Genomic DNA, 72,089 nt, shown 5'->3' with positions numbered 1-72,089 from the left:
AAAGAGATACATGTGGAACTACATTCACTGCCAAAACATGGCCAACTAATCTAGCTATAAGTAAGGGGTAGAGAGTATTGGACTTAGCACCACATGCAATGACAAAATTCTCATGGGTAATCTTCCATGAGGAATCACTAAAGGAGACAACATAGCGAGTATCATCCAAAGTGCCAATAGAGGTAAGGCTCTTTGTAAGAGCCGATACATGACATACATCATGAAGAGTAAACATGCTACTAGAACATCACCAATACTAAAAATTGCAATTGGATATCACCAATACCAACTATCTCCAATGCCAAGTCATTATCCAAATAGAAAGATCCAGTCATACTATAATAGGAGTGAAACCACTCTTTATGAGGGATCACATGAAAGGAAGCCCCTAAATCTATCAACAATCAACAATGAGTATATCTTGAAAAGAATTAGTCAACTATGAAGTATCAAGAGAATAATTTGCAAGTATGAAATCATCATTAGAACTAGTTGCATGACATTAATCTCTTCAATCTCAACTCTGGACTTGCTAGAGACAATGCTCCAATCATCATTTTTGTCCTATACTTTACCCTTGCCCTTTTCCTTGCGCTTGTCCTCTTGCATTTTATGGAATTGTGGCCAAATATGACCTTCTTTCCCATAGTAATGCCAAGTCAATGAGGACTTATGACCACGGGACTTACTATGAGATTAACCATGTGACTGAGAAAGAGACTACTAAGATTCACACACACACGACGGTCATTAGCAGTCCTATCATTATGGCCTCTAAATATCAAAGCGTGAGAGGTGTGAGAAGCATTGATATTCTTTTTGTTAACCTCTCCATTCAAGAGTGCACCCTCTACATTCTACAACTTTAACCTTTCACTAGGCATGTTTATACACATAGCAGTATGAAATGTATCCCATGATTCATGCAGTGTAACCAAGAAGAACAAGGGAGAAAGATTACCCTTGAATTCAATCCCCTACAAGGACAAATGGCTGAGAATGGAATGAAACTCATTTGAGTGGGTTCAGACAAAAGTGCCCTCCTTCATGTGAAGGTCCATGAGTTGCTTCAGCCAATACATCTACGAAGTAGGGCTTTTCTTGTCATAGACTTAATTTTCATTCTCTACACTAAAACTTACCAGATTTGGGCCTTCCAATAGCTATAGTTGGTCACAACCAATAGCTATAGTTGGTCAGTCACAACCAACACTGAAGACTGTCACAACTACAGTGTGTCAGTAACCATATGTGCAAGAGACATGGATGTCATGTACAGGGTAGGTCTCAAGGTAAATGAAGAGAATTGCCAAATGCATAACCCACTGAACAGGGCTCAATACATAACCTAGAAGCATATAAATACCATTGACAACACTCTGACAGACATACGTGCCTGGTGGAAGACAAAAGATCAAATCGGTCCACGATAGGGTAATTGCATCCAATGAGTGTCAAGAGAGCATGTGCATGGAACAATGAGTCCCATTGTCTCATTGTAATAAGCTCAAGCTCAACTATATAACCAAATGCTTTGTAGTACATCCAAGTGTCAAGTAGCAGCTCTTAGTAAAACAAAAGTCGAATGCCAAATGAGCAAGCAAATCTCAAAACCACATGTGAGTGTGGCATCCATATATCTAATATCCAAGTAGCATGCATTCGGTAGCATAAAACCCAATACGTACTCTTCACATCCATAATATCGAGGGCAAAAGCAATGGAATCATAAAACCAAGGTGTCAAAGCATCCAATATGGCTCAAAAATGGAGCCTCATATTTCACCATAGATATGTCCAAGCCCATACATGAATGCCAAGTATGTAATTAGCATTTGTTAGACCTAAGAAGCATAAAAGCCTTTAATAGATAAAAATTTCAAGTGAAATACTTGCTATACACTGTATATACAACAAATAACCTTGCTTCAAACTAAGCAAAGAAAGCTCAAACCTATCCAAGAAGCATCTCAAGACATGTACCAAGCATCTCAGCATCAATGCATAGGTGTATGAGTATCAGTGAAGCTCAAATAGTCAAGTAATGGTTGCCCTTGTTTGTAGTACAACAAACTGTTTTGAATGACCAGACATGGTTGAGGTATGCACTTGCAAAGGAGGCTCCAATGGGTCCCAAGCAATGCCAAGAGAGGTGCTAAACCTTTGTTAGATACTGTAGGAGTTATGGGAGGTGCCAATGTCTATAGTAGTACCAATGATAGGAGTTGAAAAATTGGCACAAATCACATTGATGATGATGTTGGTTTTGCTGCTGGCAATGATTGCTATTGAGCACTTAATGAGGCTCAAGCAAGGGTTCTCAAGCTCTGGAACAAGCCTCAAGTGAAGGGAGCAACCATGGAAGAAGCGATGTTTAGCAATTGGTGTTTTGACAAGAATCATCACACACAATCCGAAAACGAGATGTCAAGGAGTGCCAGTTAGGGAATTGACTTTGTCAAAGGACAACTCACAATGAAAATTTTCGACTCTTAATAACCACTACACAATCAACACACCAGCACTAACGAATAACTATGCCTCTTGTAGTGTGAGATGTCCACCAGGCTCATTCCAAGGCACACCTTTTTGTAGTCCATTAGTAGGTTTTTCAAATGACGTCGCCCGGCGCTCCCTTGGAACATCACGGGGTTTGTCACTTAGACTCCACTAGGTCTACATCGCAACGGAAGAATTCCGACTGCGAACCCACTAGGATCGACTTGAATTTTCGAGTTCCTAAAATCAAACGAATCTCCTAACAACCAGCTAGCGTTAGTAATTTTGAGTTCCCACTTCTACAAGATTACTCGATCTAAAGCAGACTTGCCATTGCAGTTGGTTTAAAGAGAATGGGAGACGGAGGGGAGTGCGGTACATCAACCCTTTTGCCCATAAGGCAAAATCCCATTTTGACCCCCCTAAAACAATGTAAGTCGGTTCTACCTAATGACTAGTTGGTCAATTTATCATCTTCCTATTTCTATTTCCAATTTAGAAAAGCTCCCAACTAGCCGGGACCACCCTACCATTGGACGGAATTGTCGGGGGTTACGCCCACCGGCTTTCCTTTGATGACGGAATCATCTTTGGTTTTTTAATTACCTACAACACATTTATTGGAACATATACAACCAGCTTCCTTAATTAGTCCATCAAATCATAGGTTCCTTCATGTAATTTATCTCACAGACACACATACAATTCAAACAACCCTTGAATAAAACAAATTTCTTTATTATATTGAAAGTTTATTACAATTTCCATCTTTTCGACCCTGCGAAAGATATACAAAATTCCATGGGGGTATTTTGTCCACCAAGTTTCCACCCTTCTAACTAGTATTTAGGGTTTCAGGATCTCATCTTGGGTCATGAAGGGCTCGTTAGATTCTAGGAAGAATGCAAGATTTGCGGCCAGAGGCCCCCTTGGCACCCACATTTCCTACTGCTCGAGACTATCCCTATGGACAGACCTTTTGCTCTACGGAGCAGGTCTAAGCCTCTCAAAGTGATAACCATGATCCCCTTGGAGTAGGGTCTCGCAGTTAGCTTGGGGGTAGCCTAGCGTGACCTTTCCTTTTATCCTATTTGTCAATGTTTTTAATCAAAGATCCAGAGCAAACACAAACAATCTTTTCAAACGTATATCAAATGATGCAATGATAATCACACCATTGTGCAGCTCACAACCTCCATAGCCAAGATAGACCTTATTCTAAGGTATTCTAATGAGGATTCTCCTTCCCATAAAGAAGTGTTGAGTACATCTCTTGCAACATGTTAAGCAAGACATGAATTTCCCGTTTGGGGCTAACTTACCCAACATAAGTAAATCTCCTTTAGAAAAAATACAGTGATAATAATTTAACGAGATGATTTACAAGACCCTTTTAATAGACATTCACTTTTTATAACAAGTGTTAATCAACCTTAACCTTATCGTGTTGACAATATATCGAGTTATTTTGTTAATCTCAAGTGCGCATATAATCTTTTTCTCACTTCGTGCAATATCCTCTTGCAACTATTTCCATCATGATCTTATGAACTACAATCTTGATTAATCTAACTACAAATTATAAGTAGTAGTTAACCATTTATGCATGTATTAATATGCTCTCTAGACAAAATTGTTAATTCGTGTAAGTGAAAAATATGGAAGCTAATATTTTTTGTAAAATTTCACCATAAACCTTACTATTTTATGTGGCAAAATAATAACCTAGTAGTGAATAACTTGTTTGGCACGACGACATCGGGGATTTCGTCTTTAGTCGTGCTCACATTCGCCACACCCGATGTTTTTTTGCCTTCCACCTCATCGCTTTGGAGCCATCGTCAGCGAGCATGTTCGAGAGATAGGGAAGGCGAAATAAATTCGAGATGGGAGAGCGTAAAAGAAGATGGATTAATAGAAGACCGAGATAGGGGGATTTGAGCTAACTCTCTCCCTCACAGCCTCTCAGGGTAAATTCTCTCTCTCTCTCTCTCAAGCTCCTTCTCGCAACCTCTTGGAGGGGTATCCTTCTACCTCCCTCTCTCTACCTCTTTCACACAGCCTCTCGGGGTCTCCTTGTGCTTCTCTAAACTACTCTCCATGCCTCATATTTATAGCTGAATTACAGAAGAAGGGTTATGGCTGAGAAGAAGAGAGCTTTGTGGAGGGGATCTTTGCAAAATCAGTGATTTGAAACTTCTAAGATGCAATCTGATGCTCAAATCACAAATCTCATGGTTCCATTTGCTCCGAAAGGTGGGTGAAACCCCAAGACACTTGTTTATAAATCTTCTAGATCACTCCTTCTTCTTCTCCCTGTTCAAAGTGTTGTTTGCTGCTTATAAACTGCGATCACGATGTGCGTGATTTTGCCAATCATTCTTTTTTCATTAAATCTTCAAAACTGGCTGAAAAAAACCACTTACTTTTTTTAAATGACATCCTATTCTAGAAATTTTTATATCTTTTTTAATATATTTACAAAAAATAATATCTAAAATGTAAAAAATATACTAGTTTTATCCAAAAAACTAGTATTTTTGGACCATCCATACTATACACATTAGCACTAGTGAGACTAATATGTCTCATAACTCTCATTCACGTGGTAACTTCCGTGATGGGTGGCTATAGTCCTTGTCAATCTAGAAAAAAAAAATTCTGGTTACGATCCTTGGTTTTAAAAAAATAAAAATAAAAATTGTTAGTTATTAACGTTAGTTAGTAACCTTATTAACTTATTAATTGACTAACTTTCGAACTAACCAACTAACTTTTAATTGCGTGGAAGTATTACATGTAGCTTTAAAAACATAAAAAATGCGCACCGGGTAGAACATCTAACATCTTGCACAATATTCAAAACACAAACTTTGAAAAAAACACAATGGCGGCACATTCTCATATCTCTTTGAAGTTGTTAGTCTCCATTTTTATAGTATCCTTCAACACATTGTGTGCCTCCAAAGCTAAGGCTTTTAGCTTAAAACTTAAGAAAATAACTTTTGTTGTTGTGAAAACAAAAAACCTAAAGGCTTCACAACTCATAAGCTTTTCAAAAAGATTTTTTGTAATGACAGTGCCATTCATGCAAGCTCAACCAAAAACTCCATTCCATCACCATTCCGTGGACATGCAATGTTGACTAATAGGCACCTCGTCCTCCTTTCCACAACAAAAAGTGACCCTTCCACATCCTTCCAAATCTTGAAAAAGATTTGCAACATCTTTGCATTCTCGAGAATTGTAGAACCAAATGCCATTAACCTCATGAGTAGCATTTCGATAAAGCAAGTATGGTACTTGGACATCATACTCAAAGTTGTCAAGTAGAACTTCCACTAGATTTTCTGTGCTTCTAACATAGTTTTCCTATGTGATTGCAAAGAAGGCCACATTTAAGAAGTGAGCTTCCTTCTCTAAAACTCTTATAATCTGTTGATCCATTGAGTTGATGCGCAAATTATGAATAGTTTCTTCAAACTTCCATATTGATGCTTGTGTGCTATTCATAGCATCAACTTCTCATCCTCCATGGCAATATAATTAGCTTGAAAAATGTCACAAATTTGAAATTCTTCTACTCTTGCATAATCAGATAATGGACCAATGCTATCATTGTTATTTACTCTAGATCTGTATTAAAACTCACAACCTGCATTTAAATCAGCAATGAAATTACTAGTCTTAAGTTCCTATTGAACCCTTTTGATGAGTAGAAATATATTTGTTTGCATGTCCCCTAGAAGTCCTAAAAAATTTCCAAGAAAAAAACATCATAACCTTGATCTTAAGCTGCACAAACGTGTGCCCAACACTTCACTTTGCTAGTGTAATCACTCTATGTTTTGCAAACCTAATAAAATGACCTCTTGCAACTAATACATTTTGAGTCCACAATGAGCTCATTCTTATAGTGCCCAAGAATTTTGATGTTTCTAAATGTATCCCTTTATTCCAAACTATCATTAATATGTCCTTCAATTTTTGTCTCCTTCATAGCACCTGCAATTGCTCTTTTGATTATAGTCTCCTTTTGTCCTCTTGATTTCAGCTTCATGCAATGTGACCTAGTAGAAATATGCTATTGAAAATAAACTACGTGTTCAATCATTCATGACATTGAGAAGAGATGGAAATTTGAATACATGCGATTCAATCAAACAAGCGATGCTCCACCTTTCGGAGCTTGATATTCTAACACAAAAAAAAAAGGATGCACTTGAAACATAGTGCCTACCCTATCTACAAGTGTCGTGTATCATGCAAAATGCAAACATAATTCCTTGATTAAATTAGATCCATTATCTCACCTCTCATCTCTCGATAAAAATATGTTTTACTTTGCTCCACCCTCCCAAAATCTCACAATCTCTCAAGAAAAATAATGGTTCTCAAGATGTTGACCAAGAAAACAACCCATCTCACAACTTGTGTCAACCTTCACGACCCTCAAAAATCACCCAACCACCTTTCCCAATCAATCTGAGGTTCCTAGTTTGCTGATGAGAATCCCAATTCTTGTGCTACAACTGGCATCATGCCATGATAGTGCTCAACAATGGTGCAAAACATGCATCAAGCCAACCCATGGAATGTAAGTATTTGATTAAAAACAAGAGATGATCCCCGAGTGTAGTGTTATCATCACTCTTGCAATAAAACTGCGAAGCCATGAACCGCTTATTGCTTCAAGCGTTTCAAGCTGAGAGCTATGGCTACCTCTCACATAGCCATGTGCACTCTTCCACACACGAATGTAGTGAACTTACCTTTGAATTTGATCGAGTTACCTTCTAGCTCCATGATCCAAGATGCACTCTCAAGCAAGCTTCATCTCGAAGCTCTAAGCTTTGACCTCCATAGTCATGCATGCGAGAAAGGAGAAGAGAAGATGATGATGATGAAGAGAGGAGAAGAAGAGCTTCTCCATGGTTCCTTGCTCTTACACACACACATACACTCTCTCTCTTACACACACAGACACTCTCTCATACACAAGAAGGAAGCAAGAGTAAGAAGCAAGAAGAGAAGAAGTTTGGCCACACACCAATAATGAGCTTCTTCATTCTCTTTTCAACTTTTTTTACATGCCTTACCCCCTCCTTGGGCAGCCATCCCCTTTTTGGTCAGTTTGTCCGTTCCTCCACTCTTATTTCCTCCTCCTTTCTATTAGCATTGGCCTTAGCCCGCACCTTTCATTCTTTACAACTTGCATGGGAGACATGTTCACTTTTACAAAATGAGTTACAATGCATTTGGTTCTCTTCTTGCCAAAATATTAAGGTGCACTTATTCTTGTGCCCTTTCTTCTACATTTTAGACTTTTTCATGTGCTTCGTATCTTCAAATTTTTCTGAGTGCACCTTTGTACTTCGTCTTCCTCTTGCCTTGGGACTATCTTTCACTTCCATTTTTTTGAATTTTTCCATCTTGGTCTTTTGAGGGTTAACATTGCCCCCCTCATAGCTGAGTGCCAATCCCATGGCACTTGATGATACAAGTTGAAAACGTTAAGGGTCGGTGTGGAATGTTTCTTGGGGCCTTTGGAGAGGTAGGTAATGTTGGGGATGCTCTGTGAAGTAGGTTTTCAAGGTTGCCAATGTCAAATATAGATGGTTGGTTGAAGAAGGAATCTGTAGTTGTTGGTTTGCCACATTGCCACACAATGTACCTGAAAAGAAGGAGAGTGCACTTCCTAGGGGGTTGTGTCTACCTTACCGTGCAGTGCACTATGCAAGTGATGGTGGAACTACAAGATGGGTCAAAAAGCCTAAGGTGTTGTCCTAGACTTGAGGACCTAGTTCATATAAAGGAAGGTGCTATGAGTGATTTAGGGAGATAGGTCTATTAAAATGTCCTACCCTTGATATGCCCTAAGTTGTGAAGTGGAGGAGGGCCATTGTGGTTCCTAGGTGCAGTGAACGTGACACTCATAGAGTACATATTGAAAAAATTCATTTTTGTATTCCTTTTCCTTTTCACTTCATGGGGCCAAGCTACGTGGAGACTTAATAAGGGATTTGCTTAGAAAGGCCCTATTTTACATAAAGCCCTTCAAGGTAACTCTTACATTGAGGGGCATAGATGACAAAAATGGGTCGTTGCATGTAATGAATCTATTATCACTCATATCCTCTAATAGGCTCATACAAAATGCTAGTAAGAGGATGGCTCTCATCAAACCATTGCACAAGTATTTATCCTTGCATTAATATAAAAAAAGAGGGGTTGTAACCACTCTTCCTTTGCAATAGGCTTTTGTTTTGGTAGTATTCAAAAAAGAAAGAGAAAGTCTAATCCTCTTTGAGTAGGGCATGTAGAAAGGATCATCGCTCTCGTATGGTAGGGTGCTACGAAAAGCCATCCAAGCCTTTGAGTTAGAGTCCCAGATGTTTATGCGCTACTTAGGTTGAGTCCCATACCCTTCCACTCTCCAGGCCACCTCCACATTGCTACCTCCTAGGGTGTCTCATTCTTTCCTCCAACCATCTCCTTCCCAGCCTCGCAGAGAGCTTTATTACATCCTCCACCATCCTTGGAGATGGTATCCTATCCAGTTTTCCAGGGGAAGGTGAAGGTAAACTTAAAAGGGCGGCTCTGATTTTCCCATAGCTCCTACACTACAAGTTCTTGGTCCCAGTTTATAGGGTCGCACTCCTCTCCTTGAGGGATAGCCACATGTGGAACTTACAGTGGCTTGGCTTGAAATTTTTTGCATGCTAGTTCTATCTGCTCTCTCCACTTGTGCCTCATCTCCACCATTCTTTCAAGTGGTATGGCTTCCTCCCCTTGCTCTTCTAGTTGTGCTTGTGGTTGCAGAGGGGAGCTCGATTCATGTAGTTGTTCTTTCTCCACCTGGTGGTGCTAAAAGTTTGGCCCTTCTTCATGGATTGGCTCTGTTTGCTCTTGTGGGAGTGGCTATGCTCATTGCTTTAGCTCCCCAAACCCTAGCAATTTGAGTTCTTGCCTAGTTAACCTGGTTGTGAGATCAAATGGGCTCTTTGCTCCTCCACTCCTAAGTCGGTGCTAGGTTTGGGTGCCCTTCCATTGAGGCCATGCTGAACCACTCTCCTTGCCATCTCTAACTTCCTTTTGACTTCCTCAAGGATCTCTTCTTCTCTTGATTATGTTACATTTAGCATTGTGTTTAAAAAGGCTCTTTATTGCTCCAACATCCCCATCTCTATGGCTATAGCTTTGCTCTATGCCATGAGGCATTCACTCTCTAAATGGGCTAGTCTAGTTAGCTAAGTCTTTGATTCTATCCTCATTCTTGGCTACCCATTCTTCCACCTTCTCTTTCATCTACTCCAAACCTTGATTCTAGTGTTGGGCTAAAGTGGCAATTGCTTGCTTCTGCTCTCACCATAATGCATTCATTTGTTCTTTTTCTTGGTTCCGGCACTCTACTTGCTCCTTTATGATTTTCTGTTTGTGGAGAGCTACTTGAACTTGGTTATGCAACTCCACCAACTTATTTGTCGCCTCTTCATCTTTTTGAATTTTTGCCGCATGTAGCTCTTTTCTTGCCTCCTCTCTTTGCCTCTTTAGCTCCTCATTTTCTAGCCCTAAGCATCTACTTTTCCTAGAATTGAAGGCATACATTTCCTCTAGAGCCATATGGTTGTCTCTTTCCTCATCATACAGGTCTTTGAGGCTTTCTTTGCCTTGCCTTGCCTTTAGGGTCTCTTTTAATGTAATCATTTCCTTGTTTATGATGGTCATCACCCTTGTTTTCTCTAGCATGTACATTGCAAAGGCATTCTTGTCTTCTTCCAGCTCTGCAAGTGTGGCCTTTTTCTCTTCAGTCATTCTATCAAGTTGTCTTTGATGTTCTTTTACCAACTCGTTGTATTCTTTTGTGTTGTGCATGGCTGAGGGCACCAAAGTAGTCAATACTTCCAAGTAGGGTATCTTCGGCCCTTGGCACGATTCAACATTAGCTTTGTTGTTGCTGGCCTTTTAGTTCCTATAGGGGGGCTCCTTTGCTTGGTGCAGGTGCAAGTTCTTGCACTTTGCTCACTAGATACTACACCCAAGCCATGACATTGCTTTCATTGATTGCCCCTTTGGTGGTTCCTTGCATTGGTGTGATTGTTGGAGTGACCATGACTGGTGGGATTGCATGTATAGATGCCTTATCCTTGCCTTCCACCACCAATATTTGTCATGACACTTATGTCCTTGCGCTTATGCTTGGCACGTCCTCCTGTGTGGGGCTCATCATAGCCAACTCTTGAGATCAAGAGGGTTGCTCTGTTGAACTTGGAATAGCCAAGGCTATCCACTCCTCCTTCTCTTGTCTCAATCTTTCTTCCTCTTCCTCTTGTTTCTTCTTACACTCCTCTTAAAGTCTCCTAGATTCTTCTTCCATCCTCTATAGTTCTTTGTTTTCTTTTGTGGTGGGTTAGGTTGTCTTGATAGAGATTTTCAGCATGATCTTTCTTCTTCCTCCTTGACTTGATAGCTCTAAGCCCTACTATTCCCTGACTGTCCTTTCAATTGAGGTTCCCTCTACTACCCTTGTAGGCATTGTTGCTAGCATATTTGCTGACGCTTGGATTATTTTTTGAATGTAGGCATTCCATTTTACCTCATCCAATGCATTTGTTGGAAGGCTCTTAAGCAATGGCACTCCTATTTTGCTCATGAGGGCATTGTATCTTTGGCTTGAGAAGAGGGTGTGGACTATCTTTGCTTGCAGTTTAATGGTGGGATTAGGGATATCGACTAAGCTGGTTCCATCATTTGTGTAGAATTTCTTCTTGTCCATTCCTAGCATCCCGTAGAAATCTCTCTTGGGCCTTTTCTCTAGCTTGTCACATCTAGTCCCAAGGCCTCCTCCACCATTTCTGGGCTAAGTTTAACTTCCACCCTTTTGGTGGCATCTCCCTATCTGATTGTTATTGTGCCACTATTCTTCTAGGCATCAAAGGTCTTCAGGAACTCAGTGTGTTTGCTATGGTCGATGTCCTGCCCCACCTTCTCCAGGAACTTGGAAGATTAAATTATTCTATTATCCACTTAACTGCCTTCGGATGTCACCAACCCCCTAGGTTGTGGATCCTGTAGCATTTCAATTGGTAAAATGCACGCATCTCCATGGCTAAGCCGTATTTCCTGTGTTCCTCCTCAAAGAATGGGAGCCTTTTGGTTTTCTCATGCTGCCTTGCCATTTGGGTTCCTGTCACCACACGATAACCCAAAATTAGTTCTCCTTAAAGGATACTTATTGCACAAAATGTAAAGTGATTAGAAAAAACACTATTAGATGATGAGTATTTTTACTAAACAAAAAAGAAAATTCCATTCGTCCTTTTCTTTGAAGTTCAACTCCTATTTTGATTTATTCCATTCACCTTCCACTTTACCTCTCTTCCACTTTACCCCCTTCCCCTTGGAAATGATGAAAATCCATCCTAGGATTGTGGAAGTAAAGATGTAAGGGCCTTCACTGCATCAATGGTGTGCCTTACTTTTTGAAGAGCCATTTGTAAAATGTTGGGTTATTATCTAGTGTCAGATGACAGTCCATATCTTGTGAACGAATGCCCACTTGTGTGATGTAATTCAATACATCAGTCAAGAGGCCACTTGAGTTGATTCGACTTACAATATGGAGTTCCTCGATTAGAATTCTATCCAAGTATGGATGTAGCATGATATTGTCATCTAATAGCCGATTTCTTATCATGGCTAATACCCTAAATGAAGTTGGGACCACATATATTTGGTCATACTCGAAAGTCTTGATGGCATGCCATTGCTCTACAGTGGTTATGATTTGATAACCCTCTTGAGCCCATGAAATGCACAGAGTATACCACTTGTGTAAGAAAGTGGACTCAGGCTCAACTAATCGTTGGAGCTCGCTGTGGTGGCATGGGAATTTTGCTCTTCTTATAGGATGTGATTACGTGTTGGCTTAAGGCCTTTTCTCATGAGATCTCATTGGAAAGCATCTCTTATGCAATGGTGGAGGCCTTAATGACGATGAATTCATTTTCTTCCCAAGAATACAGTAAGAAACATACCTCGTTTGCTATGGGTTCATCAAGTAGACCTAGGTCCAAAACTTCGTAACTTTTAGAAAATAACATAAAAGTTGATTCCAATCATCGGATGCATGTTACTAAGTCATCCCATGTGTCCACGGCCATGTTGGAAGCCATTTCACAAATGGATCATCATTGCCATGATGACTTAGGGCCTGTTAGTGGATTTGGTTTTGTTGGATTGGACAAGTTGGGGCATGGTAGGTCCACCTTGGGATTCTCATTAGTCTTTATGAGCTTAGTTTGAGAAGTTTGGAGTTCGGTTGACTCTTTGTCATTGGTCTTTGCAGTGGAAATCACATCAGATTCATTGAGTGGGAGCTCATTCATGAGTGGTTGCTCATTGAATCTTGGTTGAGCTTTGGTTTGATAGGCCATTGAAGCACTAATGGATTGAGCACCCTTTCCTTTGGTTTTTCCCTTCCCCTGTTTTGATTTATGTTCCTAGGCCTTAGTTTTTGGAGCATCAAATTGAGGATCATACACACCACTTGTGAGTTTAGACAGCCACACCAAAGTGTTACCTTTATAGTAGCCTTGTGCTCGCAATAGGGCTTTTGGGACCTAGCACAGCCTAGTTTCCTATGAATTATAGGAGCACCAACTCCTCAGTCTAGGCCTAGAGTGTGAGGCATGGAAACTATGAGTTCCAAATGATTAGTGTTTGTGAGACTATGGTTTACGCTTGGGGATCCACTTGAGTGTGTGGATCATAGCTTTGGTTGTGGTCTCTAGATGCTGGTGGGACTTTACCATGGCTGTATGCTATGGTGCACTATCCCCTTCCTTAGGGTTGACATTGGGTTTAACTATCAATGGCACTCTAGGCCTGTGGGTGATTGTGGTGCCCTTACTGAAAGCTATTACTTCTAACATTGCCAATGGCAAGGTGGATGCACTACAAATCATAGTCAACATTACAGTGAATGTTTTTTTGAACACATGACACAATAGTGATTCCTTACCAACAGTTTGCTTGTTAGATAGCACATAAAAGATGATGGGTAGGCTCTTAGTCTTGATAGAAATCATTAGTTTGCATTTTTCCAATAGTGGATAAGACTGCCCCCCAAACGGGCTGAGTGTCGCATTGGTTGGTTGCAATTGAAGTTGACCCATGGCAGTCCAGTGATCATATGTTAAGATGTTAGAGTCAACTCCCTCATCAATTAGCACATCAAAAGTGTATACCTTTTGAGCAGTCACGATTATTCATAGGTAGGGTGGTGCTACTACTTTCTCATCCTCCTCCTCTAGTTCAGTGATGGTTGTAATTCTCACATTCATTGGTGGTTCTATCATCGGAGGTTCACAAAGTGGATGTAATGGAGGGTAATAAATTTTTATGCGGCTTCCATGAAAAAGCCTATGCCCTCCCCCTCTAGGGTTTCAAGTTCCACATTGCCTATTCTGCTGATATTGGGAACCTTGAAAGGGCCCAATCCCCTGACTTTCATCTTCTGCTTGTACTTTGTGACAGAGTATAGCAAGACTAGGTCTCCTTGCCTATTCTACTAATATTGTGAACCTTGAAAGGGCCCAATCCCCTGACTTTCATCTTCCGCTTGTACTTTGTGACATAATTTTTTATGTAGCTTCCATTGAAAAAGCCTATGCCGTCCCCCTCTAGGGTTTTGAGTTCCACATTGCCAGCTCTACTGATATTGCAAACCTTGAAAGGGCCCAATCCCCTGAATTTCATCTTCTACTTGTACTTTGTGACAGAGTATAGCAAGACTAGGTATCCTTGCCCAAAGTCTTATTGTTTGACATGTTTGTGAAACCAACTCTTGCAGTGCCTTTTCACAGATTAGAGCATGGATTGCAATGAGATGAGTCAGACATGCATTCAATCTCTACCAATTGATTTGTCCATGCTTCTTTGCCCTCCCATCTCTCCTAGTCTACTACTCTCAAGCTTGGAACAAAGAACTCTACTGCTGGTAGAATTGCTTCAATTCCATAGGTCGATTTGAATGGGGTCTATCCTATAGTTTTTTTGTATGCCGTCCTATATGCCCATAAAGCTACCATGAGCTTGTTGTCCCAATCAATGCATGAAGCAAAGAGAATACCTTTGTTAGGACATTCACCAAGATCTTATTCATGGACTTGGCTTGTTGACTGTTGGCCTGAGGGTAATATGGTGAGGACTTCCTATGGATTATTAAGAAGGTGGATAACAAGTGAGGAATCACTTCATTGATGAAGTGTTTGCCTTGGTCACTGACCAACTCTATGGGACAACCAAACTGTGAGATTACTTAGTCCCAAAGGAACTTGGTTGTGGTCCTAGCATCATTTTTGCAAGTTTCTCGAGCTTCTGCCCACTTGGTGAGATAGTATGTGGCAACAATGATGTACTTGGCTTGTGAGTACTGTGTCACAAGGCTGATTGGAGCACCACAATTGAGATTGGAGCACCTTGTGTACTGTGTTGTCCCCACTGAAATATCCTCTAGTAATCCCACCATGTGCTTCCATGAGCACATCATGCATTTCATGTTTGTAGACACATCTCCTTAAGAGTCCATCATGTCCTAACCGATACAATTGACTAAAGATCAATTGATAGGGTTGGATCTTCAAGATCAATCTTTTTAATATGGCTTTTTTAATTGGTTGTTTGGGAAAGAGGAATGAGATGTCTATAAGCTTGCCCGTTTTAATGGAAGATTTAAATTTCTGATTTTCTAGTCTTTATCTCTCCTCCCTCTCTCTCCCCTCTATGGGGTATGCATACGCATTATCTTGAAGGAAGAATGGGGAAGGAGATTGAAGCAAATGATGATGGAGATTAATGGAGATGCTGAAGATTGATGTGCAGCATGGAATTGAGAGCAATGGAGGCTCTGTCCACTGGTCACACTGTCATTTAATGCGTCTAGGGTTTCATGAAAACACGGTATGACGATTTTTTATGAAGGAAATGAAGTTTTGTTTTACATTATATGATGGAATCGATGTTCTTATGAGATGAAAAATTGCTTGAGTGTTGGTTGCATCATGTTTGATTGTTGTCTATCAGAAAATTCTGATTTCATAATGATTTACATGTGCTATTTAAATCTCGCAAAACCCAAAATGCAGTTTTTAAGGGTAAAATGATGGTTTTGTCATTTCAGGTGGGTGAAATGTGTTCCTATGGGAAAAAATGGAACATGAAATTGAATTTCAATATGTTGACATGATTAGTATAAGAAAAATAAAAAAATAATAGTGATTATTATCAAATAAATGCTAAAAAATAAAAAATAAAGAAAAAAAGAAATACGCTTCATAAAAATAAGGAAAAATATATTGAGTGTTTGTGAATGTATGGTAGTGGCAAAGCATGAGGTTTAGCCTCAGTTTCCCTATCTCTTTGTCAAATTTCATGATTTATCGCTTTTCATACAAGTAGGGGTGGGGTGTTTGAATGATGTGATTTGGGTGTCGTTTAGTGCTGATTTTGTTGATGCATATCATGATATAGAGTTCGTAGTATTTTAATTAAGAGGATAGTAGCATGAGTGTTGTCTCGGTGCTATCCTTACATCACCACAACGAGTTAATGAATGAGCATTGGAAAACCTGGTTGTGCATGACATGTTTCTGATTGAAAATTATATTTAAGCACATTAGGATCATCCAATTTTGCATGTCCATATCAACCACGGTATTAGAATATAAAGAACTGGATGCATAGCACCTGATTTTTGTTATGATGACCTACGCTTGAGTGTGTGAAGACGTCCTAAGCTATAGGCTAGTCGATCGTTCTTGGGAAATTATTTGGTAAGAATACATGGTATCTCTTGGAATATGTTCAAAATGAAAGAGTGGAGCTTGTATTGTGTGTACTTTATGTTGGAGCGATGCATCTTGGGGCCAATCCCCAAGGTGTAGGAGAGTCGCACTGGACCCATGGTAGTCAACCGACAGGTGCTTCCCTATGTGTGTGATACGAGATATTATGCCTATATGTTATGGGATCTCCCTCTGAGGAGAAGGGATGATAAACATTGGACTCTGACCCAATACAAATGCAGAATCGACATCAGCATAGTGTAGAGTGAATCTTAGACACTCCTAGCTGTGAGGCCGTGTGGTGGGGTTGTCTGGGTGTGCTTGAGGTCCGGCTAGTGCCATAGCTAGTTCCGGCCCATTTTAGGTCCCATCAGTGGTGTGTTTGCCGCCAAGAGCTACCTATAAGTGGCAGTTTCTTAATCTAGGTTGTAAAGGGACCTAAGTTTATAATTTTCATTAGTAGTGTGCTAAGTTGCCCATAAAGCCATAGTGTCATGGGGGAAAACTCGACATACAGTGGAGTGCAGTTATGGCTAAAACATCCCATGTTGTTGGAAGAGAGGGAGAGAGACAAAGTGGAGCAGAAGATGAGCCTCAGCTCATTATTGTTCTTCTTTCATTATTCCTCCATCATACTAATTGAAAGAGACTTACACACATAGATATGGCTAACCAAGGCTAACTATGGTTAAGTCACTGACTACACTGACTTATTGAGTGTCACACACATGTACAGATGTATCCAGCTAATATCGGTCACACACATAAAGATAGACTAACTGAAGAGTAGCAGAAGCTTGATATTCTAACACTCCCCCTCAAGCTCAAACCATCTGATAAACCCCTACACCTATGTAACGGAAGCACTACCTAAAAGTAGGGGTGGGGTGTTTGAATGATGTGATTTGGGTGTTGTTTAGTGCTGATTTTATTGATGCATATCATGATATAGAGTTCGTGGTATTTTAATTAAGAGGATAATAGCATGAGCGTTGTCTCCGTGCTATCCTTACATCACTGCAATGAGTTAGTGAATGAGCATTGGAAAGCCTAGTTGTGCACGACATGTTTTTGATTGAAAATTATATTTGAGCACATTAGGATCATCCACATGTTTCTGATTGAAAATTATATTTGGTAAGGATACATGGTATATCTTGGAATATGTTCAAAATGAAATAGTGGAGCTTGTATCGTGTGTACTTTATGTTGGAGCGATGCATCTTGGGGCCAATCCCCAAGGTGTAGGAGAGTCGCAGTGGAGCCGCGGCAGTCAACAGAGAGGTGCTTCCCTATGCGTGTGATACGAGATATTATGCTTATATGTTATGGGATCTCCCTCTAAGGAGAAGGGATGATAAACATTGGACTCTGACCCAATACAAATGCAGAATCGACATCAGCATAGTGTAGAGTGAATCTTAGACACTCCTAGCCGCGAGGCCATGTGGTGGGGTTGTCTGATGTGTGCATGAGGTCCGGCTAGTGCCATAGCCAGTTCCGGCCCATTCCAGGTCCCATCAGTGGTGTGTCTGCCATCAGGAACTACCTATAAGTGGCAGTTTCTTAATCTAGGTCCGGCTAGTGCCATAGCCAGTTTCGACCCATTTTAGGTCCTATCAGTGGTGTGTCTGTCACCAGGAGCTCCCTATAAGTGGTGGTTTCTTAATCTAGGTTGTAAAGGGACCTAAGTTTATAATTTTTGTTAGTACTATGCTAAGTTGCCCATAAAATGGGGTTCGTTCAAGGATGGAAAACCTTGGCTTTCCCTATACAAAACTTACTGATGGATTTAGTTAGTTATGTAGAGCATGAGTCCTCTACAGAAGATAATTTAGGTGATGAGAAGAGTAACCAGTTAATGGTTACCTCATCCTCTAATGTGATGGCATGGGCTGAGGTTTGCCTTGGTGTGGTCTCTACCCAAGAGAAATCATGTATAACCATCCATCAACCTAGAGGGTATGGAACAAGTATGTTGGAAGCTATGGCAGTTATGGCATCAACAAGTGATTATGCTAAAGCCATAGTGTCATGGGCAAAACTCAACATACAGTGGAGTGCAGTTATGGCTGAAACATCCCATGTTGTTGGAAGAGAGGGAGAGAGACAAAGTGGAGCAGAAGATGAGCCTCAGCTCATTATTGTTCTTCTTTCATTATTCTTCCATCATACTAATTGAAAGAGACTTACACACATAGATATGACTAACCAAGACTACCTGTGGTTAAGTCATTGACTACACTGACTTATTGAGTGTCACACACATGTACAGATGTATCCAGCTATCGGTCACACATAAATATAGACTAACTGAAGAGTAGCGGGAGCTTGATATTCTAACACTCCCCCTCAAGCTCAAACCATCTGATAAAATCTAAGTAGCTCTATGAAATATATAAACTTTTCTTTACCAAGAGACTTGGTAAATATATCTGCTACCTAGTCTTCAGTCTTCACATGAATCAAGTCAATCTGCCCTGTAAGAACCATTTCTATGATGAAATCGTAGTGAACTTCAATATGTTTGGACCTAGCATGGTAGACAGGATTGCTAGCCAACATAACACTACTGAGGTTATCACAATACAATCTCACTCTACTTTCCAGCTATATTCCCAAGTCTTTCAGTAGTTTCATCAACCAAACTGCTTCGCAAGCTACTAAGGCAGCTCCTCTATACTCAGCTTCGGTACTAGACAATGCAATAGTAGTGTAAGGTGCCCGCCCATCGGCTGTCCAAGCACGCTTTTAGCGGTCTATCGAGAAATGAATCTAAGCATCGCTGCTCGACACTCCCATGGAATGTTTCGAGTTTTGTCGCCTAGGGTTTTTCGAATCCGCCTTGCAACGGAATGTTCAAGGCCAAGAACCCACTAGGATCAACTTGAAATTTTGGCTCCTAGTGGCCAAGGTCTCCTAACAGCATTCTAGCATCGGATCCTGGACATCCTACTTTACGAAGAGATCCCCAAGCTGAAATAGATCCATGCCGCACTTGGTTCAAAGATAATGGGAAATGAGAGGGATGCGCCGCTCAAGCTCTCTGCCTGTAGGGCATAGTCCCATTCCGGTCCCCTAAAACGGCATGAGTCGGGTTCTAACAATATCTAAAGGTCGAACGATGGTAAAATCTTGTGAGAAGCCTCCCAGTTTTCTGGGACCACCCTGCCGTAGGACAGACCCATCAGGGTTCCGCCCACCCGCTTCCCTTAATAGCTTTAGTTTTCTAATTAGGTCAATTATAGCAAGACATGAAAATAGAGCAAGCAATCTATTGACAAACAAGTTCCTTAACTTATCTTCAAGTTAATCTTTGTCTCCCACCCATATAAGAGAAATTATGTATCCCTTCTGTCCAACAGAAGTAACTGGTCCAAATCACATGGCACCACAAATTCTATATTTTTTCAACCCAGCAAAAGATACACAGAATTCCACGAGGGTATTCTGCCCACCAAGATTCCACCCTTGTAACTAGTATTTAGGGTTCCAGGATCCCATCCTAGGTCATGAAGGGGCTCGTCATATTCTAGGAACAATGCAGGATTTACAGCCAGAGCCCCCTCTGGCACCTACATTTCCTACTGCCCAAGCTACTGATAGACCTTTCGCCTACGGAGCCAGTCCAAGCCTCTCGTAGCAATAATTGTGACCCCCCTTGGAGTAGGGTCTCGCCGCTAGCTTGGTCGAGACCCTAGCTTGGGGGTAGCCTAGCGCGATCCTTCCTTAATTAAATCTTTTAGGAATCTAGCACAACAAGACATTCAGTCCTAATATCATTTTCTAGGAAAACATTCCTTTATCCCCATGGCAACTTGTCATCACTGACCCTTGCCATGAATTTACCATAAATTACAAGCACTTGGAACATCATCCAAACAACAAACTAACAACTAGTTGAATGTAAAAGCATTTAGGATGTTGTTCGATAAACCAACAAAGAACCAATTGTATTCTTGCCAACCAATGCGAGAATAGTTGCGATAACATCTCCATTGCATATATGCTCTTACCCTTGGGATCAAATAGCGATTCTATGTAAAATTTACTTAACACTTGTATGCACAATTTTTAATGCCATGATTATGCCATTCATAACCCTTGACCGATTCCTCCTTGTAATTGCTCTATCAACGAACAAGCCATATGCAACTTGGTGCTATGCACTTTGCAAGCTTGATCTTTTGAATACGTGAGATGAAATTTATACATTCCGATGACCTATACTCATGCATCATAGTATGGGGTCTAATGTATCTTATACGAGAATCAAAACAAGCATCTATCAATTTGAAAATACATTACTTACGATCGGAACCGCAGCTAGATTGACAGTGATGCCTTTGCCCGAAGCTTCGTTGCTGGTTGTGGGATTGCCATCTGCACATGACATTCCTGGCTGCTTGGGGGCCATCGTCCGCAAGTAGACTCAAGAGATAAAGAAGGTGGAGTAGATTCAAGATATGAGAGTGTAAAAGAAGATGGTTTAGTCGAACACCGAGATAGGGAAAAATTGAACGAACTCTCTCCCTCGCAGCCTCTCGAAATAACTCCTCTCTCTCTCTCTCTCTCTCTCTCCTTCTCCCTCTCTCTCTTTCTCTCTTTCTCTCTCTCAAGCTCCTTCTCGTTATCTCTTGGAGGGGTATCCTTCTCTCTATCTCTCTCTCACAGCCTCTTGGGGTCTCCTTATGCTTCTTTTGCCTCCCCATGCCTCATATTTATAGTGGATTAGAGAAGAGGGCTTGTGGTTGAGAAGTGGAGCTCTTTATGGAGGGGGATCTTGGAAAGATCAGTGATCTGATACTCAAATCATAAATCCAATGGTTTCATTAGCTCCGAAAGGGGGGTAAAACCCCAAGACACTTGATTAGAAAGCTCTCGGTTCACTCCTTTTCTTTGTTCGAAGTGCTATTTTTTGTCTATAGACTACGATCGCGGCTCGCAAGATTTCACAAATCCCTCTCTTTATTTTTTTCTTTTTATAAAATCTCCAAAACTAACTAAAACATCACTTGTCTTTTCTTTTAAATGACATCTAGTTCTAGAAATCTCTATATTTTTTCAGGATAATATCTAAAATATACTAGTTATGCCGAAAATCTAATATTTTTTTACCATCCATACTATACACATTAATACTCATAATTAATATAGCTCATTAGTCTTGTTCACATTGTAACTTCTGACGGGTGGCTATGGTCCTTGTCAATCCGAGGAAAATATCGGATTTACGACTCTTAATAAAATATAATTTTTATTAAATGAAGTTGTTATTAATGTTAGTTAGTTTTTACCTTAGTTAGTCTTTATTTAGTCTTTAGTTAGTAATCTTACTAACTTATTCATTCACTAACTAACTTTAGAACTAACCAACTAACTTTTATTGCGTAAAAATATTACAAGTAGGTTGTTTCTTACTCTGCCAACTAATCATACCGCTCTCCAATCCAAATGCATAACCACTAGTTGACCTCCTATCATAGGCACAACTAACCCAATTAGCACCAGTAAACCCTGTCAAGTCATGGGATTTTCCATATGCATAGAACAACCCATAATCTATAGTACCCTTTATATATCTCATGATCCTCCTAACTGCATCTAAATGTGGTTTGTGAGGCTTCTGCATGAACTGACTAATTAGCCCCACTGCATAACATAAGTCAGGATGGGTAATAGTCAAGTATATCAATCTGCCCACCATCTGTTGATACATCATCACATTCTCTATTCCCAACATCAATCTGTAGCTTGACATTCTGATCAAGAGGTGTCTCCATAGGCTTGCATTCAGCCATACCATACTTTTGTAACATGTCATGAGCATACTGCTTCTGTAGCAACCATATAACTTGAGGCATAGAGACTACCTCAATCCCAAGAAAATACTTTAGTTCACCAAGTTCTTTGACTCTGAATTCAGTCTCTAAACATGATTTAATTTCAGCAATGCCCTCTTCATCATCTCCAGTGATTTTAAGATCATCTGCATAAACCACTAGAAATACATAAGCAGTTGCAGAGTGGACAAAGGCAAGTAAAGACATCTCATTTGAAGAAGGTGTACCATGCCCAAGGTCCACCTATGCTAAGTAGAAGCTTTAAGGATGTGAGGCCATTTGGCTATAGCAATAAGTCCACATTGAGTCCATTAGACCAATGTGGCAAATTGAGAATGTATAAGCATATAACAAGAAATATAAGATGGGTTTGGAGGCCCAAAACCCCTAAAAATACTATTGGTGTGTCAGATGAAGGGCCAAGAATTGCATGTGGGCATGCTTTGATGGATTCCCAAGAGGATGGGACTAAAGGCCATAATGCTACATCTGACAATAGGGACCGACCTGAGATGCATCTATGTGATGTGCCTAGGCTTGAAGCTCTGTCTAGTTTGGATCATATCATTGACATATGTAAGGGTCGAATTAGAGAAGAGTTGAATGATAATAAATCCATGATTCTCCATGTAGGAAGAGTTACTGAAAAGTTGGGACAAGCGATCCATTTGAATGACGACCAAGAAGATGAGTTATATCAACCTAATGATGTCATTCATTCAGCTCATAGTACCCAAGAAGAGATGGCCATTATTATTGAAATATCAGTAGAAAGGCTTGGGCTAGTGGATCTACAAAGGGCTCGGATCAAGATTTTAGCTGACTCGCATGAGTAGCATGGGGCTAGTCCTCCTATTGTATGCTATCCTTAAGATGCAATATATATGCCAAAAATACCATCCATTAGATGCAACCAAATGAGCTACTTTTTTTAGGCCAAGAGGGCCACTTAGTTTGTAGTAAAATGTGCTATTTCTTTAGGCCAAGAGAGCTATTTGTCTGCTTGGTGTAGGTACGTTTAATGGTTTTCTGTTTTAGTGATTGCATCATACAGGTTGACGAAGTCACTGGAGGGAGCCTTTGCTGCGGAGGAGCTTCTTGTGGCCATTCTAGGCCCCCTTGCCAAGTCTTTTCCCATTTCCCTTAAGCAATTAATGATATATATGTACGTAAGGGGTATTTTCTTTTTGTTTGTTGGGGACTAGCAATCAAGGCATAAAATCCCAGGTATAGGTTAGTATGTCTATGGGAGGTCTAAGTAGTCGTTGCCTCCTATAAAGTCATTGTCGTGCATTAAAAGACCTGTTTTAGAAGGCAATCCTAGTGACCCTATTCTACTAACCTGCTAGACGGCCATTCTAGGAGTTTCGGTTAGTTGTGAGGCAGTTAGAAAAGCCTACCAAACAAAGTGATGACACAACGAGAAAACCTAAATATCTGAAAGAAAATATATGAATATATGGAGGTGTGTAAAAAGGGGTTCTAACCCCTATAAAATAGACAAAAAGAAAAGAAAAGAAAAATCTGTGAGCACTTGTTCATTGACTTGCAAAGGCTTGGTAGGTTCCTGGGGACAAGTCAGACCACCCAAGGCCGATGCCTTGTCTTCCTAGGGGTGGTATCTAGCTGAAAAATAAGAAAAGGAAAGGAAGGTTGGAGTGAAAATAAAAGTGAGCATCAGAAAAGGATTAAGTGTCGCCTTGCAAGGGCTTGGTAGGCTCTGGGGTACCAAGACAAGACCTGAGGCCGATGCCCTATTCTCCTTGGGCCACTACGCTTAGCTCCCTCCTTTTTACATGCTCGAGTATGGAAAATAAAGGCCTAAAAGGCAAGTGTGGTAAAATATAATATTTCTTGATCATGCTATAGGATTCCTCACCTAGGAGGAGCTCTTGGTTGAGTTGTCCTGAGTTAGGTAGGTAGTTCAGACCACCACTTAGGATGAGCTCTTTGATAGTTCTTTTTAGCTTGGCCGTATTGAAGCAGTTGGTTAGTGACTAGTTTTGGCCTTCTGTTGGATTATGCTAGACCTAATCCTCTTGGATTTCATGCCTTGGTTTTGTCAAGGGGTAGGGTGAAAGCAATGATGTGTTTTGTTGAGTATTTTTTGTATCAACTTGATGCTCTTTGTGGTTGTGTTGATATGCAGATCTGTTCGTGGGGTTCGACGGGCTGAGTCGCCCTATCTCGTGGTCGTCAATGAGAGTTGCATTTTAGGAGCCGCCGATCTAGAAGCGGTTCGAGCTCGTTTTAAAGCGGAAACATGGCCGAGATGAGTCAACGAGCCAATTTTCATGAAAAATCAAACGAAGGCGGATGGCCCAGCTAGAGTTTTCCTAAATGCATTTCGACATCAGGAATCCAACGCAAGTCTTGGTTCGTCAATCGGAGGTTGTTTGACCCCCCATTTAATCCCCACAAGGTTCGGTATTATAAAGCAGCTATACTGGATCGGGAAGCCGTAAAGTGCGTGGGAAAGGCCAAATTGATGGAGTTTGATGCCACGAAGCTGCCTATCCAGTTGAATTGCAAATCGGAGTTCGTTTGCCCCCTCAAAATTGAAAAATCCACTTGTTGCGAGACAGTGTGAACACAAAAAGATGAATCAGTTATTTTAATGTTTTAAACCTTAGGCTTAATAAAAGCCTTGAAACTAATGCAAAAACCGTAGAACATAGGGAAGCATCAATGCGCCTCCTTGTTTTTGCTCAATGCCTCTTTGATTCAAACCCCTTTGGAAAGAGAAAGAGAGATTCTCGATTAGGGCAGAGAGAGGAACAAGATGGTTGTAAGCTTGCCCATTTTAATGGAGGATTTAAATTTCCGATTTTCTAGTCTTTGTCTCTCCTTCCTCTCTCTCCCCTCTATGGGTTATTCATGCACATTATCTCGAAGGAAGAATCGGGAAGGAGATTGAAGAAAATGATGATGGAGATTAATGGAGATGCTCAAGATTGATGTGCAGCATGGAATTGAGAGCAATGGAGGCTCCGTCCGCTGGTCACACAGTTAGTTAATATGTCTCGAGTTTTGTAAAAACATAGTATGACTATTTTTTATGAAAGAAATGAAGTTTTTTTATATTTTATGATAAAAACGATGTTCTTATGCAATGAAAAATTGCTTGAGTACTAGTTGCATCATGTTTAATTGCTTTCTATAAAAAAACTCTGATTTTATAATGATTTACATGCACTATTTAAATCCCGCAAAACCCAAAATACGGTTTTTAAGGGTAAAATGATGGTTTTGTCGTTTCGGGTGTGTGAAAGGTGTGAACCTATGGGGGGTAATAGAACATAAAATTGAATTTTTAGGATGTTGAAATGATTAGTATAAGGAAAATTAGAAAATAATAGTGATTATTATCAAATAAATGCTAAAAGAAAAAAAAAGAAAAAAAAGAAATACACTTCATAAAAATAAAAATATATATAAGGAGTGTTTGTGAATGGATGGTAGTGGTGGAGCATGAGGTTTAGCCTCAGTTTTTCCTATCTCTTTGTCAAATTTCGTGATTTATCACTTTTAATACATCAAAACATGACAAAATGAACCCCTACACTTATGCAACGAAAGCATTACCTAAAAGTAGGGGGTGGGGGTGTTTGAATGATGCGATTTGGGTGTTGTTTCGTGCTGATTTTGTTGATGCATATCATGATATAGAGTTCATAGTATTTTAATTAAGAGTATAGTAGCATGAGCATTGTTTTGATGCTATCCTTACATCGTCGCAACGAGTTAGTGAATGAGTATTGGAAAGCTTGGTTGTGCACGACATGTTTCTGATTGAAAATTATGTTTGAGCACATTAGGATCACCCACTTTTGGATATGCATATCAACCATAGTATCAAAATATACAGAACTGGACGCATAGCACATGTTTTTCGTTATGATGACCTATGCTTGAGTGTGTGAAGACGTCCTAGGCTGTAGACTAGTCGATCGTTCTTGGAAAATTATTTGGTAAGGACACATGGTATCTCCTAGAATACATTCAAAATGAAAGAGTGGAGCTTGTATCGTGTGTACTTTATGTTGGAGCTTGTATCTTGGGGCCAATACTTGAGGTGTGGAGAGTCGCAGTGGAGCCACAGCAGTCAGCCCGAGAGGTGCTTTCCTATGTGTGTGATACGAGATATTATGCTTATATGTTATGGGATATCCCTTTGAGAAGAAGGGATGATAAACGTTAGACTATGACCTAATACAAATGCAGAATCGACATCAACATTTAGTGTAGAGTGAATCTTAGACAGTCCTGGCTGCAAGGCTGTGTGGTGGGGTTGTCTGGTGTGTGTATGAGGTCTGGCTAGTGCCATAGCCAGTGCCAGCCCATTTTAGGTTCCATCATCCACTTACTCATAATCTACTACCTCTAGGAATTCTAGCCAAGGTCGATCACAATCTACCTTGGCAACTCCTTTGTTCACTCTAAACATATTGACCTATCAGGGTTTAGTGCCTGCTCTAATTTGCTCAATCACTCTTTCATCCATGTCATATTCTATGGTCTCCACTTCCTCTTTGCTTTCCTTTGTGATGGAATAACAATCTTTCTACTCATCCTTAGAAATCCTCATACTTGGACTATGTGTTGTTTTTAGGTTCCTGTTCTCAAGCTTTTTCTCACTTGTCATGAGAGTCTAGTTATATGATAGGTTTAAGTCGTGCACCTTAGTCCATCGCTACTCCTTGCTTTCCATGAGATCCTTGAGGGGCTTTAGGTTTGTAGTTGGGTTTCCAGCTAGCTCACTTGACAGGTACTCAAGGATTTTATGGAGTTCCAATTTGTTAGTTATGATGTGATAGGTGATTGGTGTTGATGGAACTCCTAGCCATCATGCATAAGGGCATTGTGGATAGGTTTGAGATTGTGGGTTTGTTATTGGCTAAATCTACAGCTTGCCTATATTCGCTCTCATCCTTTGAGAATTGAAGATTAATGGTTGCCAACACATGCATCCAATTATGCCCATCCTCAAGATAAGGAATGTACTTTGTTATAGGTCCACACTCGCTTTTAGCCATTGAGTCACCCTTTAGCATGGCAAAGATGGCATCTAGGTCCATTGGTGAGGTTTTCCAAGTGTCCACCTCTACTTCTAAGGTCTTCCTAGCATGATATCATAATCCACTCCCTTCATGACTATGAAGTTCACAAAGAATTGGATTTTTGCTATCTTTAAGGCCAATCCTTCAAGACTCTGAAGAATCTAACCTTCATTCCATTTGCTAGAGTGACATTGAACCATGTAGTTTCTACCGATGGATTTCCCCAAGCTTGTAGGATTGCATGGCTAAGTACACTAACTCGTGATCCTGTGCCTACTATCCCCTTCCGCATAGTATTTGCTAGGGCAACGATAGGTAAGACTGTGTGCATCTCACTATCTTCCCAAAAGGCATTCACTTATGGGGACTTAGACATTGGATTCAGAGTTAGGCTTGGTATGTGTGTCATGGCATCATGATCATGCAAGTCTTGCGGTTCATGTTTATCAATTTGTTCTATCCATTGCTTTAACTCTTGCCTATTGAGATATCGAGCTCCACTTGTGATATGCCAGGGTGACCGTTGTGCATTTATGTCACCGACTTGTTATTTGCAGATGCGGTTGATACACTGCCCATGAATAATAGCTACATGACAGCTATCCTTATCTACTCTAGTTCGTGGCTCAGTTAATATGCCACCTTAGTTGAGTTTGGTTTTGAGACCCATATATAGGGTTCTTCTATTTCTCTGTATGAGAGTTCTTTCTGGCTTACACAACTAAGAAGAGGAAAACTGTTTTCAGCCTCCACTTTGTGTGTATTCTCCCATTGTGCAAGCGAGAAAGCTACAAGTGAGGCTCTTTCCTTCTCTCCCTCAATCTTGACATGTAATCAGAGCCTGGTTCATGGTAAGGAGCTCAAGAAAGCAAACCAAGTTCGCGGTGTTCTGGTAAGAGGACCAGTGTTACTTTCATTTTTCAAGTTTGGGAGCAAGTCTCTGCAACATGTAGCACAGCTGGAAAGTGCAAGAGTGCATTGTCTCAGATTGAGATGCCCTTCGCTGTATAGCAAGAGGGCAGTATATGCTGTGGGATCGGGCTTTAGCCCTCAGTTGCCCTGTTTTTTTTATTTGAGGCCATTTCGGGGCCTGTTTTAGAGGCGGAAGTTTTCCACATGTTTGCACATGGGACTGGTGTAGTTGCAGATATTGATATCTGGCATAAACGCATTGGTCATGTTAATGTACAACGACTTAAATCAATGCAAGCCCAAAATATTGTTGCAGGATTGCCTAAATTCAAGGTTGCAGAAATGCATAAGATATGTGAAGCCTGTCAATTTGGAAAACAGGCAAGGAAACCATATCCTAGACATGTTCAAGAGAGTAAGAAGCCATTGGAATTAATCCATTCTGATGTGTGGACTACTGAAGCTGCATCTATTGGAGGCTGTCATTATTTTGTCACTTTTATTGATGACTATAGCAGAAAAGTTTGGGTGTATTTTATGAAAAAGAAAAGTGAAGTTTTTGGGAATTTCAAAACTCTTAAAGCTATGGTTGAAAAAGAAACAGGCCTGCAAATAAAATGTCTAAGTCAGATGGAGGGGGAGAGTACCTCTCAAATGAGTTTGCAAGGTTCTTGCAGGAGCGTGGCATAAAGTAGCAATATTCATGCAGTCATACCTGATGCCAGGAGGCATATTTCACGGTGGATTCCGTGAGGTTTTACAGTGGATTCCGTAAACTTTGATGACTGGGGCTCATACACAAAGTGGATTCTTTGTGCGAGAAGTTGATGGGGACGCCTGTCCTTTTCGGGCGTTTCATTAATTTAGTGTGTACATGGGTGATTCCATAGCGGGTGATTCCGCAAAATGCATATTAAATTAATAAACGTTTATGAGTTTAGAGTGCGCACTCGTAATAAATTAAGGTTAGGATTGATTTCTAACCAGTTGATTTATTTATGTAGCTGAAGACTACTAGGTATTCACTTTTGTCGGTTTAATTGTATTATTTTACTAATGATTGTGAATGCTTCAGTTGATGTGTAGAGATAGCAGCAGTGGCAGAGGAAAGCATTGGAGGACAGCAAGTATTTGATTTATCATTTATATTTTGATGGGTGAATACCTTAGTCATGGCGCCTATATTTTGTCGCGTCTATTTATTGAGGCATTACATATTTATTATTATTTTGTATGCGCATGGACGCACGATTATGTTATTTATACTTGGACATTGTATTGGGCATGCCAGACTCTTTGGGCACCGTCCGTTAGCTTTATTTCTATTTTATGCTAAAGCAAACTCAAAAGCTAAAAGCTTGCTATTTTGTAATTTGGGCTATTATTTGAGCTTGAAGATGATTAATACATAAAATACATGCTTTGTGGAGCGCTCACACAAGGCATGGGGGGAGATTGCACCCAATTGGTCTCTTGTTCATGTCGTGCATGCTTTTTACATTGAATTTTGTGCAAAAAGTAGAGTTCTATTGTTCTTAGGGACCTTCCGGCATTTACTACGCGAGCATACAATATCCGATCTGCGCACCAGTGGTATCGGAGCGAAGCTGAGATCAAGAGCTTCCAATCGCTACCCATCTTGTGCGAAGGCGGAGCTCTTGGAACGATTGGGCTCTACGGTCAATCTCATCGCGAACGATCAATACGGGTGGATTCCTGGCGATCAAGAACCTCTGTTTCCATCATCAGACTGCGAAGGACCAGCTGGCAGAGGCGGAGGACCACTCCTATCTCTTCTTCATCAAGTCGTCTTCATACACAGAGATAAGCCTCCATAGCTTAAAAGCCTAAAAGCTTTTATTCTTATTAAGCTTAGTAGTAAAGCTTTATAAGCTTAAAGAAGCTTAAAGCTTCGAAATTGCATCGCAAGGTCTCTGAAGATGTCCGAAAATTGCGCCGCGCTGGAAAAAATGGCCCCCCCCACGATTCGACGTTTTTGTGATTAAGCTTAAAGCTTAATCACTTAAGCTTTCAATCAATCAAGTCATATCAAATCTCCAAGTCACACACAACCAATCAAATTCTGCAAGTATTCTAAGTCGAAGTTCTGCAAGTTACATAAAGCAACCAAGTTCTGCAAGTCTATAAACTCTGCAAGTCACATAAGTCTGGTACTCTGCAAGTCAGATAAGTCATCTAAAGTCAAAACTGCCTTCTGTTCAAAACTCATAGAAGGGCTGTTCCTGCGCAGAAACTCCGAACTGCAAAGTTGTTCATTGGAAGGTACTCTTCGCATACGCAGGTTTGCTGAAGCACTTTCGGCACACGTAGAAGATTAAAACACAGATTTTTCAAAGGTTACAAATCCCGCAATAGTCGAAGACGAAGATTGTGAAAGCCACACCCAAAAATATATAAGCCTTGTATTCCCGATCTTGAGCTACGCTCATCCCGCTAACTTGATTTTGAGAGTGAGAGGTCTTTTGAGTTTTGCAGGATGACGGAACCACATATGGATGATTTAATAGCTAAAGATGACCTACCTGAACCTACGATGGAGCAAAAGCTGGACTTAATTATGATGCAATTGGATGAAGAACGACGAGCTAGGCAAGCATTGCAAGTTCAATTGGCAAATTTACAAAGATCGACTACCGACAAAGAGGAACCTCAATCTGAAGATCTTATCCGACGTACCATTGACGCGACTCTCGAAGCTCAAACTATCCACAAGGAATCAAAGATAAGTAAAAGAAATTTCAAATTCCGTACTTTCAATGGCACTCGAGAGGGAAAAACTGTTCTTGCATTCATTAGTCAGTTTGATGACTACTTTCATGAGGAAACCTATGCAGAAAAAGATAAAATCAAGTGTGTCACTAATCATTTAGTGGATAGAGCATCTCTTTGGTGGACTGTAGTACGCAAGAGTATAGATTGTCCCACTACTTGGGAGAATTTTAAGAAGAAGTTCATGCAAAATTTCCTTCCTCCACAATTTCATGAAAAAGCCATAAAGCAATGGGATCTTCTTCAGAACGGGATCGTGAGCCTATTCCTGAGTACACCGAGCGTTTTTGGAATGCATTACTCCAGTTACGCATGCTTGAAGATGTACCTGAAGCGACACACAAGCGCAAGTATATGTCTGGACTCCTTGGGCATTACTATGCTGAAGTTAATATGTTCAAGCTTGCAACTCTTGAAGACGCAATTTCATCATTAGCTCACGACACTGAAGACAAGCTGCGAGGTAGAGATAGACGTCCACAGCAATTCCAAGCCAATGGTAACTATGGATCTAAGCAATTCAACTCAAATTTTAGAAGATTTAATCAAGGTCGTTTCACTTCATCATCTTTCTGTAAGAATTGGAAAAAACCACCTGCCTTACCATCCAATATCAATCAAAACCTTAAGCCTATTCCACAGCCAAATCCTAATGTACCTAGACTTCCTGCCATTGCAAACAATGTAACCAAAGCCAAGCCTATAGTGTGTTATAAATGCCATCAACCTGGACATTTAGCAGCAAATTGTCATTCGAAGAAGCCACCTATCCATATTAACTACCTTGGAGCAATGAAAGATGACGAACATGAAGAAATGCCTGATTTCACGGAAGATGAGGACGACACTACTACTCCTTCGGATACTTTACCAGGTATGCCAACTCCACATTCTTTATTGACTATGAAATGTTTAGTGCATGGAAAGGAAAAGATTATTTTGCATGATGACGGTAGTACTCATGATTTTATTTCTGCAAAGCTAGTAAAAGAATTGAAGTTACAGACTGTACCTACGCATTATCGCATTAAAGCAGCATTCTTAGGCATTAGGTATAATGGTACACAGGAAGTGCATGACTTAGAAATTCAAATTGGTCAATACACTGAAAGAAGAAATTTTCTAGTTGTACCATTACAGTCGAGTGACATTATTTTAGGTATGCCTTGGCGTCACCAGCATAATCCAGATATAGATTATTCCACACATTCAATTAATATTCAATTTCAAGGAAAACATATTACATTGTATGGTATGCATGCATCTAATGCTTTTCCACTGCTTTCGCATACTCAAGCTAAACGTGCATTACGCAAGAGTAGTAAATCCTATCTCATTTGGGTGAATGAACTGCAAGTTAAAGAAAATCATATGCACCCTAGGCATAAATAATTTCTTGCACATTTTAAATACTGTTTTGCCGAAGATCTACCACCTGGTTTACCTCCTTCACGTCCAGAAGACCATAAAATAGATTTGATTCCTGGTACACAACCACCTTGTAAAGCACCATATAGGCATAACCAGATAGAGCAAAAAGAAATTCAAAGTCAAGTTGAGGAATTACTAAATAGAGGACTGATTAGACCTAGTAGTTCTCCATTTGGTGCACATGTTCTGTTAGTAAAGAAAAAGAATAATACCTATCGTATGTGCATTGACTATCGAGCTTTAAATAAGATCACTGTAAAGAATAGGTATCCAATTCCTAGAGTTGATGACCTTATGGATAAACTGCAAGGTTCTGCTATATTTAGTAAAATAGACCTTAAGTCTGGTTATCATCAGGTGAGACTAGATAAGTCTGACATATTCAAGACTGCATTTAGGACACAATTTGGTCATTATGAATTTTTAGTGATGCCTTTTGGATTGACTAATGCACCTACTACATTTGGTAGAATGATGAACCGTATATTTTTAAAATATCAGTATTGTGTTATTGTCTTCTTTGATGATATTTTGGTGTTTAGTCAAAATGAGAAAGAACATTATGAGCATTTGTCATTGGTTTTCCAATTATTAAAAGATAATCAATTGTATGCAAATCCTAAAAAGAGTGAATTATTTAAAACAGAAATTGAGTATTTAGGTTATATTGTATCATCTGATGGAATTAAAGTTGACCCTAAGAAAATAGATGCAATATTGAATTGGCCTGTACCTAAAAATGTACATGAGTTACGATCATTCCTAGGTCTTGCTAGTTTCTATAAGAAGTTTGTGCGTAATTTTTCATTCCTTGCTTTACCATTAACCAAACTTCTGAAGAAAGGTATTGTTTATCATTGGTCCGATAATCAATAGAAATCCTTTGACCTATTGAAACATACATTAACCCATGCCCCTGTCCTATAGTTGCCTGATTTTAATAGACCATTCTTTCTAGTAGTGACTGATGCTAGTGGATCAGGAATAGGAGCCATACTTATGCAGGACAATCATCCCATAGCCTATTCTAGTTGTAAGTTGAAACCCTCTGAACTGAAATATTCCACATATGACAAAGAATTATTAGCTGTTATACAAGCATTAAGACAGTGGAAACACTACTTAATGGGCTCTGAATTTATGATTAAGACCGATCAGCAAAGTATTAGACATTTACTTAGCCAACCCCAAATATCTGACTGATATATCAAATGGGCATCCTTTATTCAAAGTTTTCATCCTATCATTCAATATCAACTCGGTAAAGAAAATGTAGTGGTTGATGCATTAAGTAGAAGACCTGCCATTTATAATATTTCTGTTATATCTTTTGATTCTTTGATTGCTATGAAAGATACTTGTCATCAGGATATTACTTTTCATACTGATTGGAATAAATTAGTTCAAAATAACTTGATTTCTATTGATTCACTATCTTATAATGATGGATTTATGTTTTATGAAAAGAGATTATGTGTTACAGTTCCATTCAGATCTTTTGTTTTGAATGAAATTCATTGTCCCCCATATCAAGGTCATAGAGGTATCATATCTACTTTACGTACATTAACTGAAGTTTTTTATTGGCTGCATATGGACACTGATGTATCTAACTTTGTTTCTGAATGTTTGATTTGTCAAAGAGTTAAGAGACATCATGGTAAACAGTATGGATTACTTATGCCTTTGTCTATTCCATCAAGACCATGGGAACAAATTTCTATGGATTTTATTACTGGTTAACCTAATACTAAATCTAACCATGATATGATTTGGACAGTAGTAGATAGGTTTAGTAAACAAGCATATTTCATTCCATGTAAGAAAACTTTAACAGCATCATAGGCAGCACAATTGTTTTTGAAAACTGTTTTTACTAACCATGGATTACCAAAAGTTATTATTTCTTATCATGATTCTAGATTTTGTAACAACTTTTGGATTACCCTATTTGCTAACCTATGCACAAAAATTGATTTCTCATCTGCATTTCATCCTGAAACTAATGGACAAACAGAAGCCACTAATAGCACTATTTTAGATCTTTTGCGTACTTATACTATTTCTAAACCTCAGACATGGGATATACATTTGCATTTATTACAGTTTGCATATAACAATACACCACACACATCTACAAAGAAAGCACCGTTTGAAGTGATTTATGGTTATAGATTATCTACACCTGTTGCATCTTTGTCAAATAGAATTCAGAGTGCTGATGATATTGCTAGTATGCATAGTACTATTTTTGATGAAGTTAAAAACATGATTGCCAAAGCTCAGCAATCATATACCAAGCAAGCCAATAAGAAAAGAAAAGCAATGAATTTCAAAGTTGATGACTATGTTTGGTTAAGAATAGAAAAACGTAGACTACAAAGTGTAGATAGACATCCAGTTGTGAAATTAGCCCCTAGATTCTATGGACCATTTAGGATCATTCATAAAATTAATGACAATGCATTCAAGTTAGAATTACCACCTCACTGGAAAATTCACAACACATTTCATATTAGTTTATTAAGACCATTTAGAGGCCAATTACATGTACACCCTGTTTATGAAAACCCACCTTTGTTAGAGGAAGAGACTGAAATACTTGAACCAGAAGCTATCATAGATACTGATTTTATGACCACTAGAACTGACCGAAGATATTCTAGATATCTAGTTAAATTTAAGAACCATCCTGTAGAAGAAGCACAATGGATGCACGCTAGAGACTTAAATGCTTTCCCCACTCTGTTAGCTCCACATTGAGCTAATAGCAATTGAGGTCAATTGCTATCCCACCCCGGGGGTATGATGCCAGGAGGCATATTTCACGGTGGATTCCGTGAGGTTTTACGGTGGATTCCGTAAACTTTGATGACCGAGGCTCATACACAGTGGATTCTTTGTGCGAGAAGTTGATGGGGATGCCTGTCCTTTTCGGGCGTTTCCTTAATTTAGTGTGTACATGGGTGATTCCATAGCGGGTGATTTCGCAAAATGCATATTAAATTAATAAACATTTATGAGTTTAGAGTGCGCACTCGTAATAAATTAAGGTTAGGATTGATTTCTAACCAGTTGATTTATTTATGTAGCTGAAGAAAGACTGCTAGATATTCACTTTTGTCGGTTTAATTGTATTATTTTATTAACAATTGTGAATGCTTCAGTTGATGTGTAGAGATAGCAGCAGTGGCGGAGGAAAGCATTGGAGGATAGCGAGTATTCGATTTATCATTTATATTTTGATGGGCACATACCTTAGGCATGGCGCCTATATTTTGTCGCGCCTATTTATTGAGGCGTTTGATATTTATTATTATTTTGTATGCGCATGGGTGCATGATTATGTTATTTATACTTGGACATTGTATTGGGCATGCCAGACTCTTTGGGCACCGTCCGTTAGCTTTATTTCTATTTTATGCTAAAGCAAACTCAAAAGCTAAAAGCTTGCTATTTTGTAATTTGGGCTATTATTTGAGCTCGAAGATGATTAATACATAAAATACATGCTTTTTGGAGCGCTCACACAAGGCATGGGGGGAGATTGCACCCAATTGGTCTCTTTTCATGTCGTGCATGCTTTTTACATTGAATTTTGTGCAAAAAGTAGAGTTCTATTGTTCTTGGGGACCTTCCGGCATTCACTACGCGAGCGTACAACATCCGATCTGCGCACCAATACCCCACAACAAAATGGAATTGCAGAAAGGAAAAACAGGCATATTGGAGAGGTATCTCGTGCCATGCTCAACGAAAAAGACTTGCCAGATTTTGACTAGCTGAAGCAGTTGCTATAGCAGTCTACATAATGAATAGGACTCCCATTACAGCAATACATGGGATGACTCCAGAGGAGAGGTATACTGGTAGAAAACCAAATATTTCTCATTTGAAAATTTTTGGTTCCATTGCCTATGTTCATGTGCCAGATGAGTTGAGATCCAAGTTGGATCCAAAAGCTGAGAAGTGCATCTTTATTGGTTACTCTCTATAGCAGCAGAAAGGGTATAGATACTATAACCCTTCTACTCGTAAGTTTACAGTGAGCAGAGATGTTGTTTTTGATGAGATGAGTAGCTGGTATAAACCAATAAATGTGATTGATGATGTAGATGCACAAAATGGTAATGCTGCACAGAATTCACAGCAGCAGTCACAAAATATTAGTGGACTGGAGTGTCCTCTAGCAGTGGTTCACATTCTTCGCCATGGATAGGCAGATTGAGATCAAGAGAATCTCCTCAAAACAATGCAGATAGTGGTATGTAGGTTTCACGAAAAAGAAAAGAGAAGGTAGATCAGCCCATGTTTGATGTGAATGCAGGTCACTCTTATGTGAATGGTGAATCCAGTGGCTCAGAATAGAGCATTGATGATGAGTTGGGTATTCCTTCTATTGTTACACCTGGAGTAAGAAAGACCAGGGATGTTTTGAGAGCACCTGGAAGTGAACCTACTTTGTGCAAGTCTACTAGAGCTAGGTATCCTGTGGATAGGCTGAAATATGATGGGTTTACAGCCATTCACTATGCTTATATAGTCAAAGTGATACAGGAACCAGAACCCACTTCTTTTGAGCAAGCCATGGAAAAAGAAAAATGGGAGAAAGCCATGGATGAAGAAATGGATGCCTTGGAAGAAAATGCTACATGGGAATTGGTACCTTTGCTTAAAGATAAGAATGCAATTGGTTGTAAGTGGGTTTATAAGGTGAAGCACAATGCAGATGGTTCTGTGAACATATACAAGGCAAGATTAGTAGTCAAGGGGTATGCATAAACATATGGCATTGATTATGAAGAAACATTCAGTCCGGTTGCAAGGATAGCAACCGTAAGATTAGTCATTGCTATGGCTGCATCAAAGGGATGGTCTTTACATCAGATGGATGTAAAGAATGCCTTCTTGCATGGTGATTTGCAAGAAGAGGTCTATATGGAGCAGCCACCAGGTTATGTGCATGCTGTTCGTTTGCAGGTTGAAGAAAGCCTTGTATGGCTTGAAGCAAGCACCTAGAGCATGGTCTGACAAGATAGGACAGTATCTTGTCACTATTGGCTTTCAGATTTCCAAGGCAGATTTCTCATTTTATGTGAGAAAAACAGAGAAAGGTATTATGCTGCTTGTCATTTATGTTGATGATTTGATTATCACAGGTGATAGTGATGAAGATATCCTTCATGTGAAAATGCTATTGGAGCAGAAGTTTGAGATTAAGGATTTGGGAGAGCTGCGTTATTTCTTGGGCATTGAGGTGATTAGATCACCAAGTGGGATACAGCTCTTGCAGAGGCAATATGGATTGGACATGCTATCCAAATATGGGATGACAGGCTGTAAGCCTATTTCAGTTTCTTTGGAGCAGAATGTGAAGCTAAGTGCAGATGCACATGAGCTTCTGGAAGACCCTACTATGTACAGACGCATAGTAGGAAGTTTGATTTATATGACTATTACCAGGCCAAATTTGAGCTATGCGGTTGGATTGGTAAGTCAGTTTATGCAGGCTCCAAGGAAACCGCATTTGGATGTGGCTAGACGCATACTCAGGTATGTGAAATCCACATTGCAGTATGGATTATTTTATGAGACTGGGGTTCAGATACAGTTGCATGGATACACTGATGCTGATTGGGCTGGTAATATTTCTGATAGACGATCTACCAATGGATATGTGTTCTCTTTTGGGAGTGTTGTAGTCACTTGGAGCAGCAAGAAACAGCCTACAGTTGCCTTGTCGAGCACAAAGGCTCAGTACAGGGGTGCAACAATGGTTGCATGTGAGGTAGCTTGGTTGCATGAGCTACTTTATGATATGTATTAGCCTACAGATGGGCCAGTTGTCATTTATTGTGACAACATGAGTAGTATGCACTTTGCAAATAACCCAGTCTATCATGCTAGAACAAAGCACATTGAGGTGCATTATCACTATGTGCGGGAGAGGGTTTTACTAGGTCTTATTGATCTAGTTTATGTCAGCACAGAGGATCAGGTAGCTGACATATTCATGAAGGCATTGGGTGTAGAGAAGCTATGCAAGTTCAGAGACCTGCTTGGTTTGCAAGAATTGGGATTGAGCTCGAGGGGGAGTGTTGAGATATCGAGCTCCACTCGTGATATGCCAGGGTGACCGTTGTGCATTTATATCACCAACTTGTTATTTGCAGATGCGATTGGTACACCGCCCATGAATAATAGCTAGATGATAGCTATCCTTATCTACTCTAGTTCGTGGCTCAGTTAGCATGCCATCTTAGTTAGTTGAGTTTGGTTTTGAGACCCATATATAGGGTTCTTTTATTTCTTTGTACGAGAGTTCTTTCTGGCTTACACAACTAAGAAGAGGAAAACTATTTTCAGCCTCCACCTTTGTGTGTATTCTCCCATTGTGCAAGTGAGAAAGCTACAAGTGAGGCTCCTTCCTTCTCTCCCACAATCTTGACATTGCCATAGTGCGGGGTTTTGCCAAAGCAATTCTCCTAGTGGCAATGTTACCAAAGTTGATATTAGTGTGCTAAGCAAATTGACAACCATCTTTCCCTCCTCTGCTTCATGGGCTTCCTGCCAATTCTCTTAGTGGGCAGCCCATCTATTCATAGCATCCATGCTTTGCCTATGTGGTTGTGCATGTGGTGATGTTGCCTCTCCTACTCTCAAGTATATGGGAGACACTAGTGGGCTCATGATTGAGAGTTTCATTGATGTCATCCTCAATGATAGGTTGAGCATCTCACAAGTGAGCTTGTGCTTCCTTTATCCATTCCTTGACCTTATCCATAGCCTTCATTTGCTAGCTGGGGTTGTCACGATACTCTCCAAACTTACCACTTTCCTTTTCCCTCATCTTAGGACCAGACATTTGTACTTCTACATCAGTAACCTACTTTCCTTTGTTAAGGTGGTCACACTCTGTTTTGAGCATTACTTTTACATCAGTCCTCTTTCTTCTCCTTCATTGGCTCTTCTTCTCACAAAGACTGCATCTAGGTTGCTAGGTCATGGCAATGAGATACCGACAATGAGATACAGGCCTACATTGTTTGGGCTCATGTCATGACATTTATGGGGATGGATGTGGCATTGTTGTCAGGTGACTCGACACAAAAGAGTCCAACTGGCACTGATGGTACAATTACCGAACTAGTGGAGGTCTTTCGCCTAGGAAAATTGGTGAAAAGGCATGTAGCTCCGCATTTGGGACACCTCAATTTAGTCTTCTCCCTATTTGCTTGCTCATTTTCAAGGCAACAAGATGAGATATGCCCTAGATGGCCACACATTGGCCACATGTCTGCAATATGCTATGGGCTCATGGTTTTGACTTCTCCTATGCCTTCACCTCTTCCTTTGCCTAAGGCTATGACGAGCACGGGCCTAAAATCCATCAATATGGGGTTACTCTCCTCGTCATAAGAGACATAAGGGTTGATGTACGAGTCTTCCTCTAGTGGTTCCTCTATAAAGTGCAATGAAGTGTCACTTGGTGCATGGGTCACTATAGGCCCTAGTTGTCTGTGATTCCTGTGGGGTTAATGTCCCAGTCCTTGGAGCAACTTGCTTTGAAGTAAGGCTGCCTAACTCCTAGATAATATGGCTGAGCATAGGGTTGCTGGTATGGCAACCGTCTTGGCAATCAGTAGTGCATAGCATCATGCCCAAATCTTTCACAGTTGGCACAAGGCCAGTATCTAGGATTAGGATATTTAGATGGCAGGTGGTTCCCTCCACAATGCACACATTGCATGTAAGGTCGTACTAGCCTTCATATTGACTCTTGCAATCTAGTCAGCTTAGGAGTCAACTATCGCGTGGGTCTAGTTGACACTCTTTCCTTATCGTGCTTACTAGGGGCTGCTCTAAGTGTTGTAGTTCTCTTGATATTTCTAAATGTGTTGCTCCCTTGCTGTGTAGCCCTAGAGCTTCTCTCTTTGAGAAAGTCATCCACCCGTATGGCCTCCTCAAAGACTCTTACAAGCACATCCCTTTGTAGGTTTGAGTCATTCGCTAAGGCCTTATAGAGTTCTTCGTTGTGGATCTCATTAAAGAATATGGTGGAGACCGCTCTCTCATTGGGTCAATTAGTTGTAGGTATTCTCTTGTAGAGACTTCTCATATGTGTGACGTAGTCTTGTATGTCCTCTTTGTCTTTTTGGCTGACATTCATTAGCTTAACAATGCGTTTATCGAAGTATCCTACCTCTGAGAATCTCTTGATGAAGAGATCCTTTAGATGGGTGACGTTATTGTGTTCAACATTATCTAGACTGGTAAACCAAGTTTGTCCCTTGTCTCCCAAGCAAATACTGAATGCTTGTGCTCGTTGAGTGGGGTCCATGAGTTTGTTAGCCTCACATAGCTTCTCAAACTACTCGATGAAGCTATAGGGATCATTACCTGGTTGATATTTGTTGAGTTGCTTGGCCACTATAGGCATCTTTGCTTGGCTCCTAGTATTTGGGGTGACTCCTAGCTCGGCTAGTAATGATCTTGCCAAGACTGCCCTACTTGTCTATTCTTTTTCATCTCTTCTATCTCCTATTCCCTATTTCCTTTTCTCTCTAATCCCTGGTGGATATGAGTCATATTTTCTAGCAATTGTTTTGTGAGTAGCTCCCCATTGTAAGGTCGCTTTCTAAGGCTCTCTCCCTATCGGCTTTGCCTGAAATTCCATTCCTACATGATATATGGCTAGGATCTTGTGACCCTCATTGAGCTCTCTCCTAATGCAACCTCTGAGCCCCTTGCTCCTGGTTATAGCTCACTATGCACTGTAGTGCAATCCATCCTAGCCTCCTCTCTTCCTCAAGGTTGGCTATGATACCAACTGGCAAGTCTTCCTTGATGTGTTATCCTTATCTATTGGTCATACTGAGTGATAAGTTGTCAGATGGTACCTGGGTACCATGCCACATCAAGGTCAAGGTTGAGATCCTAGTACCTACCATGTTGGTTGTCTCTTGACCCACTAGTATTTCTATGAGGCCAACTAGGCTAGCTAAACATGTTTCTCTAGTCCTTCCTTCTCTCAGTGGTTTGATGTTTCTATCTTCCCTAGATCTTTGTTTCTGGTATCTTGAGTCACTCATCTGGTTCTCAAGGTTGCACTCTTACTGGTGGTTGTGTTTTAGCTTAATCCCCTATAATGTGTTCCTTGTTAATAAAAATAATATGCAACTGTACACACACATGCTTGAGCGGTGCGAGACTCGATGTGAATAGTGCAAAATCAGGATTTCCACTAGCATTCACATGCGCTTAAATGTCTACAATACAAAGTGTAACCTTCGATGGAATCAATCACATCTAATCAATTTCATGTCATTGTTGTATCTTTTTTGCATGGATCATGACTACTCCTAGCAGTTGATTTGGATCCTTTGTGGATCTTGATAGGTGATCTTATGGGTGTTAAGCTGCGATGATCAACTTAGGTATCTATCAGGGATACGTGATTAATGGTAAGTTATTTCAATTTTGAGTACAAACAACTCTATGGTCTCATCTGCTAGTTTGGATTTCAACCTGGGTTGCTAAACAGCTAGCTATAGGCCCTAACAGGTCTTAGAATACTAAAAAATGGTCAAATTTGGTGTTCTACACAACTCATCCGAGTCACAGACTTTATCGTCCGAGTACCAGATTCAGCCGTCCGACTGGGCTCTTAAAGAAAAGTGGTTGTCCAGACGAGGGGTACTCGTCCAAGTATCCAAGTCAGTCATCCGAGGGTTGGGGTTCGTGATCGTCCTAGGCCTGAAAATTGGTTTGAGTCCAAGCGGTCTTAAGTGGCTCGAGTGTTCGAGCCCGATGGGAATTTGGTCATTCAAAGGCATGTGGTCACTGTGTCTGAGTGATGCAAGAAAAGTTCCAAACGACACAAATATTGATTATATTAATTTAATACACAACCTACAATGCACCCAAGATTCTTACTTAATGCAACAAACATCAATGAAGACTCAGGGCATACCTAGAGTGCCCAAATATGACAATGCCAAGGATTACTACTATTGCTACTACCTTTGGACTTGTAGCTTGTTGGCTCTCTCAACGACTCTCTCTCAATTTCAAAGTGTGCAAATGAGCTCTCTCTTCCCCCTTTTCACCTTTCTCTCTTTCTCCCCTTACACTCTATTTTCCTTCCTAGACATCAAAAAACTTTTTCCTTTCTTTCTCTGTTCCCTTGTTTCCTTGTTATACTTACAGAGACTTATCTTTTCCTTCTTTTTCTTTATTTTCCAAACCTTAATGTCTCAAATCTGATCCGAATACACTTCTCCTACTCTAATCAATGCACAGAAAGCTTTGTAAACCTAAAGTAATTCACAAGAGAGATCGAATGGCCTCACTTGATTTGGAGTGCACAAGCACTCAAGCTTAAATCCTTTGGTCCTAGCAATGGAGCCAAAACTTCATCGCTCTTGTGAGCAAACCATTAAGATCCACGAACCGCTTATTGCTTCAAGTGTTTCAAACCGAGAGCTATGGCTACTTCTCACATAGCCATGCACACTCTTCCACACACAAATGTAGTGAACTTACCTTTGAATCTGATCGAGTTGCCTCCTCCCATGAATCCGTTGGCCATGATCCAAGATGTGCTCTCACGCAAGCCCCACTCAAGCTCCAAGCTTTGACCTCCATAGCCATGTGCATGAGAAAGGAGAAGAGAAGAAGCTGATGATGAAGAGAGGAAAAGAAGAGCTTCTCCATGGTTCCTCACTCTCTCACACACACAATCTCCCTCTCTCCCTCTCTCATGCACAAGAATGAAGCAAGAGCAAGAAGCAAGAAGAGAACAAGTTTGGCCATACACTAATAATGAGCTTCTTCATTCACTTTTTGACTTTTATACATGCCTTATCCCCTCCTTGGATGACCATCCCTTTGTTGGTTCAGCCTTTGTCCATTGTCCATTTTTCCACTCTTTTTTCCTCCTCCTTTCTATTAGCATTGGCCTTAGTCTACGTGTCTCATTCTTTACAAATTGCATGCGAGAGAGCTTGGTGCTCTTTTATAAAATGAATTACAATGTGCGCCTAGCGCTCTTCTTGCTAAAATATTAAGGTGTGCTTATTCTTGTGCCCTTCCTTTTATATTTTAGAATTTTTCCTATGCTTCTCGTGTCTTTAGATTTTTTTGAATGCATATTTGTCCTCCGTCTTCCTCTTGCCTTAGGACTGTCTTTCACTTTCGTTTTTTCAAATTTTTCCATCTTCGTCTTCCGAGGGTTAGCAAGTGTAGTCAACAAGTGCAATATGAAGTGCTCGTGAATCTATAATCCTTGTGATATGCAAAAGATATCAGCAATAAAATATACTTGTTTCAAAGCGTTCAACAGCTATCAACAAACTCCAACTCCAACCTATCCAAGGAAACACCAATCTTCATCAAGGCTATCGAGTTTCTACACTCAAAAATCCTAATAAAATGACAAAAATAATTCCTAAGCTAGATAAACAAAAGAAATCCAACTACAAAACAACAAAACAAATAATCACACAAACAACTAAGCTAACAAAAATCCAACCTATCTATACAGTTTTTCTAGGGATTTTTAGTTTTCTCAAAAAGCTTAATAGTGGGAGCAAGATTCCTATCTTGGGAAGAAGAGGGTTGAATTGCCATGGAACCTTCAAGTTGAAGCTTTTTCTTGGGATGAAGCAAACTAAAGGCAAGAGCTCCTCAATACAAGTGCAATGTCTCTAATATTAGTTGAAGGGAGTGAGCCCTAAAGTGGAAGCACGAAGTGGAAGCAAGAGTTGTGGGTGGAAGGAGCAAGAGCAAGAGAGAGACACATGCAAGATGTGGAAACTCCAATAGTCACAATGTATGATCGGCCTTCCCTTTATTCAAATGTCACCCACCACATGTAGGATACAAGTGTGCAAGTAACTAATGCATGATACATGTACTGTCAGTGTAACTAGTACATGAGTGGCTAGGCACAAGCACCTTTATCCCCAACATATGTGAAACCATAGTCAAGAGTTAGCTTCAAGTATGTGAGCACCCACATCCCAACTTTCCAATGACTCTCTTGTGTTCTGTTTGAGAACTTTCTCAAAACACCAACAACAAAACTAATATCTAACATGGTGTTACACAAGTAGATGAGACTGCCAACAACCAATCTCCTGTACCTCCCAATGTCTGCTCTCATGCTGATGTATCCTCAATGGATAACTTCACATTGACCTCCATAGCTATAAGTATCTCCTTAGACTCGGTCATTGCAAAATTCTTTTAAGATCTTCCATGTATATTCCTTTTGAGAGATGAAGATTTTGCCAGTGCAAGTCTTCAATCCCCAATCAATAGTGCAACAAGCCTAAGTCTACTGTTTCAAACTCAAAGCTCAAAGTCTTTCAAGTTTGACGGATTGTATCTTCATAGTCACCTATAATAGGAAGATCATCCACTTATAGGATAATCATTATAGACTTTTCATTATCCCTATAAACTTACGAGTTAGCATTTGAGGCACATCTTTTGAAATTCAAACCCAAAAAGAATTTATCTATGCACTAGTACCATGCTCTGCAAGCACATGCAAATCCTTCTTCAGCTTACAAACTTTGTTCTCTAAATGGGAGGCCTCAAACCTTGGTAGCTAAGCCACGTACACCTCCTCCTTAAGGTCACCATTCAAGAATGTTGATTTAACATCCATTTGGTAAACTGGCCACTTCTTATGAGCAGCCATTGTAAGTAGTGTGTGAATAGTGGTCATTATAGTAGTTCAAGCAAATGATTCTTGAAAATCAAATCCTTCAACTTGTGAAAATCCTTGTGCAACTAATCTGGCTTTATACTTTTCTAAGCTACCATTAGTCTTATACTTTACCTTCCAAACCCACTTGGTGCCAATAATCTTTATTTTTCCTGGCTGATCCACTAGCTCCCAAGTATTATTCTTCATTATGTTGTCATACTTAGCTTTCATAGCTACTCTTCATCCTGGATTGGCAAGTGATTCTTCCAATTCTACTTGCTCCTTTACTTCTCTCATAATCTTACACATCAAGGCCATATTGACTGTGTGAGCAAAAGCCTTTCTTTTCTCCTCTATTCTCAGAGACCTCCTTGATCCATCTGCCTTTTCTTTAACTATGGTAGGCATAGGATTACTGCGATCATAGAGTTGCTTCACCCATTGTGGCAATGACTTTTTTGGTGTGGTGTGATTGCAAGTTAGTGAACTTATTCCTCATCATCCAAAGATGATGCTTTGTCCTCCTTGAGGGTAGAGATAGCTCTTGGGATAGGTTCATAGTGGACTACTTGTTTGCTAGATGATAAAGTGGAAGAACTTATACTCTCTTCCTCCACTATAAGTAGTTGCTCCTTTAATACCATATTATGGGTCGCTATGATCGTCTTTGCCTCTTGGTCATACAATTTGTAAGGCTTTTTCTCATCACAATATAACCCAAGAATATACATTTTGTACTTTTTGGAATTAACTTGTTTCTCTTATCCTTTGGAACATGTGTATAACATTCACATCCAAAAGCTCTATTATGTGAGACAGATGGTTTCTTACCACAATAGGCCTTATAAGGAGTTTTGCCCTTAAGCACCTTTGTGTAACTCTGATTGACACTTAACCCCTTTACTCTTGTTAAAGTCTTCAAACTCCTTTGAGTTGAACACACCACCACCATTTGTTCTAAACTTCTTCACACTTTTCCATATTTCATTTTCAATAAGTTTTATCCATCCTTTAAACTTACCAAAGCCTTGTCACGAAGGAAGTTGGAGCCCCAAGAGAGACACCAAGAAAAAGGGATTTCTACTACAAGAAATCTATGTTGTAACATCAACAACCATCTTTTTCATCTTTTATATGATCACAACAAGGAAAACAACACCAAGAATAAGAAATCTTCACGCAGCATCATAGAAACAATTCTCCCATGCCTTTAACTTCGACAAAATCCATCATTCTCTTCATGTTCTTCATAAAATTCATCAACCAACAAAGAGAATACAAGAGAAACACTATTTTGAATGGAAAAAATATCACATATGATTCATCTTCATTGTCTTCATAATTTTCTCTCACAATCTCTCATAGATAGATACATTGTTTGGCATAGAATTGGCTATCTCTGACTCTCTCTTCCTCTCTCAATCAATGGTACATCATATCCTCACTACAATACTCAATAATCACTCATAATAATCCTTATTTGGTCGTGTATACCCCTTCCAACAGGTGTGTTTGATATGAAAGGTCACCAAAGCCACTACAGTGACTTCTCACAAGTCATCACTGTCACTTCACTCCAGTCTTCTCTTGAGTCTTCAATAGCTACCTCTTCCACTTTCTTGAGCTCTTTTGAACTTACATTCATCTCTTTCCAAGGCTAGAAAAATTTTCCAAAGTCACACATACATTCTACAGAACACTTACAGAGGCATACAAAATAGAACAGAATAGAAACAGAGGCTTTATAGAAGCTCAACAGAAGGTTATAGAAGATCAACAAAAAGTATCAGAACCACATAACTCATACTAAAACCATTCCAAACTATCAAAAACCATTCAATGAGTTTTCAAAAGACCTCAAATTTCATCAATCATTAATCCATGCTTCATATAGAAGAAAAACAAAACAAAATAGAAGCTAAACAGAGGCTATCAAAACCTCAACAGAACCTATCAGAACATTACGGAGCCTCATATTTCTACTGAAAATCATCATGAGCTTCCAAAACATAATCAATCTCATCCAAAACACTCCCAGACACTTCCAAAACAACTAGTGATCACTTAATAAGGAAGCATCCTCATGACCTAAGAAAAAGGGAATATGAGTTCATTAAAGAGCTCAACTCAATCTTCTTTAGTATCTTCAATAAACCACCCAACCATGACCCCAACTTGTCACCTATATCTTAGAAAGCTGAAAGGTCAGAAGGATTGAAGCTTGCTTGGAAGTGAGCTATGGCAGAGAGCAAGAGCAAGAAGAGAGAGAGACACAAATGGGAACTCCAATAACCACAATGTGTGGTTGGGCCTTTCTTTATTCAAACTATCACTAAAATAATAAAGAATAAGTGACTGTGATGGGGACGCCCGCCACCTGCAGTGTGCAATGGTGGGTACTGTGAGTGTAGTAATACACGGGTGGCTAGGCGGAGGTGCCTTTACCCCTAACAACCTCCCACTTAAAGGCGAATCTTCCCCAGTGAGAGAGAGAAAAAAGAAAAGACAATACAACATGTACACATGTACAACAGGATGAGGAAAAAGACATCATCTCATCCAATGCTCATCAATCTCCTGAGGAAGGCAAAGCGCTTAGTAGTGAGGCTCTTCGTGAGCAAGTCTACACGATTCTGCTCAGTCGGAATCTTGACAAGGTCAACAGATTTGTCCTCAACGACCTCGCGAATGAAGTGATACCTCACCTCAATATATTTCGTCTTCGCATGGAAGACCGGATTCTTGGCCAATTGAATGGCACTCATAGAATTTGAATGCAGTGTAAGCATAGCATCTATCATACCAAGGTTTGCAATCAAACGGCCTAACCAGATAGCCTCCTTGCAAGCCTCTGTGGCTGCAATATACTCGGCCTCTATAATAGAAAGGGCCATATACTTCTACGCCCTGGACATCCAAGAGATAACCCCTCCAGCATAAGTGAACACATAACTAGAAGTGGACTTCCTACTATCTGCATGTCCTGCATAATCAGAGTCAATGTACCCCACGACTCCCGTACCTTGGCTGCCATAACAAAGACACATATCTTATGTGCCCTTTTTGGTACCTCATGATACCCTTCACGGCATCCCAATGTTTCTTGCCAGGTGTAGCCATATAATGTGCCACAACCCCAATTGCAAAAGCAATATCTGGATGGGTGGCTATCATGGCCTACATAAGACTGCCCATGGCTGATGCATAGGGAATCTTGGCCATCTCAGCCCTCTGCTCATCTGTCTATAGACAATCGTCCTGTGAAACCTTCACATGACAAGGTAATGGACAGCCAATAGGCTTAACATCCTACATGCGGAAGCACTCAAGGACTTTATGAATATAATCCCTCTGTGACAAATAGAGTAGTCCGTGAGATCTATCACACGTAATGTGCATATCAAGTATATGAGAGGCATGTCCCAGATCTTTCATCTCAAAGCTCTTTTTGAGCTGAGTCTTAAGAGCATCTAGCTCCTCATGAGTTGTCCCTACTAAAAGCATGTCATCCACATAGAGTACCAAAATCAGTAAAGAACTGTCACGAGCTTTCTTATGTACAAGCACAGATCCATAGCACTACGGATGTAGCCCTGTGACTGCATGAACACATCTAACTTATGGTATCATTCCCTAGGTGCCTGCTTCAAGCCATATAGACTCTTCTTTAGCTTGCACACTAGGTGTTCCCTGCCAAGGTCTGCAAAGCCCTTAGGCTACTCTATGTAAATCTCATCATGCAAGTCCCCATGTAGAAAAGTCATCTTGACATCCATCTAGTATAAGTCCAGGTCAAGCTGTGCAACCAAGGCCAAGACTAGGCGTAGGGTGGTCATCTTGACCACAGGAGAAAAGACTTCATCAAATTCAACACCATGCTCTTGCTTAAAACCCTTAGCAACCAATCGAGCCTTGTATGCCGACTTGGGGTGTCCAGGGGTATTTTTCAGCTTGTACACCCACTTGCATGGCAAAGCCTTCTTAGCCTGAGGCAAGGAAACCAAATCCCAAGTCTTATTCTTATGCAATGAGTCAAGCTCAGATTGCATAGCCCTCTCCCAAGAGTGACAATCACCTACACATAGCCTCATCATAAGTAAGAGTCTCTCCTACATCTGTAACCAGTACATAATCCATAGAGGGCGCAAAACGGTGAGGAGGTCATCTATCTCTAGTAGAATGCCTCAACCCAGGCTCTACTGCCTGACCAACATTCTGTCTAACATCAGTATGTCTAGCATCTGGGCCCTGAGCATCAGGTGAGGATGCATGCTGTCTAGCTGGCCGTAGAGTGGGCTGAATGGGAGCAGGTGGCTCCTCCTAAAATATAACTCTATGTACCTCAACCACTTTCTCAGGCTGCATATGCATTTTTTCCTCATGAAAGATGACATCATGGATGCGGATCACTTTTCGCACCTGCGGATCCTATAGATGGTAACCCATCTCTCCTGCATCTCCATAGCTAATGAAAATGCATTTGATACTTTTAGGATCCAACTTATTGCGTTTGTCCTTGGGCACATGGTAGAATGCCTCACATCCAAAGACACGAAAATGATCATAAGAGGGGGGCTTGCCTGCCCATACCTCCTCTGCAACCTAAAATTCAATGCCATTACTAGGCGACCTGTTAATGAGATGCACTACAGTAGTAACTGCCTCAATCCTAAAATGATGCGGTAAGCCAGCCTGGCTAAGCATGCTACGGACCCTTTCCTGAATGGTCCTATTCATGCGTTTAGCCATACCATTCTGGGGTGGGGTGTAAGGGATAGTCAACTGATGCTTAATACCCCACTCATCACAAAACTGCTCAAAAGCACGTGATATATACTCACCCCCATTATTTGACCTTAGGCATTTGAGCCTTTTCCCAGAGTGGTTCTCTGCCAATGCAAGCCAACGCTGAAATGTGTCTAAGACATCAGATTTTCTCTTTATGGGATAAGCCCAACCTTACATCAGTAATCATCTATGAAAGTAACAAAGTACTTTGCCCCACCAAGTGACTGACAGGGCATGGGCCCACATACATCTGAGTGCACAAGAGCCAAAGGGCTCACCCATGCGCTTCTTACCAAACATTTTATGCATATTTTTAGTCTCCCTACCATACAAATAATGATCATAAGAATCAAAATGTGAAGAGTCAAAAGGCGGAAGATACTGCAAAGCACAGAGCATTTTCATTCCTTTAAGAAACATATGCCCCAAACAAGCATGCCAAATGGATACATGGGGAATAGAACCCATAGACAAAACATGATCCAATGTAGCTCCTGATACAAGTAAGGGATAGAGGCTGCCAGACTTGGCACCTCTTGCAAGTACAAGCCTGCCACGAGTAATCTTCCATGCAAAGTCTCCAAAAGACACAAAATACCCTGCATCATCAAGCTGTCCAGTTTATAGCCATCTCATTCCTCTTTTCCAAATGACCAATTAAAAAAGCCATACTAAAAAGATTGATCTTGAAGATCCAACCCTATCAATTGATCGCTAGTCAATTATATCGGTTAGGACATGATGGACTCTTAAGGAGATGTATCTGTGAACATGAAATGCATGATGTGCTCATGGAAGCACATGGTGGGATTACTAGAGGATATTTCAGTGGGGACACCACAATACACAAGGTGCTCCAATCTCAATTGTGGTGGCTAGCATATTTCGTGATGATGCAACTAAGTTTGTGAAGCACTATGATGACTGCCAACAGACCAAAGTCCCTATTCGTAAGGACAAAATGGAGTTGACCCCGGTGATTGTATGCCAACCATTCAAGAAATGGAAAATTGACTTCATTGGTCCAATTAGCCTTATGGCACAGTACTCACAAGCCAAGTACATCATTGTTGCCACATACTATCTCACCAAGTGGACGAAAGCTCGAGAAACTTGCAAAAATGATGCTAGGACCAAAACCAAGTTCCTGATGCCAGGAGGCATATTCCACGGTGGATTCCGTGAGGTTTTGCGGTGGATTTCGTAAAATTATATTTGTTTCCGAGACTCATACACAAGGTGGATTTCTTGTGCGAAAAGTCGATGGGAACGCCTATCCTTTTCGGGTGTCTTGTTAATTTAATGTGCAAGTGGGTGATTCCATAGCAGGTGATTTCACAAAATACATATTTAAATTAATGGATGCTTATGAGTTTAGAGTGTGCACTCATAATAATTAAGGTTAAGATTGAGTTCTAACCAATTTATTTATTTTGTAGCTGAAGACTGCTAGGTATTCACTTTTGTCAGTTTAATTTTATTATTTTCTAACAATTATGAATGCTTTAGTTGATGTGTAAAGCATGCAGCAGTGGCGTTGGGAAGCACTCGACGATAGCGTGTATTCAAGTTATTTAGAAGAAATTATCATTTTTATGGGCGCGCATCTTAGGCATGGCGCCAATATTTATTTTGGCGTGTTTATTTATTAAAGCGCCTGACATTTAATTATTATTTTGTATGCGCATGGACGCATGATTTAAATATTTGTTATTGGACATTGTATTTGGGCACAGCCCGACTCTTTGGGCGCCCAATAGCTTTAATTCTTTAGTGGGACAAAAGCAAACACAAAAGCTAAAGCGTGTTAATTGTAAATTGGGCTATTTTTTTGAGCTTGGAGATGAATAATATATCAAATACATGCTTTGTGGAGTGCTCACACAAGGCATGGGGGAGATTGTACCCAATTAGTCTTTTGCTTCATGTCGTGCAAGTCTTCTCTCTTATTTTTTGTGCAAAAGTAGAGTTCTTTTGTTCTTGGGGACCTTCCGGTGCTTGCTACGCATGCATACAGCATCCGATCTGTGCACTAGTTCCTTTGGGAGTAAGTAATCTCACGATTTGGTTATCCCATAAAGTTGGTCAGTGACCAAGGCAAACACTTCATCAATGAAGTGATTCCTCACTTGTTATCCACCTTCTTGATAATCCACAGGAAGTCCTCACCATATTATCCTCAGGCCAACGGTCAACAAGCCAAGTTTATGAATAAGATCTTGGTGAATGTCCTAACAAAGGTAGTCTCTTTGCTTCATGCATTGATTGGGACAACAAGCTCATGGTAGCTTTATGGGCATATAGGACCGCCTACAAAAAATCTATAGGATAGACCCCATTCAAATTGACCTACGGAATTGAAGCAATTCTATCAGTAAAGTTCTTTGTTCCAAGATTGAGAGTAGTAGACTAGGAGAGATGGGAGGGCAAGCAAGCATGGACAAATCAATTGGTAGAGCTTGAATGCATGTCCGACTCATCTCATTGCAATCCATGGTCTAATCCGTGAAAAGGCACTGCAAGAGTTGGTTTCACAGACACGTCAAACAACAAAACTTTGGGCAAGGAGACCTAGTATTGCTATACTCTGTCACAAAGTACAAGCAGAAGATGAAATTCAGGGGATTGGGCCCTTTCAAGGTTCGCAATATCAGTAGAATAGGCAATGTGGAGCTTGAAACCCTAGAGGGGGAGGGCATAGGCTTTTTCAACGGAAGCCGCATAAAAATTATTACCCTCCATCACATCCACTTTATGAATCTCCGATGATAGAACCACCAATGAATGTGAGAATTGCAACCATCACTAAACTAGAGGAAGAGGATGAGAAAGTACTAGCACCACCCTACCTACGAATAATCGTGACTGCTCAAAAGGTATACACTTTTGATGTGCTAATTGATGAGGGAGTTGACTCTAACATCTTAACATATGATCACTGGACTGCCGTGGGTCAAGTTCAATTGCCACCAACCAATGCAACACTCAGCTCATTTGGGGGGCAGTCTTATTCGCTGCTGGAAAAATGCAAACTAATGGTTTCTATCAAGACTAAGAGCCTACCCATCATCTTTTAAGTGCTACCTAACAAGGAAAGTGTTGGTAAGGAATCACTATTGTGTCATGTGTTAGAAGTAATAGCTTTCAGTAAGGGCACCACAATCACCCACAGGCCTAGAGTGCCATCTATAGTTAAACCCAATGTCAACTTGAAGGAAGGGGATAGTGCACCACAACATACACCCATGGTCCACAACAAACCCACCACAAACCCAATGTCAACCTGAAGGAAGGGGATAGTGCACCACAACAAACCCACCAGCATCTAGAGACCAGAACCAAAGCTATGATCCACACACTCAAGTGGATCCCCAAGCGTTAACCATAGTCTCACAAACACTAATTATTTGGAGCTCATAGTTTCCATGCCTCACACTCTAGAACTAAACTGAGGAGTTGGTGCTCCTATAATTCATAGGCAACTAGGCCGTGCTAGGTCCCAAAAGCCTTATTGCGAGCACAAGGCTACTATAAAGGTAACACTTTGGTGTGGCTGTCTAAACTCACAAGTGGTGTGTACGATCCTCAATCTAATGCTCCAAAAACTAAGGCCTAGGAACATAAATCAAAACAAGGGAAGAGAAAAACCAAAAGAAAGGGTGCTCAATCCATGAGTGCTTCAATGACCTATCAACCCAAAGCTCAACCAAGAGTCGATGAGCAACCACTCATGAATGAGCTCCCACTCAATGACTCTGATGTGATTGCCACTGCAAAGACCAATGACAAAGAGTCAGCCGAACTCCAAACTTCTCAAACTAAGCTCATAAATCCCAATGAGAATCCCAAGGTGGACCTACCATGCCCCAACTTGTCCAATCCAACGAAATCAAATCCACTAACAGGCCTTAAGTCATCATAGCAATGACAATCCATTTGTGAAATGGCTTCCAACATGGCCGTGGACACATGGGATGACTTAGTAACATCCATCCGATGATTGGAATCAACTTTTATGTTATTTGCTAGAAATTACGAAGATTTGGACCTAGGTCTACTTGATGAAGCCATAGCAAATGAGGTATGTTTCTTACCGTATTCTTGGGAAGAAAATGAATTCATCATCATTAAGGCCTCCACCATTGCATAAGAGATGCTTTCCAATGAAAACTCATGAGAAAAGGCCTTAAGCCAACACTTAATCACATCCTATAAGAAGAGAAAAATTCCCATGCCACCACAGAAACTTGCCAAGCTCCAACGATTAGTTGAGTCTAAGTCCACTTTCTTACACAAGTGGTATACTCTGTGCATTTCATGGGCTCAAGAGGGTTATCAAATCATAACCACTATAGAGCAATGGCGTACCATCAAGACTTCCAAGTATGACCAGATATATGTGGTCCCAACTTCATTTAGGGTATTAGCCATGACAAGAAATCGGCCATTAGATGACAATATCATGCTACATCCATACTTGGATAGAATTCTAATCGGGGAACTCCATATTGTAAGTCAAATCAACTCAAGTGACCTCTTGACTAATGTATTGAATTGCATCACACAAGTGGACATTCGTTCACAAGATATGGACTATCATGTGACACTAGATTATAACCCAACATTTTACAAATGGCTCTTCAAAAAGTAAGGCACACCGCAGATGCACTGAAGGCCCTTACATCTTTACTTCCACAATCCTAGGATGGATTTTCATCATTTCCAAGGGGAAGGGGGTAAAGTGGAAGAGAGGTAAAGTGGAAGGTGAATGGAATAAATCAAAATAGGAGTTGAACCTCAAAAAAAAAGGGCGAATTGAATTTTCTTCTTTGTTTAATAAAAATACTCATCATCTCATAGTGTTTTTTCTAATCACTTTACCTTCTATGCAATAAATATCCTTTAAGGAGAACTAATTGTGGGTTATCATGTTGTGATAGGAACCCAAATGGCAAGGCAGCATGAGAAAACCAAAAGGCTCCCATTCTTTGAGGAGGAACATAGGAAATACGGCTTAGCCATGGAGATGCGTGCATTCTACCAATTGAAATACTGCAACATCCACAACCTAGGGGGTTGGTGACATCCGAAGGCAGTTAAGTGGATAATAGAATAATTTAATCTTCCAAGTACCTGGAGAAGGTGGGGCAGGACATCGACCATAGCAAACACACTAAGTTCCTGAAGACCTTTGATGCCTAGAAGAATAGTGGCACAGTAACAATCAGACAGGGAGATGCCACCAAAAGGGTGGAAGTTAAACTTAGCCCAGAAATGGTGGAGGAGGCCTTGGGACTAGATGTGACAAGCTAGAGAAAAGGCCCAAGAGAGATTTCTACGGGATGCTAGGAATGGACAAGAAGAAATTCTACACAAGTGATGGAACCAGCTTAGTCGATATCCCTGATCCCACCATTAAACTACAAGCAAAGATAGTCCACACCCTCTTTTTAAGCCAAATATACAACGCCCTCATGAGCAAAATAGGAGTGCCATTGCTTGAGAGCCTTGCAACAAATGCACTGGATGAGGTAAAATGGAATGCCTACATTCAAAAAATAATCCAAGCATCAGCAACGATGCTAGCAACAATGCCAACAAGGGTAGTAGAGGGAACCTCAATTGAAAGGACATTCAGGGAATAGTAGGGCTTAGAGCTATCAAGTCAAGGAGGAAGAAGAAAGATCATGTTGAAAATCCCTATCAAGAGAACCTAACCCACCACAAAAGAAAACAAACAACCATAGAGGATGGAAGAAGAATCTAGGAGACTTTAAGAGGAGTGTAAGAAGAAACAAGAGAAAGAGGAAGAAAGATTGAGACAAGAGAAGGAGGAGTGGATAGCCTTGGCTATTCCAAGTTCAACAGAGAAACCCTCTTGATCTCAAGAGTTGGCTATGATGAGCCCCACATAGGAGGACGTGCCAAGAATAAGCGCAAGGACATAAGAGTCATGACAAAGATTGGTGGTGGAAGGCAAGGATAAGGCCTCTATACATGCAATCCCACCAGTCATGGTCACCCCAACAATCACCCCAATGCAAGGAACCACAAAGGGGCAATCAATGAAAGCATTGTCATGGCTTGGGTGCAGTATCTAGTGAGAAAAGTGCAAGAACTTTCACCTGCACCAAGCAAAGGAGCCCTCCTATAGGAACTAAAAGGCCAGCAACAACAAAGCTAATGTTGAATCATGCCAAGGGCCAAAGATACCCTGCTTGGAAGTATTGACTACTTTGGTGCCCTCATCCATGCACAACACAGAAGAATACGACGAGTTGGTAAAAGAACTTCAAAGACAACTTGATAGAATGACTGAAGAGAAAAAGGCCACACTTGCAGAGCTGGAAGAAGACAAGAATGCCTTTGCAACGTACACGCTAGAGAAAACGAGGGTGATGACCATCATAAACAAGGAAATGATTACATTAAAAGAGACCCTAAAGGCAAGGCAAGGCAAAGAAAGCCTCAAAGACCTGTATGATGAGGAAAGAGACAACCATATGTCTCTAGAGGAAATGTATGCCTTCAATTCCAGGAAAAGTAGACGCTTAGGGCTAGAAAATGAGGAGCTGAAGAGGCAAAGAGAGGAGGCAAGAAAAGAGCTCCATGCGGCAAAAATTCAAAAAGATGAAGAGACGACAAAGAAGTTGGTGGAGTTGCATAACCAAGTTCAAGTAGCTCTCGACGAACAGAAAATCCTAAAGGAGCAAGTAGAGTGCCAGAACCAAGAAAAAGAACAAATGAATGCATTATGTAGAGAGCAGAAGCAAGCAATTGCCACTTTAGCCCAACACTAGAATCAAGGTTTGGAGTAGATGAAAGAGAAGGTGGAAGAATGGGTAGCCAAGAATGAGGATAGAATCAAAGACTTAGCTAACTAGAATAGCCCATTTAGAGAGTGAACGCCTCATGGCACAGAGCAAAGCTATAGCCATAGAGATGGGGATGTTGGAGCAATAAAGAGCCTTTTTAAACACAATGTTAAATGTAACATAGTCAAGAGAAGAAGAGATCCTTGAGGAAGTCAAAAGGAAGTTAGAGATGGCAAGGAGAGTGCTTCAGCATGGCCTCAATGGAAGGGCACCCAAACCTAGCACCGACTTAGGAGTGGAGGAGCAAAGAGCCCATTTGATCTCACAACCAGGTTAACTAGGCAAGAACTCAAATTGCTAGGGTTTGGGGAGCTAAAGCAATGAGCATAGCCACTCCCACAAGAGCAAACAGAGCCAATCCATGAAGAAGGGCCAAACTTTTAGCACCACCAGGTGGAGAAAGAACAACCACATGAATCGAGCTCCCCTCTGCAACCACAAGCACAACTAGAAGAGCAAGGGGAGGAAGCCATACCACTTGAAAGAATGGTGGAGATGAGGCACAAGTAGAGAGAGCAGATAGAACTAGCACGCAAAAAATTTCAAGCCAAGCCACTGTAAGTTCCACATGTGGCTATCCCTCAAGGAGAGGAGTGCAACCCTATAAATTGGGACCAAGAACTTGTAGTGTGGGAGCTGTGGGAAAATCAGAGCCGCCCTTTTGAGTTTACCTTCACCTTTCCCTCGAACACTGGATAGGATACTATCTCCAAGGATGGTGGAGGATGTAATAAAGCTCTCTGCGAGGCTGGGAAGGAGATGGTTGGAGGAAAGAATGAGACACCCTATGAGGTAGCAATAAGAGCCAATCGATTATTGGGAAGATAAAGTGTGATGGAGGTGCCCAGGAGAGTGGAAGGGTATGAGACTCAACCTAAGTAGCGCATAAACATCTGGGACTCTAACTCAAAGGATTGGATGGCTTTTTGTAGCACCCTACCGTATGAGAGGGATGATCCTATCTACATGCCATACTCACAGAGGATTAGACTTTCTCTTTCTTATGTGAATAATACCAAAACAAAAGCCTATTGCAAAGGAAGAGTGGTTACAACCCATCTTTTTTTATATTAATGCAAGGATAGATAGTTGTGCAATGGTCTGATGAGATCCATCCTCTTACTAGCATTTTGTATGAGCATATTAGAGGATATGAGTGATAATAGATTCATTACGTGCAACGGCCCATTTTTTTCATCTATGCCCCTCAATGTAAGAGTTACCTTGAAGGGCTTTATGTAAAATAGGGCCTTTCTAAGCAAATCCCTTAAGCCTCCACGTAGCTTGGCCCCACCCATGAAACTGGATGCCACTTAATGTGCTCTCGCGCGTCACGCGATTTCATTAATCTCTTTTTTTACATAAAATCCTCTCAAATTGGCTAAAAGCTACATGCTTTCTTTTACATGTCCTAATGTAGAAGTTAGCTATAGTTTTATGGATTTTTACAAGAGATAATATTTAGAATATCAAAAATTAACTAAAAATTTGTCCAAAAAAATCTAATATTTTGAACCAACATGGACACTAATAGTAATGCCTAAAGTGGTATTGGCTCTCTAAATCTAAAAGGAAGCCACACTCTAGATTTTTTTACACGGTATGTGCGTAGCGGCACGACATTCACCCTCTCCTAATTTACACATCCTCTGGCATGTGCCAAAGTCTTGCACATCCTCTGGCACATCTTATGCCATGTCAATGTCTTCATCTTCTGCCTCTTCTTCTTTCTCTGTCTTCATGCACCTTCCTTTATATGAACTAGGTCCTCGAGTGTGGGACAACACCTTAGGCTTTTTGACCCATCTTGTAGTTCCACCATCACTTGCATAGTGCACTGCACGGTAAGGTAAACACAACCCCCTAGGAAGTGCACTCTCCTTCTTTTCAGGTACATTGTGTGGCAATGTGGCAAACCAACAACTACAGAGTCCTTCTTCAACCAATCATCTATGTTTGACATCGGCAACCTTCAAAACCTACTTCACAGAGCATCCCCAACATTACCTACCTCTCCAAAGGCCCCAAGAAACATTCCACACCAACCCTTAACGTTTTTAGCTTGTATCATCAAGTGCCATGGGATTGGCACTCATCTATGAGGGGAGCAATGTTAACCCTCGGAAGACCAAGATGGAAAAATTCAGAAAAATGGAAGTGAAAGATAGTCCCAAGGCAAGAGGAAGACGAAGGACAAATGTGCACTCAGAAAAATTTGAAGATACGAAGCACAAAAAAAGTCTAAAATGTAGAAGGAAGGGCACAAGAATAAGTGCACCTTAATATTTTGGCAAGAAAACCAAATGCATTGTAATTCATTTTGTAAAAGTGAACATGTCTCCCGTGCAAGTTGTAAAGAATGAAAGGTGTGAGCTAAGGCCAATGCTAATAGAAAGGAGAAGGAAATAAGAGTGGAGGAACGAACAAATTGACCAAAAAGGGGATGGCTACCCAAGGAGGGGGTAAGGCATGTATAAAAGTTAAAAAGAGAATGAAGAAGCTCATTCTTGGTGTGTGGCCAAACTTGTTCTCTTCTTGCTTCTTACTCTTTCTTCCTTCTTGTGTATGAGAGAGAGAGAGTGTGTGTGTGTGTGAGTGAGGGACCATGGAGAAGCTCTTCTTCTCCTCTCTTCATCATCATCATCTTCTCTTCTCCTTTCTTGCATGCATGACTATGAAGGTCAAAGCTTAGAGCTTGGAGATGAAGCTTGCTTGAGAGTGCATCTTGGATCATGGAGCTAGGAGGCAACTTGATCCAATTCAAAGGTAAGTTCACTACATTTGTGTGTGGAAGAGTGCACATGGCTATGTGAGAGCTCTCAGCTTGAAACTCTTGAAGCAATAAGCGGTTCATGGCTTGGCAGTTTACTCACAAGAGTGATGATAACACTGCACTCGGGGGTCATCTCCTGTTTTTAATCAAATACTTCCATTCCATGGTTTGGGTTGATGCACATTTTGCACCATTGTTGAGCACTATCATGGCATGACGCCAGTTGCAGCAACTATATGCAGTAAATCTTAGATGCCTGCACACTTGAGAGAGTAGCCTTCATTGTACACACACAATTTTTTGCATGCACAAGAATTGGGATTCTCATCAGCAAACTAGGAACCTCAGGTTGAGTGGAAAAGGTGGTTGAGTGAGTTTTGAGGGTCGTGAAGGGTGACACCAGTTGTGAGATGGGTTGTTTTCTTGGTCAACATCTTAAGAACCATTATTTTTCTTGAGAGATTGTGAGATTTTGGGAGGGTGGAGCAAAGTAAAACATTTTTTTATTGAGAGATGAGAGGTGAGATAATGGATCTAATTTAATCAAGGAATTATGTTTGCATTTTGCATGATACACGACACTTGTAGATAGAGTAGGCACTATGTTTCAAGTGCATCCATTTTTTTTGTGTGGAGCATCGCTTGTTTGATTGAATCGCATGTATTCAAATTTGCATCTCTTCTCAATGTCATGAATGATTGAACACGTAGTTTATTTTCAATAGCATATTTCTACTAGGTCACATTGCATGAAGCTGAAATCAAGAGGACAAAAGGAGACTATCATCAAAAGAGCAATTGCAGGTGCTATGAAGGAGGAAAAAATTGGAGGATATATTAATGATAACTTTGGAATAAAGGAAGACATTTAGAAACATCAAAATGCTTGGGCACTATAAGAATGAGCTCATTGTAGACTCAAAATATATTAGTTGCAAGAGGTCATTTTATCAGGTTTGCAAAACATAGAGTGATTGCACCAGCAAAGGGAAGTGTTGGGCACATGTTTGTGCAGCTTAAGATCAAGGTTATGATGTTTTTTTCTTGGAAATTTTTTAGGACTTCTAGGGGACATGCAGACAAATATATTTCTACTCATCAAAAGGGTTCAACAGCAACTTAAGACTAGTAATTTCATTGCTGATTTAAATGTAGGTTGAGTAAATAAAAATGATAACATTGGTCCATTATCTGATTATGCAAGAGTAGAAGAATTTCAAATCTGCGACATTTTTAAGCTAATTATATTGCCATGGAGGATGAGAAGTTGAGGCTATGAATAGCACACAAGCATTAATATGGAAGTTTGAAGAAATTATTCATAATTTGCACATCAACTCAATGGATCAACAGATTGTAAAAGTTTTGGAGAATGAAGCTCACTTCTTAAATGTGGCATTCTTTGCAGTCACATAGGAAAACTATGTTAGAAGCACAGAAAATCTAGTGGAAGTTCTACTTGACAATTTTGAGTATGATGTCCAAGTACCATACTTGCTTTATCGAAATGCTACTCATGAGGTTAATGGCATTTGGTTCTACAATTCTCGAGAATGCAAAGATGTTGCAAATCTTTTTCAAGATTCAGAAGGATGTGGAAGGGTCACTTTTTGTTGTGGAAAGGAGGATGAGGTGCCTATTAGTCAACATTGCATGTCGACGGAATGGTGATGGACTGGAGTTTTTGGTTGAGCTCACATGAATGGCAATGTCATTACAAAAATCTTTTTGAAAAGCTTATGAGTTCTGAAGCCTTTAGGTTTTTTGTTTTCACAACGACAAAAGTTATTTTCTTAAGTTTTATGGAAACCTAAAAGCCTTAGCTTTGGAGGCACACAATGTGTTGAAGGATACTATAAAAATGGAGAGTAACAACTTCAAAGAGATATGAGAACATTATGCCATTGTGGTTTTTTCAAAGTTTTTGTTTTGAATATTGTGCAAGATGTTAGATGTTCTACCCGGTGCGCATATTTTAGATGTTTTTAAAGCTACATGTAATACTTCCACGCAATTAAAAGTTAGTTGGTTAGTTCAAAAGTTAGTCAATTAATAAGTTAATAAGATTACTAAATAAAGTAAAAACTAACTAACATTAATAACTAACCATTTTTATTTTTATTTTTTTTAAACCACGGATCGTAACCAAATTATTTTTTTCCGGATTGACAAGGACTATAGCCACACATCACGCAAGTTACCATGTGAACGAGAGTTATGAGCCATATTAGTCTCACTAGTATTAATGTGTATAGTATGGATGGTCCAAAAATACTAGTTTTTTGGATAAAACTAGTATATTTTTTATATTTTAGATATTATTTATTATAAATATATTAAAAAAGCTATGAAAATTTCTAGAATGGGATGTCATTTTAAAAAAGCAAGTGGTTTTTTTAGCCAATTTTGAAGATTTAATGAAAAAAAGAATGATTGGCAAAATCGTGCACATCGTAATCGCAGTTTACAAGCAACAAACAGCACTTTGAACATGGATAAGAAGAAGGAGTGATCTAGAAGATTTCTAAACAAGTGTCTTGGGGTTTCACCCACCTTTCGGAGCAAACGAAACCATGAGATTTGTGATTTGAGCATCAGATTGCATCTTAGAAGTTTTAGATCACTGATTTTGCAAAGATTCCCTCCACAAAGAGCTCTTCTTCTCAGCCATAACCCTTCTTCTGTAATTCAACTATAAATATGAAGTATGGAGAGCAGTTTAGAGAAGCACAAGGAGACCCCGAGAGGCTATGAGAGAGATGTAGAGACAGGGAGATAGAAGAATACCCCTCCAAGAGGCTGCAAGAAGGAGCTTGAGAGTGAGAGAGAGAGAGAGAGAGAGAGAGAGAGAGAGAGAGAGAGAGAGAGAGAGAGAGAGAGAGAGAGAGAGAGAGAGAGAGAGAGAATTTACCCCGAGAGGTTGTGAGGGAGAGAGTTGGCTCAAATCCCCCTGTCTCAGTCTTCAATTAAGCCATCTTCTCTTACGCTCTCCCATCTCAAATTTATTTCGCCTTCCCTATCTCTCAAACATGCTTGCTGATGATGGCTCCAAAGCGACGAGGTGGAAGGCAACGAAACATCAGGTGTGGCGAATGCGAGCACAAGTAAAGACAAAATCCCCAAAGTCATCGTGCCAAACCAGGTTATTCACTACTAGGTTATTATTTTTCCACATAAAATAATAAGGTTTATGGTGAAATTTTACAAAAATATTACAATTTTGTCTAGAGAGCATACTAATACATGCATAAATGGTTAACTACTACTTATAATTTGTAGTTAGATTAATCAAGATTGTAATTCGTAAGATCATGATGGAAATAATTGCAAGAGGATATTGCACGAAGTGAGAAAAAGGTTATATGCGCACTTGAGATTAACAAAATAACTCAATATATTGTCAACACGATAAGGTTAAGGTTGATTAACGCTTGTTATGAAAAGTGAATGTCTATTTAAAAGGTCTTGTAAATCATCTCATTGAATTATTGTCGCTATATTTTTCTAAAGAAAATTTACTTATGCTGGTGGGTAAGTTAGCCCCAAACTGGAAATTCATGTCTTGCTTAACATGTTGCAAGAGATGTACTCAACACTTCTTTATGGGAAGGAGAATCCTCATTAGAATATAAGGTTGCCTTAGAATAAGGTCTACCTTGGCTATGGAAGTTGTGAGCTGCACAATGGTGTGATTATCATTGCATCATACTCTCGGCAAGGTGTCACATGAAAGGATGCACCTGAGTCCAAGAGCCAACACTGTGCATACATAGAGTGTATCTCTGTCATCTGCGAAGCACTAGAAGAAGCTGCAAGGATATAATCATCATCATCAACATCCTTAGGCTGCATAACATTGATCTCTTCAATTTTAACACTGGACTTTGCAGGCACTATGCTGCGATCAGAAGACTTATCCTGCACTTTGTCTTTCCCCTTATCTTTGCGCCTTTCATTGCGCAATTCATGGCATTGTGGCCTAATATGGCCCTTTTTCCCACAATCGTGACAAGTAACATCTGCATTCCTATCACGGGATTTGCTATGTGACTTCCCACGAGACTTGGACCGAGATTTCTGAGAATCCCGTCCACGGCCACTGCCACTGCCACTGCCATGCTTTCCATATCCATCATTCCTGCCTCTAACTGTCATAGCATGCGACACACGAGAGGCATCCAAATTCTTATGGTTAACCTCTTCCTATAGAAGAGCACTCTCAACATCAGATAATTTCAAGGTAGCAGTAGAGGCACATAATGCAGTGCAGAATACATCCCATGACTCATTAAGAGTACCAAGCAAGAAAAGAGGAGTGACATCCTCTGCCAAAGTAATGTCCTACGAAGTCAAGTTCTTGAGTATAGCATAAAACTGGCTCAAGTGAGCAGACATAGTCACATTCTCCTTCATGCACGCAGATCCATAAGCTGCTTCAGTCAATGGACTTTTCTTATCGTAGAGATTCTTGATTTTATCCCACAACTGCCATGCACTCTGTTCTTCCTCAAATACATTGTAATGAACTTGTTCTGTGAGAGATAATACAATAGTGGACTTGCATAACTCATCAAGCTCAAGCCATTCCTCATCTGGCATAGTTGCAGGCGGATGCCCGCTCAACCTCAAAGGTTTGATCTGCGATTTCTGCACCAACACCTGTCAAATCTAACTCTTCCAATAAGAGTAATTCGTACCATCAAGCTTAGTGATGTTGAAAATAGCATGATCAATGGACGAACTCACCATAATGTAGGCTGAAAGACTGTAGACAGTTCAAAACTGCTTGCTGTTTACTGCAGAAAATGACCAAAAAATCACCAAAATCGAGAGAAAATGGCGAGAAAAGTGTAACCAAAGCTACTTCCCACCAAGTACTAGTGAAAGTACATCATTTCAGAATATTTCAACATAAAAAATCCATGTTAGTCCATACATATATGATTGCTGTAATATATTACAAATTTCAGTAAATGAGCACTAACAGTGTCAAAATCGGATCCCAAGTCAATCAGATACTGCCAAGATCAAAGCCGGCATCATGCGGGCATAACATAGGCATATGACAGTCAATAAGCATGAATCCAACACCCAAACATGTCATACAAACATCTGGCAGTGAGTAGGCACACCCCCTAGTCAATGGGGCAAAGTGTTCCTACCACTACCAAGACTTGACACAAGTAGGTGTCAGCTCACAAAGAGAGGGACCCAAAGCAAAGAGTCAGCTCACAAGCATTAGAGGAACCAAGACATATGAACCATGCATCATCCTAAAGGGTAAAAGATCCCAAATAGTCTCAAAATCTCAAAGAGCATAGACCACCTGCTCAATGGCTGTCAAGCATCCAAAGATGCTCCCACTGGCACAAAAGTTGAAAATATCAAGCAACAAAACGTGAACAAAGCATGTACAGGCACCAATGACTAGTGTCCAAGATCAAGCATCAATGGTACATCCCAGACATGTAGGCGGTAGAGCATCCGTATGTAGCATCCATAAGCATGTAAGACATCAAGTACATCCCAAGATATAGCTCTAGCAAGCCAATAAATAGCTCAAGTAAGCTCCGGGAATCCAAGGTCAAGCCAAGACCGAGCTCCAGTAGCAATAGGCTCCAAACAATGTAACTAGCATGTAGTAATGGCATAGTCTAAGTATGTCAAGACCGGTCAGACATAAGCAACATACATGCCATAAGTACATCCAAGACGGAGAATCCAAATGCTTTGCAAAGCGAGCTCAAGCTCAACCAACGATCCCGAATCAAAACCAAGCTCTATGTCGAGCCCCAAGTGTCAATACATCACCATATATGCCCGAAACATAGCCTGAAAACCATAGGCATAAGTATACATGAGTAAAATGACTTCAGCTAAACTGTGTACAACAGTGATTTACTATTCAAAACTGAGAATTTCAGCACCAAAATCAGCTCCAAATAGTTGCCAAACAATAGGCATGCATTCCCCTAACATCCAGGCATCAAACGGGACCAACTAGGCATTAAATGACAATGCCAAACAAGCTGTAACATCAAATGTCAGTGTAACACTGTCATAAACTGCCTATGGACTATTATGAAAGTCCCAAAACAGTGTTAAATCAGTCCAAATTCTATGCCAACACATCAACCATCAAAGCCAAGCATCAAAGCATATTCATATGTCCTAAATGGAGCCTTTTCAAGTGCCAATGGAGAGGGAGAGCTACTGTTCTGACTGTCAATGCTGAAGACACACATGGGAGGGCTGTGTGATTGCGCCAACTATAAATGCTGGTCCTGGGGCTACAAAAAATGGTGGCCAAGATTCGGAGGGGTCCGGTTAAAGCCAAGGAAGGCCTCAAACAAGCTCCAGCAAGGGGAGAGCAGCCCACATATGAAATGAGAGCTGGGAGTGTAATGGCTGCCCTGTTTCAAGAGGGTTGAAAACTGAGGTAAACGCTGTAAAGAGTGAAGCAATACCTTTGTGTGAATGCCTTGAGGGTGCCCAAAGGGGCCGGGAAGGTGCTCGGGAAGCCGGGGAATGACGGGAGCTCGAAGGAGTCGGATATGGCTACCGGGAAGGAGATCCAATGCGAGCGGGGAGTCGATGGGAAGCTGAGAGTGCCATGAACCAAGCTCAAGAGTCGGGAAGCCGAGCTCTGATACCAGTTGAAAGATAAGAAGGATCAAAGCTTGGACTCAAGAGCTATGGCGGGAGAGCAAGAGCAAGAAAGAGAGTGACCAAAAATGGGAACTCCAACAGTCACAATGTGTGGCCCAGCCTTCCTTTATTCAAACTGTCACTAAAAGAATAAAGAATAAAGTGACGGTGACGGGCACCCGCCACCTGCAGTGTGCAGTGGTGGTGGCTATCAGTGTAGTAATACACAGGCGGCTAGGCGGAGGCGCCTTTACCCCCAACATGGATGATACTCGCTATATTGTCTCCTTTAGTGATTCCTCATGGAAGATTACCCATGAGAATTTTGTCATTGCATGTGGTGCTAAGTCCAATACTCTCTACCCCTTACTTATAGCTAGGTTGACCATGTTTTGGCAGTGAATGTAATTCCACATGTATCTCTTTGGCATTGTCGCCTTAGACATATGTCTTTGAAAGGAATGAAAATGCTTATCCATTTATAGTATCTTTCGCCCCTTGACTATAAGTGTTTGAGTCTTGTCATCATTGTTTATATGGCAGGTAGACATATAATGCATATGAAAAGTCTAGTACAACATGCATGGGTGAGCCTTTGGCTCTTGTTCATTCAGATGTATGTGATCCCATGCCTTGTAAGTCATTAGGTGACACAAAGTATTTTGTTACCTTCATTGATGACTATACACATTAGGTTTAGGCATACCCTGTTAAGTAGAGATCAGAAGTCTTGACTACATTTCAGCATTGGCTTGCTTTGGTTGAGAACCAATCTTGGTATAGGTTGAAACCCCCAAGGTTAGACAATGGGGATGAGTATGTCTCTAAATCCTTTCAGTAGCTTTGTGATGAGAGGGGTATTAAGCATCAATTGACCACCCCATACACCCCACCCCAGATAGGTATAGTTGAGCGCATGACTAGGACTCAGGAGTGAGTCCATAGTATGCTTAGCCAAACAGGCTTACCATAATATTTTTTTGCTAAGGCAATTACTACTACCATACACTTGATGAATCGGTTTCGATGTACTATTCTTGACTATCATGTTGCAGAAGAGGTATAGTCTGGAAAATCTCCATCATATGCTCATTTGCATGTCTTTGGTTGTGAAGCTTTTTGCCATGTTTTCAATGACAAGGGCAATAAGTTGGATCCTAGTATGTGAAATGTATCTTTCTTGGTTATTGAAATGCAAGTGAAATGGGCTATTGCCTATGGGATCTATAGGCTCAAATGGTTATTTGCAGCCATGAAGTTGTTTTCTAGGAGGAGAAATTGCATAAGCAACCTGAACATGTCGTTGAGGTACACAAAATGATATTTCAAGAGGAGCCTCTTGCTATTATATAGCTAGCTAGACAACTTGCAATAGCAACACATACTCCAGTGGCCTACTCTCATCATTTTAGGAGAAAGTAACCTACTCTCGTCATTTGGCGAAGGGGGGATTGCAATTATGAATCCTTTCAAGTTGAAAGTCTCGTGAATTAAGGAGAACTTCGGGTCCATATTCTCATTGTTGTGGAATGCCAATGACTGCTTGCTTTGTTGGGATTTTGTCCTTCGTCTTTTTAGCTTATTATAATTAGTCAGCATCATTAGTTAGTCTTCGTCCATCCTTAGAAAAGTTAGTTTTTCAAGATTAATTTACTATAATTAGTCAACATGATTAGTTTATTATAATTATTCAACATGATTATTTATTAAGTTTTTGTTAGTAATTTTAATAGTTCTAGTGTAATTAGTAAATTAGATACACTTTTGTAATATCAATAGTATTTGTAATAGTTAGTATGTAATTAATAGTTGCAGTATTAGTAGATAGACTTATGTTAGTTAATAGTTAAATACTAGTGAAACGAAAATGAAATAAAATGATCTTTTGAACGTATGCTGAAAAGGAAAGCATAACAAACTTTCGAACGTACTAAAAAAACAAAAACGTAAAACTTCAACAAACTGGATATTTTGAATGGATGGGAGAATGGCATCTAATCCCATAGTTATTTAATTACGAAGAGATTTGTGCCAACTCTTCGACATACTATATAGCATGTTTTCTCATTTCATTTACTTTTGGAAGTGCTATGTTATTATTAACAATCTTTTGAACGCATGCCAAAAATGAAAGCATAACAAACTTCCGAACGTACTAAAAAAAATGAAAACGTAAAACTTCAACAAACCAGATATTTTGAATGAATGGGGGAATGGCACGTTCTCCCATAATTATTAATTACGAAGAGATTTGTGCCAACTCTTCAGCATGCTATATAGCATGTTTTCTCATTCCATTTAGTTTTTTTAAGTTTTTAAAGTATTTTTATTGTTTATTGATTTCATTTATGTGTTTTATTAGAATCACTATTAAGAAGAAAAAAATCATCATCCTTGCATGCCAAAAAAATAAACTATCCTTTATAAAAAATGAAATTATGAAGTATAGTATGGTTTTTCATGAAGTGTACTCGAGTTTTATGATAAAAACATATTATTCTCATCAGTTTTATTGAGCTACACTTGTCAACCTAGTTGGCTGGTGCTTGAGCAAGTGACAATTAGCTACTGCCAAGTTGATGATGGGGAGTGAGCAGGGGGTGGCTAGGAGCTCTGATCTTCTAAAGCTTTTGCTTTAGAAAAGAAACCAAGTAATTGTTGTTAATGTGTAAGGCCGTTGTATTTTGAAGTCGACAAACGAGAGGAAATAGGTAGAGTTATCATGGGCCATCAATTCTTGTAGTTGGCAAGGTGGGCAAAATTTGTTGTGTTTAAAGGTGGCTTTGAGGCCACACCAATAGCAGAAGTAACTCAATGGTGCTCGATTTCTCTCTATCCTCCTTTTTGTTAACAACCACTTCTCCTTCTTAATACCACCAATGGTAGTGGTTTTCTTTGCAAGTGGTACTTTCATAGAAGAGGGGGTCTTTTGAACCTTTACAAATGTCTCTTTCTCATGTAGCTTGAGAAGAGAACATGAAAGATAGTGACATTTGGGCTTTAAAAGGAGAACCATTGTCCAAAGCGTTCATCCATCAGATAAAAGAATGATGCTTGATGAGGGAGATGGTATTACCTTCTTGGATGGATGATATCTCTTCCCTGATGTTGATGCATCCACCAATCACCTTGCTCTGTACCAATGTTGAGGACCTTCACCATACAATAACCCAACTGTAGATCGTATTTATTGTGATAGAACTTTGGCTCACATTAAGCAACCCATATACATTTAAAAACCCTATCCTAAAGCATCAAAAAGGCTCATTTCTTAGCCCAAAATTCGTGTTTTGATTCACCTATAGCAAAGCAATTGAAGCCCAAAATTCGTGTTTTGATTCACCTATAGCAAAGCAATAGTAGGCAAACTGCAAATCTTCTACAATATCCCTCTAATCTGGGCACTTTCAAGTAATATATTGCACCCAAATGAAGGTAGCACTCCCTGAGCAAGCAATGAACACTAGTGAAAAACCTATAATCATTGCACAAGTCAATCTATAGCAATCCCAAGATACTCAGTTCAATCCCTCTTCATGCATCAATACACATCAGTAGGTCTTGTCCTTGTCTTCTTCCAATTATGCCCTAGCCTTTCCCTATGATTAGCAATAAAAAAGCATAAGGCTTGATGATGATCTCACCCAAAATAATTGGGCCTTGCAGTAGGCCATAAATCATAACAAAAAAAGTGGGGCTTCCACTATTGGCCATGGACACTTCAAATCACTACTTTTTCTTATCGAGGCTCATTAAGTTTGGCCACTTACATATCTAGAACAAATCTAATCACTTTGCATTCGCAATAAATATAAAAACCACATCCAATTTCATGACAAATATTGATAGATAGTGTAAACTCAACATAAATAATGAGACTAACACATCCCATAGGCACACATATGAGATCCTGGCACCATCAAAGTTCCTGTAAGATTTCAACCTCTAGACATACAACCATGTGATATGTTCATCTACTTCTTCAATGTTGTTGTGCATTTTCAATGTCATGGTTCACTTCTTCATAAGTGATAGATTCTCTTCTCTTGAATAGTTTGATCTATTTGCTAGCTATGGTTATCTTCAATTCAGTCCCATCCAACTTAAAAAGAGAGTATGTGGCATTATCATATACATGCAACACAATATATAGACCAAACCATCTCTTGGAGGCTTTTTTTTATTGTACTATGCTAATTATCCAAATTGATGCCATACATAAGTACCAATACTCTCTCATGTATAGCTCTTGGCCTAAGCCTATGTCATTTGTCAAACTTGTCTTTGTTGTGAAATATAGCTTCTTTCAATCTCTTCATAGCAAGCTCTATGTCTTCTGCTCTTCTTTCCAATTGACAGATTCTAAGAGCTAGCAAATCTTCCCTACTCATCCCTTCTTCCCATGAAAAGGCATTCCATGTGGTAGCCACTTCTTCAGTTGTTTGGCATGATCAGTTTCAATCCATACATTAACTCTATTGGCTATACCCTATCACAACACTATAAGTAGTGTGATCAATCCATAATGCGTATGGAAGAAATCATGGTCACTCTTGAATTTTTCCATTGCATGCCCTTTCTAAGGCCTTGACAATTGGCAAATGCCATCTTTCACTTTTTCTGTTCCCCTCTTGACTATATGCAAAACTAAGAGCAAGCTTGATCAACATCAAGCTCTCCTCTGTCTCTATAGTGACCTTGTTCACACATCCATAACAATAAGACACATCTTCCAATAGAAACCTACATACATCACTTATGGCTGTAGTCCTCAAAGCTCGACCTTCATCCTCATTTGTAAGGTCCTCACATGCAAAAACAATATATTTCATCTACCACAAACCCATAGGCATGATCATTAGCTCAACAACCCATTTATAATGCATTGAAAGAGAATATGTAGGATTTGAACCATCTCTATATCTCATAGAAGAATACATCTAACATGTGCTGCAAGTCTCTATAAACTTTGAAACATCCATGTACATAGCTTTCCACCATTATCTCTCTTTGGTCTTCTCAAAGCTAGCCCATAATCCCATTTGCCCAACCCATAAGCAAAGTTGCTTTTCAGAAGGTAGCCAAATGCTTTTCTTCTTATTCTCCTAAACTCATCATTGGTCTCTCCATCTCTCCTAGTAAAGGTACTCAAATATTGTCCAGTCTATCGCCACTATCCATCTTATAGCTCCTTTGGAAAAAGTTTCCACTAAAGAAACATGACAATCATGGACAAGTATAGTAGTTATAATTCTAGCCTCATCATCCTCAACCATCATATCATCCTCATCATTGTACTTAGCTCTAGATAACATATCTATCATTGTGTTATCCTTTTCTACAATGTGCTAGAATTTAGGATTTATAAAGTTTTTATATATAATCCATCACGACATGCCAATATTAGGAGTAGAGCAGCCCATCATTTATCCCAAGAAGAGGTGAACAATTAGTCTCCACAATCACTTAATGCTCCAATAAAGTATTTCTTGACACATTTCAAAGGTGTAACAACTCCCACAATTCTCTCTTTATCTATGGATATCCTATTTGTCTCTCATTCAATACTTTTGTTCCAAATCTGGTTGCATATCTCCTTCCCTCATCATCATCTTGACTAATTGCCCAATTGTAAGAAGCAAGGAATACATGTATTAATGAGAGAGAGTTAATAATACCTTGTCACACTTATATAGGTATAAAAGGTGTGATACATGTAATTTTTTATATCTTTTATCGTAATACAATTACTGTCTCTAATCTCACTTGCTTGCACTCAACTTTCATGGCTTCTCTCTCTTCTTTTCTGTCTTTTTAATATATCTCTCTCCTCATCACCCATTCTCTCTCCTATTTTCTCTCTCTTATACTCTTCTTTCTCTCACCTCTTAGCCCTCTCCTTGAC

This window comes from Lygodium microphyllum, chromosome 2, assembly GCF_053477565.2.
Source record: "Lygodium microphyllum isolate KBCC chromosome 2, Lygodium_microphyllum_v1.1.10, whole genome shotgun sequence".
Taxonomy (NCBI): domain Eukaryota; kingdom Viridiplantae; phylum Streptophyta; class Polypodiopsida; order Schizaeales; family Lygodiaceae; genus Lygodium; species Lygodium microphyllum.
The sequence above is the reverse complement of the archived record's forward strand: the minus strand, read 5'-3'. Positions refer to the sequence as shown.